General features: G+C 36.1%; 3 protein-coding genes across 3 annotated transcripts in view; 2 read left to right on the forward strand and 1 right to left on the reverse strand.

The window, feature by feature from the left end:
- Nucleotides 1–18217: 18217 nt before the first annotated feature.
- On the reverse strand, nt 18218–27987 carry ciao2a (cytosolic iron-sulfur assembly component 2A). The gene is made up of 5 exons (XM_079411571.1): nt 27826–27987; nt 27357–27521; nt 25571–25620; nt 19940–19985; nt 18218–19109 (listed from the first exon to the last, which is right to left on the reverse strand). Exons 1-5 carry the CDS (start codon nt 27935–27937, stop codon nt 19009–19011), a joined length of 474 nt encoding a protein of 157 aa, XP_079267697.1. The 5' UTR covers nt 27938–27987; the 3' UTR covers nt 18218–19008.
- A 1297-nt stretch (nt 27988–29284) lies between these two features.
- On the forward strand, nt 29285–42158 carry spg11 (SPG11 vesicle trafficking associated, spatacsin; the record flags this gene model as incomplete). Its single annotated transcript, XM_079412510.1, is given in 11 exon segments — nt 29285–29720; nt 30683–30794; nt 30796–30802; nt 31036–31147; nt 37448–37474; nt 37477–37593; nt 37682–37860; nt 40058–40113; nt 40115–40204; nt 40746–40849; nt 42139–42158. Coding segments are annotated over 11 exon segments (933 nt in total). The 5' UTR covers nt 29285–29611.
- A 2864-nt stretch (nt 42159–45022) lies between these two features.
- The window catches only part of LOC306866825 (neuronal acetylcholine receptor subunit alpha-7), a gene marked incomplete at its 3' end in the record, with an annotated part of 30510 nt that continues 3443 nt past the window's right edge, over nt 45023–72089 (forward strand). The window contains exons 1-8 of the mRNA XM_079412205.1: nt 45023–45083; nt 47197–47336; nt 51727–51771; nt 56078–56187; nt 60143–60222; nt 67464–67631; nt 68613–68807; nt 70383–70469. Coding sequence (XP_079268331.1) covers nt 45029–45083; nt 47197–47336; nt 51727–51771; nt 56078–56187; nt 60143–60222; nt 67464–67631; nt 68613–68807; nt 70383–70469 — 880 coding nt within the window. The 5' untranslated portion in view covers nt 45023–45028. The remainder of the gene's footprint in view (nt 45084–47196; nt 47337–51726; nt 51772–56077; nt 56188–60142; nt 60223–67463; nt 67632–68612; nt 68808–70382; nt 70470–72089) is intronic.

The following is a 72089-nucleotide window of genomic DNA, read 5'->3' on the forward strand; positions in this document are numbered from 1 at the left end:
TCCGTGCGCCTGAAGGAGGCGGAACGCTCAAAGTAGATCCGTAGGGCTCTAACAGGGCATAACAGAATGAACTCCCGGTCCTCCTCAGAGGGAGGAAGCGCGGAGAGTGTGATGACCTGAGCTCTGAACGGAGTGGAAAGTACCTTAGGTACGTATCCATGCCTTGGTTTTAGGACGACCTTGGAGTCGTTTGGCCCAAATTCCAGGCAGGCAGGGCTCACAGAGAGCGCCTGCAGGTCTCCTACTCGCTTGACTGACGCTAGTGCTAGTAGCAAAGCAGTCTTCAGCGACAGCGACCGAAGGTTCGTAGACTGGAGCGGCTCAAAAGGAGGGCCCCTCAGGGCCCTCAGCACAGTGGGTAAGTCCCACGTAGGGACAGTAAGGGGCCGAGGCGGATTCAGCCTCTTGGCACCCCTTAGAAAGCGGACGATAACATTGTCCCTGCCCACTGATTGGCCCGCGATAGGGGCGTGGAAGGCCGCTATAGCCGATACGAACACCCTGAGTGTGGAGGGAGAGCGTCCTTTATCCAGCAGTTCCTGCAGGAAGGACAGAATCACCGCCAACTCAGATGTAGGGGGGTCCTCACCGCGGTTTAGACACCATTCGGAGAAAACCGCCCATTTAAGGGCATAGAGGCGTCTCGTAGACGGGGCTCTAGCCTCAGAAATGGTATTTAGCACTCGCTCTGGGAGGCTGGTAGGCTCCCGTTGAGCGGCCAGAGGTGAAGCGCCCACAGTTCGGGACGAGGGTGCCACAATAAACCGTTCGCCTGAGAGAGGAGGTCTCGTCTCAGGGGCACGGGCCAGGGGGCTGCGGTTAGCAGCTGGGTCAGCTCTGACATCCAAGGCTGGTTCTCCCACAGGGGGGCCACCAACAAGACCTTGTGTCGTTGTTCCCTGATTCGCCTGATGACCTGAGGAATCAGAGCGATCGGAGGGAATGCATAGAGGAGGAGGTTGGGCCAGTCGTGGGCCAACGCGTCCTTGACCTTCGAATAATAGGCTGGGCAGTGAGAGTTGTCTTTGGAGGCGAAAAGGTCTACCTCGGCCTTGCCAAAGATTCTCCAGATCATTCGAACCGTCTGCGGGTGGAGCATCCACTCTTCTGAGGGGACGTTGCTCCGTGATAACATATCCGCTCCTTGGTTCAATCTGCCCGGCAAATGTGCTGCTCTCAGCGAGCGCAAGTTGAGCTGAGCCCACTCCAGAAGTCGCTCTACCATAAGGAAGAGGCGCTTCGAGGAGAGACCTCCCTGGTGATTTACGTAGGACACCACTGACATGTTGTCTGAGCGGATCAGCACATGTCGTCCCCTTAGCTCTGGCAGGAAAAACTGGCAGGCTCGACACACTGCTAGCATCTCTAAGCAGTTGATGTGGAGGTTCTGCTCCGCCTTCGACCAAAGGCCAAAGGTCGGTTTGCCTTCGCACAGCGCCCCCCAACCCATGTTGGAGGCGTCTGTCGTGACAACTTTCCTGCTGCAGACCATCCCTATGGTCACACCCTTTCTGAACCATTGTGGGTCCTTCCAGGGGGCTAGGGCTGTTACACAGGCCTGGCTCACCCTGATATGTAGGCGACCGTGTCGCCATGCGTGGGGCGGAACCCGTGGTTTCAACCAGCGCTGAAGTGGCCGCATGTGAAGCAGGCCCAACTGTAGCACCGGCGATGCTGCGGCCATGAGGCCCAGCATCCTCTAAAACGCTTTGACGGGGCGAGCGGTGCCGCTCTGGAAGGAGGCTGCAAGCTTTTGAATGGCCAGAGCGCGTTCCGGCGCTAGCACAGCTCTCATCTGAGCTGAGTCCAAAACTGTTCCCAGAAACGACACCCGTCGGCTGGGAAACAGTGCGCTCTTGGCAAAATTGACCCTGAGCCCCAGGCATTCTAAGTGGCTGAGGAGGAGGGCTCTGTGTGAGAGTAGTTGTACCTCTGACTGGGCCAGAATGAGCCAGTCGTCGAGGTAATTGAGAATGCGGATTCCCATCTGCCTGAGAGGGGAAAGAGCCGCGTCCATGCACTTCGTAAAAGTGCGTGGAGCCAGGGACAGTCCAAAGGGAAGGACCATGTACTGATAAGCCACTCCCTCGAAGGCGAATCTCAAGAATCGTCTGTGATGGGGGGCTATCTGGACGTGAAAGTATGCGTCTTTCAGGTCCAGGGAACAGAACCAGTCCTCTGAGCGAATTTGCGAGAGGATCTGCTTCAGTGTGATCATCCTGAACGACCTCCTCATGAGGGCGCGATTCAGGCGTCTGAGATCGAGGATGGGCCGGAGGCCGCCGTCCTTCTTGGGAACGAGGAAGTAACGGCTGTAAAAGCCTGATTCGCTCTGAGCTGGAGGAACCATTTCTATGGCTCCCTTTTCCAGCAGCGTCATCACTTCTGAACGTAGAACGTGAGCGTTCTTGCCGTCTACAGAAGTGGAGACCACGCCGCTGAAGCGCGGGGGTCTGCGAGCGAATTGGAGTGAGTAACCTCGTTCTATTATCCGTACAACCCATTCTGACACTCCGGGGATGGCCTTCCAGGCCTCGGCCCGCGTGGCAAGAGGTTGGATAAACACGAGCGATCGACTGCACGGAGGCAGGACGCTCGTGATGGAAGGAAGAGGAAATTTGCTCTCTCTTTGAGAATGTTTGTGTTTTATTTTGCCCATTATAACAACGGACGGTTGCAAGGACGCTTGTACGGGCCCTGTGTTTGCAACAGACACAATGTGCTCTGCACCCGGCGATGAGCGGAGTGACAAGAGGTTTTTTAAGAGAGGCCGCTTGGCGGGCGGTCCGGCCGCGGCGGGACTTGGTCCTCTCCTCTTCCTGGCCTGCAGATCAGGAAGACGCTGGAGGCGCAGGGTCCAACACAATCCTGGGTCGGGGCCCCTGGCGCTGCGGATGGGGGTAGCGTCTGGCCGATCGAGAACGCCCTCGCGTCTGCGGAGCCTTGGCAGGCTGAGAGGCGGAGGCAGGAGGCGGGGGCTTCGCAGGCTGCTTAGTCGGCACAGGCTTGGGGCGACTAGCGGCAGCAGAAGAGCTTGATCGCTTGGGCAGGAAGTGTCGCATGGCTTGCGACGCCTTCTGTGCTTCCGTGAAGCGTTCAGCAAAACCCTCCACCGCAGGTCCAAAGAGGCCGCTAGGCGAAATCGGTGCATCAAGGAAGGAAACCTTGTCTGCGTCCTTGATCTCCGTCAGCGTGAGCCACAGGTGGCGCTCGAGCACCACTAGGCTGGCCATGGACCGTCCAATCGCCTGGGCGGTGGTCTTGGTGGCGCGCAGGGCCAGGTCTGTCGCACTTCTCAGCTCCCTGAGAGTTGCAGGATCAGGTTCAGACTCGTCCATAGCAGCGAGGAGTTTGGCCTGATAGACCTGTAGAACCGCCATAGAGTGAAGCGCCGACGCCGCCTGTCCAGCTGAAGCATAGGAGCGTCCAGCGAGTGCTGAAGTGGTCCTGCATGGCTTGGATGGATGGGCGGCTTTAGCCTTCCAGCCGATGGCAGTGGGTGGGCAGAGATGGGCAGCCACTGACTCATCCAGTTGAGGCATTTTCCCGTACCCCTTTTCTTCAGCGCCGTCAATTGTAGTGAGGGCGGATGAAGAGGAAGTGCGGAGGCGGGCGGAGTAGGGGGCGCGCCACGATTTCGTCAGCTCGTCGTGAACTTCAGGGAAGAACGGCGAGGGTCGCTGTAGAGGGGCCTGACGGCGCCCCGGCAGGAACCACTCATCAAGACGGCTGCGAGAGGGCTCCTCTGGTGGAGACCAATCCAGTCCCAGCTCTTCAACCGCTCTGGAGAGGACACGGAAGAGCTCGGCGTCCATCCCAGCTGCAGCGGTGCTGGGCGCTGAAGAATGCGGGAGGGCGGAGTCTACAGCAGAGCCCGACAGCTCCTCCGCATCAGAAGCTGCCAATGACATGCTGTCATCGGCCAGCTCTTCGTCACTTTTTCCGAACGAGACCAGATCGCTCGCGGCAGCGGAGGGACGCTGGTCGGGCTGGGAAAAAAGGACGGGAGAATGCTCTCTCTGTGGCGAAAACGAGGCACGCGGGACTCGAGCCGGCGTGAGCTCGCTCTCAGCCAAGCACTGAAATCCTCTGCCCCGCCGCTTTTTCCTCACAGGTGCCTGGGAGGAAGAAAACGGGAGGGCGCGAGGGGCGGGATCGCTCTCTGAAAAGAAAGCGATCCGCGAGCGCAGAGAGGCGAGACTGAAACGCTCGCAGTGCGAGCATTCAGTGTCAGCGAGCGCTGCATCTGCATGGGATTTCCCCAAGCAGGAAACGCACTCGCTGTGGCCGTCATCGGAGTGCAGGGGAGCCCTGCACGAGCCGCAAAGTCGGCCAGGCATTTGAAACAACGCCTAAATTTGCTCTTTTAGAGTGCGTGAATTCGCCGGATGGCGGCAGCGAACAGACCGGGGCTTCTGCGGGGCTGGAGCACGAAGAGCGTCGTCTCAGCAGGCAGGAGGTCTCTGGCTCAGCTGCGAGGCGTGTCAACGGCGATGGCGGCTTCTTGGGATCAGCGAAGGCGAGATGTCGTCGCTGAAGGAGAAGAAATCTGAGGATCCTATGGCGAGACGGCTGATTATATAGCCAGATAACCCCGCCCATTCTGGCGGGATCTGGCGGGCTCCGTCGCCATAGGCTCGTGCAGCTCCGCTGCCGACACATTGGTTCGTTTTATCACACTGCACAAACCAATGATCGTGCAGTTTCACTGCGTGATTGAATAAGGCTTCAGTAAAGGAGAAAAAAGGCTTTTTCCCATAGCGTCTTTAGCAAGACGCAGTACGAGTGGAGTATCGATAGGGAACCCATGTTTTTCTACCTACTTCATCTAAATGAACACTGTAAAAAAAATATTTCTTTCAACTGAAAATAATTTGTTACATCACTGACTTAAACTTTTTAGTTTATTCAACTAAAATATTCCAGTTGTCCCTTAAAATTAACATTGAGTAACTTAAAATTTCAAGTTGACTAAACAAAATTTTTTAAGTCAGCAGGGTAACAAATTATTTTAAGTTGAAACAACTTTTTGGAACTTTTTTTTTTTTTACAGTGAAAAAGCATATTAAAACATTTTCTTGGATAACAATGATTAGACATAGACACTAGTTTTATCCAATACATGATATATAAGAAGTGGACAATACAAATCTACCCAAATCACCCAGGACAGCTACATTGCTCACACTTACTGATACACAGGAGTTGTTTTACAAAAAGATACCTGAACATTTTCAATACACTCCACTGGTTCAAAACCCCATATCTCAGATCCATAAGAAAGTATGGGTGCACCACTCCAGTCCATCAATTAATGTCTCATGAAGTGAAAAACTGTGTGTTTGTTAGAAACAATTTTTTTTACTTTAAACCATTGCTTCCAGCTAAAATCTTATTCCATAATCCATTTAGAGCTGTTTTGGACTCTTTTGGCTTGTAGACAGTGCTTGACCTGTGCAACGTTTTCACTGTAACTGATGGACTGGAGTGGTGTGGATTACTTGTGGATCATTGTGATGTTTTTATCAGCTCTCATTCTGACGGCACCCATTCACATCCATTGGTGAGCAAGTGATGCAATGCTACATTTCTCAAATTCTGATGAAAAAACAAACTCATCTACATCTCAGTTGGCTTGAGGGCGAGCAAATTTAAATTTTTGGGTGAACTATTTGTAAGGTCCACCCAACTGGCACAACATAGGTATCCATTGGTGGCTGAATATATAATTCTATAATAATAATAATATGTGTTTTATTTCGCACTAAAGATTTTGACAACGTTATGTCATGCAATCATTTTGATAGAAAACAGTAATGCATTACCTCTAGATCAGTAAAATGTGATAAATGGAAGAAATGAACTGCAGTGCAAAAAATAATTATTAGTATTAATAAACTTGTTTTAAGTATAAACCTCACACTACATTCAGTTCAATTTATTCTCTGAAAACACTTCTCTTAAGCAATTTCGCTTATCAAGAAAATGACAGAGTTGTTTAGATAATTTACTGGGGAGAATAGAGATGTTTGGGATGTGTTCTGCATTGGATGTTGTTTTTGTGAGTTTCTTCTATAGCTTTGTAAATAATGGCACCCTGCACATGTTTGTGGGATGTTTCTGTAATAGTTGTAGCTCAGCAAGAACAAAAATATTACAGGGAACACTGGAGGGAATCCATCCATCTGTGTGTGTCGTTCCGGTCAGCCTGACCTCCAGAAAGGACAGAATTCCAGATGAGGTCAGTATGTGTTCACAGCAGCAGCAAAGTCTCATTATGAATGAAGGGGTCAAGACCCATCAGCCGTTCCAGAGGTCAACATCAATTCATCCCCTCAACCCCTGCTGGACGTTAAGTAAGTGCATTAGAGCTGCTCGTTTCGGGTGTAATTTGACAGCTGCATGTGTAATTTGCATGTTTTGCCACTCTGACATGTTTAATATTGAAACAAGAATTGGCCATTATCTTCCTGTTCAAATGGCTGGTGCGTTTAACCTGTGGCCATGGACATGAAAAAACTCTCGGCTTTCATTCTGGAGCAGGAAAATAGGCCAATTTATGAATATTGTTGTGCTTTTGTAATGTGAATAAGTTTGATCTTCTGCCTAAATGCATTCCTAGTGCAGTTCGGCATGAGTTAGTGGTGCTTGCGAAGTGAAGTATCATTATTATTATCTAACCTCCTACTTTTTCTTCTGTTTTCTGTGCAACTTTCAGCACCAAACCCATCCCACACCATTTGTCGTAGACCCCTGAATGCAGTGTCAACACTGCGGTAAATTTTATAACCGATTGGGCGTACAATGTTTGCCAACGGATGAAAAATCAGGTAGATATATTTAACAATATACCCAATTTTGTTACGTCATATCTCTGCATCAGGATGCCATAGCTAATAAATGAAGACATTTCACACTAGCAATTAATTACAGCACCTGAGAACAGACTATTGAAAAATAATTATATTTAGCTATTTCTAATTCATAGTTTTAGTGATTTGATCAAACACACTAAGTATTAAACTTCAATATCATTGAGATTTTAAAACACCATAGCAACCATATGACAACCACCTGAACACCCGCCTAACAAATACACGGAAACCACCCAGCATCATGACAACAGGTTGATTTTTCCACAGACAAACATCATTACTGTTTTTAGAAAATGTAAAAATCAACTTTAGCCTGAAATCTGTATTAATGTAATTCACGAGGAGGATCAGATCAGACATGTTTTTCATGTTCTATTATAAATTTTTCTGTCATCTGCACTAATGAGGCTGAGACGGCTTACTCAAGCATTTCATCAAAGACTTCGGCCTTCCTTCCTCAGTCCAAACTAAACCTCATTATTATTTATCCCGAGAGCTGAAATCCAGCAGAACTCTATAATGTGCATAATACTGGAGAATAAAAGACACAGAGGTCATAATGAAGCATTAACTCTCCTCAATGATTTCCGCTCATCTCAATATTGTCCATCTGTACAGCCGCACAGATTCAGATTGAAGCAATAAACAAACCTGCTCATTCAAAGTAAAATATTATATATTGACTTCACTGTAAAACTCAAAAATCTGCTAAAATTTTAAGTTGGCTCAACATTTTTTTTTACAGTGTTTCCTTGCAGTAGATATTTTCAAGTATTATTTTTAAGTTTTTAAACAATGCTAGGTTGATTACTTAATTTTGTTGCTGATTACAAAATACATAATGAAAATTGTAGCCAGTAATTTAATCTAGATTACTCATCTTTTAGATTCCTTTTTACCTTGTTTCTAGATTTAAACGGGATTGTTAAAGAATAAATAGAATAAATAAATCAAATATATGACCATTAACCAACATCAGAGAACATGCACATGTTGTTAGATTAAAGAAATATTAACTTTGAATCTCAGGGGGATTTAGAGTAAATATTTGAGATCAAATGGGTTTGACTGACAAAAAAAGTTTGGAATCCCTGCAAACATTAATAAACATGGATATGTTGAAGTTGAAATAAATTAATCTGCACTGTTTATTAACCGGTAACACTTTATAATAACTGCACACTATGAATCATTAGGTACGCATTAGTAAATAGTTGATTCATCCTTTATAAAGCATTGTTCCAGCATTAGGCATTATTAAGCAGTTCATAAATATAGCTAAATGTGACATCTCAAGATATTGCTTTATAAGAAACGTAAGAACTTACTGAGAATTGACTGGATGGTGAAAAGCAGGCTTTCCAAGAACCCGGATTTATCCTGCTGCTTCCAATAATTTGACGTTAGATGGAGAAAAATACAAAAGTAATTTGTAAGGAGATCAGAAATGCTGGTGCTGATTATTCAGAATGGTTTTCTTTGCAGAGAGAAGATATAAACCCCATGACATGCCTGTATTATTAGTACATAAGCACTGCGTCAAAACACTTCAGTAGAGGACAATGACTAAACACTGCAAGCGTCAGACATACAGCACACATCAAATGCAAAGAGGATTTCACAATTACTCCATTAAGTGCTTGAAAGAGCACATCACCTGCTTGTCAAGCACTGGTAGAAATCTTTCATGCTTCATTTGACTGTCACATCTCTGAGAGCACTATACTTTCTACATGTACCCTCACAAGCCACAACTTACTCATTTAAAGAAGTTAAGAACTCTGTAAAGTCTTTTAAAATTATACTAAGATGGAAATTTAAGCTGTTATTTACAAGCACTGTAAAAAACTGCCATGTTTGACTTCATAGCATCCCATAAAATGAAAGAATATGAAGAAAAGTCATTGAAATTTGGCTTTGACCCACTATTTGGGTTAATTTGATCCACATTTGATCAAAACGGCTTGAAACACTGGTTGAACAATGTATTTTTTTCTTGAAAATGTGTTAATGTTTCTCATTTAGGGTCATGAATGTGCATGCAAAGTTTCGACAAATAGATGTGTTTTGCAAACGTTGTACAGATGGTGTTTGGGGACAAATTCACCCCCACTGGTTTGCAAAAACTACAAAAAAAACAAACATTTATTGCATATGAAATACACTGTAAAATATATTTCTAAAATATTTTTGGAGCATGTTTTACAAGAAAATTATATTCCAGTTGTTCTACTTCAATATTTCATGTTTAATTCAATATGTTACTTGCTGCTTCTGTGTAATAATTTGTGAAATATACTAGCAATTTATGACAAAAAATTTGAGTCTTAAATTTAATGTTCTCATGTACACCAATCAATTTTATGTATTTGAGTTTCAATTCTATTTCAGTTGCAATAAACACTATTTAAACAGTAATCTTAGATACTGTTTATACTGTAGTCATTTACATTTCAGTATGCAAACAGTTGCTACAAGTAGACATGACCAAAAAAAATAAAATAAAATAAAAAACTTTTTTGTGTGCATGTTAGGTTAATTTTGAAAATACCTAACCCAAAGGGAGGATTTTTATTTATTTATTTTTAACAATATGAGTTCGTAATTTCTCATATTTCATTTTTTTTTTAGTATCCAACAAGCTATAATACATGTTTTATTATTTGGTGTTTCTTGTAGTGTTGATTTAATGATGAATTGCACTGTAATATATATATATATATATATATATATATTGCAATAACACAGAGATTAATGGAGTGTGTTTACAAGAAAGTACTATATCAGTCTTTCCAAAATTTCATGTTTAGTTCAACAGGTTACATGCCATTTATTTGTAATTATTTGTTAAATTACCAAGATTTCTGAGAGAAAACTGTTGTCTTTTTTTCAGTGTGCATAGAAACCACTGGAAACCAGTTTAACAACACTGAAACCAAACTTTAACCATATGCATTCAAAATATCACCATGCACTCAAACAATTCTGTCCAATCAGATGCTCCCTAGAACAAGAAAGCCCCGCCCCCTCAGGCCACCTGCTTCAAATGAGCAACAACTTCCATTTTCAACATGAAACGCATCAAGTTTTAAGTTAGCGGCGTCTCTGTCTTGTTTGGTTTTCATCGTGGACATCTTCAGGGTATGAATCAGCTCTCTGTCCATCAAAACAGATGAAAGAACAACATCCTGACATTTACATTTCAGTAGTTTTTCCACACCAAAAGATTTTGGATGGTTCCCTAAAATGTCTCTCAGAAGGTCAAAAGAATCTAAGAGATGCTGAGATCTGAGTCTAATGACCTGTGGCTGAACAGAGACATGAAGTTTAGTCTTTTTCTAGCATTATTTTTCCCCTATCAACCTTTTTAGGTCATGAACCTCTGGCTGAGGATAGAGAAAGCCTTAAATAGACAAATAATTATTTATTTATTGTATTTATTCTTTAACAAGAATCCCGTTTAAATCTAGATACAAAATATCTCAAATGTTTGATGAATATTTATCCTCAAATCAGACTTAAAACCTATTTTTTGGGTCACGAACCACCAGAAACGTCCTAAAATAGACAAACAAACATGCATGAATCCAAAATATCTCTAATATTTCCAAAAAAAACGAATATATATCCTTAACTTCAATTCATTTCAGACAAAACAAACAGCTGGAGGCCTGTTAGTCAAACAGCTAAATTTAACACCTAAGTCTAGCTGGATTTGAGCGCTCCGGGGCATCATGCGAACTGCTAAACCAGGGCGCACGCATGATGTTCCCTAATGAGTGTGTGAGCGTCTAATGAACGCTGCTTTTCCTGTGAAGGCTCATTTCACAGATGGCATTTCCAATGACATTTGTGGAGTTTTTTGAGGCGTAAATACCATACGTGTCCTTGGCGTGGCTGGCTATTTTAGTGAGCATCCTAAATTAGGATCCTAATGCATCCTAATTTCACATGCTATGCTTAATGGCTGGTTGCATTAATGATTTCTGGTTGTAATCAGCGAGACATGCGTGGGTCATTAGAGCAGCACACCACCTGCATGATTGCGACGCTGTCTACATTATACATTACATGTGAAAATTAACACAGGGATCTTAAAATAGCACATGGATATCGCTCGGAATCAGTCTGGATGGCATTCAGTGCATTTTGGATTGATTTCCTGAGACCAATGTGTTCAATGTATCGATGTGGTTCAGAAAACCACTTCCTTCTCATCAACGGTTTGTTTCATTTCCTCTGATTAATTGCCATAAAGTCCAAAACATTGCAGCTTATTCTGTCCAGCTGACCTGTAAACTACAGTTTTTGTTTTAACGTGCCATATGGATATAAATAGTGCTGTCAAACGATTAATCACATTCAAAATAAAAGTTTTTGTTTACGTATGTGTGTGTACTGTGTATATTTAGTTATATATAAATACACACACATACAGTATACATTTTGAAAATATTTACACGTAAATATTAATGTAATGATGCTGAAAATACAGCACTGCACCGCAGGAATAAATGACATTTTACTAAATATTCACATAGAAAACAGTAATTTTCAATTACAATATCACAATTTTTATGTATTTTACTGTATTTTTCATGAAATACATACAGCCTCGCTGAGCAGAAAAGTCTTCTTTCAAAACATTTTAATTATTCTAAACTTGTGTAATTCTGAATGTTGTTCTGTGTTTTTATGCCAAAGTCTTTGAGGATTTCTGATGGTTTTAACGGGTTTTCTGCATATTGGATGTTTTAATGTCCTTTCTGTAGAACAATGATAGTACAAAACAACATACAGCCTCTGGCCAATTACAAAACAGGCTTATAAATATGATATGCTTCATGCTAAAAACCTCTCTTTTACTTGCAGTTGAGTCCTGCTGTAAGAGACGATTAGTTTCTGTCAGAATCCAAAGCATGCAAAGGCTGTCAGTCACATATACCGGCAAAATAACAAGGAAATATTACACACAAAACCTTCGAGATGAGTGGCAGTGCCAAGCGGTTTAGCTTCTGTAATGTCAAGAAATGATGTGATGAGTAAAGTGGTGTTTCATATCAGAATATATTGGTGTGAATGTGAACGTGCAGTGGATTGTCTAACCAGCATTAAACATATGGGCAATATTAAAGAAGCTACTTAAAATAAAGGACACATTTTATTTACAAGTAAATGCAAATGTATTATAGTTAAAATTTTATATTAAATGCAATTAAAAAACTGAAGCACGTCTTTACATGCAATAATTTCATAATTACTTCTCTTGTCAATGAAATATGGTTAAAGTGTACTGCTGAATGCACTGATGAGAATATATACTAAACTAAAATATACTTCATTGTCATTTCTTGTAGGCTAATTATGTATTTATAACACACATTTGTAATGATGAAGTTGCAATTTGGTACACACAAAATATATTAATTTAACTACAGTTCAGATTACATGTGCTTTATATGTTAGTCAACACTTCAAAATAGGTTTACTTATTTAAAGCACAACAACAGATTAAAACAAGGATTTAAAATGTACTTTAAAGTTAAACATTAAGCTGTTGTCTCTTAACATGCAGTTCATAATTATTGATTCGCACTTGCAAAGCAAAATGCATTGCAGTACTGTAAATTTGAGGCCTGTAATTATGCAGATTATAGACTGGGGCCATACGCAGCATCATAATGAATCATATAACGGCTCTGTGCTGAGAGACCTGACATAACGCTTTCTTTTGGTGTTTGTCATCCAGAAAAATCAAGGAAATCCAACTCGAATCCTCTGAGTATCATGTCTGGATCAGCGAAAAGCTCCTTTTAGTCTCATTCCCCAGAACTGAACGCCTCTTCTCAGGAAGAAACTGCCAGACCAAACGCTGCAGATCAACTGATATTGTTAAGACTGGACCATTTTTTTTCATTTAAGACAATTACAATATGATTTCTGCAAAATTTGCAGATTGTAAAAGACTACTTTTGTCATCTGAAGAGAGATATTAAAGAGTTTAATATTACTCTGTTTTATTATTATTGTACTATCAAAATTCCCTCAAGTTTGCTCTTAAAGCAGCCCTCGATGCTGTTCATCACGTCCTCTGGCAAAACTAGACAAAACAAAACATTGCAGCATTTGCTGTTTGTGAATATTTCAAAACATGACCAAGCTAAAGGTTTAGGATGATTTCAGCATTATTAAAACTTATATTCATCAAGTGACAGTTAAGACATGTATAATGTCTTTTACTTTACTTTTAGTCATTTAGCAGACGCTTTTATCCAAAGCGACTTACAAATAAGAAAAAGTAACTAACTAAACGTTAACACTCTGTAAATACACACACATTTAAGAAAATACAGAAATTAAATAAAATTGACAAATGCATACAACAACAACATTTCAATAGTAAACATAAAAAGGGAAAAAATAAATTAATTAAATAAAAATAAAAAGCAATACTTATATCCTTTGCCGGAGTCGATGGTCTTTGTCACAAAAGATTTCTATTTCAAATAAATGCTGTTCTTTTGAAACTTATTTTCAGCAATAATTAAAAAAACAAACAAAAACAAATTTATTTTCTTCGAAAGAAACGTGGAGGGCAATATATTAATGCTTGAAAAAATTATTTATATATAATATAAATTGAAACATTTGTAGAAAATGTTATATTTATATATTTAAGAAATATATATATATTTTTTTTTTAACATTTTAGCAAATTGTGTTAATTGTAATATTTACTGTTTTTACTGTACTTTTAATCAAATAAATGCAGCCTCGGTGAGAAGAGCATGGTGAGTCTCTGACAAAGATAAAGGATGGTGTGGAATTAAAGCTTGCTCATTCATTATTTCTGATATCCTCAGGTGCATTATGAATTTCCTCCTCATGCGCTTCTGAACCTAATAACATCCTCTGAATTATGGCATAATGAATATTTTCCTCAACTCTCACCACACGGTAAATAAAACAAATGGGAATACCCAGGGAACGCGATTCTAATATATTCTAATGCACAGTTATATCTAATATACAGCTGTTTAAACAACACTTTGCTGTAGCACGAGCGTGATGAAGTGAAATGGTGCAATCGTGTGATTGTGAATGGATGCTGTTGGTATCGTCTCGTTTTTAAACAAGGGCCTCTAGTCGATCGAGAGCTTTCTGCAGAATAACAGAGCTGCTGTTACACAACGACAGGAGCACTGGATGAGCTGCTGGATCTCACTGCATTCACATTTACTGAGGAAAAAACATGACTGGCATTTACTGTCTTAATTCATGCTCTTGGTCTTATCGTGAATTATTCATCAGTGCACATCATTGCAAACAAAAGCCTGCTTTTATAATCTTTCATCCATATGTAATAACTTTCTCCAGCTCTGAAACAACTTTACATCATCAGTCACTCTTTTTTTAACCGAGCCCGGTCTCATGAAAATGTGCATAAATTGCACATTTCGTTTTGTATTTTACGTGCTATTTCTACACAGAAACTGACTTTGGCATGCATACGATACGCATGTGTTTGACGTGCATATAATACACAGCTTTTGCGTGCATATGATACGCATGTTGGCTTGCAAATAAAATAAATAAGCGCCTACCCCACACCCCTAAACCTACCAACTGCGTATCATATACACGCCAAAGTTCATTTTTGCATATAAATAGTGCACTAGAAACAGAAAATCGAGCGCACATTCATGAGATCGGGTTATAGTAGTAACTTAAATTATAAATCAATTGAAATAAAAATTTTAGTCAGCTTTTAGTATTAGCTAGGCTAGCTGTTAGCAGATGAGCTGAAAACTAGAGACAAAACCGTTAATGAAATACACAATTTTTGTTAAATAAATGACTACCTTTATTCATCAAGGACTCGTTAAATTGATCAAAAGTGACAATAAAGACTTTAATAATGCTATGAAAGATTTCTATGTCAAATAAATGCTGTTCTTTTGAACTTTCTATTCATCTGTGAATTAGTTTCCACTAAAATATTGTGCAGCACAACTGTGTTCAACACTGATAATAATCAGAAATGTTTCCTGAACAGCAAATCAGTATATTAGAGTGATTTCTGAAGATCATGTGACACTGAAGACTGGAGGAATGATGCTGAAAATACAGCTGCAGATCACATAAATAAATTACATTTGACTATTTATTCAAATAGAAAACAGTTATTTTAAATTGTAATAATATTTCAATTTTTTTCCTGCACTTTTGATCAAATAAATGCAGCTTTGGTGAACAGAAGAGACTTCTTTCAAAACACTAAACAATGTCCATTCTAGCTGAAAGTATGAAAAGCATTATCAAATTAGATAACCATTTAATAAACAAACACCGTGCAGAATATCAGTCGTGATGTCGATGTGTGAGATAACCTGAAAGGCTTTTCTGATTTGCCAGTTGAAAAACGTGAGTTTTCAAGGCTGTCCAATTCATCAGGCACATGACCTTCAAGTCTTTTTGTAGCGACTTTAAGTTTTAAAGCACACCAAGGTTTCCAAACTCCGACTGCGTTTCAGAACAAACAGTATCTTCAAGTAACGTTCACCACAGACCTTAATTTACTCATAAATTGAAAAGCGCGACTCGAGGGAATCTCTGGCTCGGATGCTAATTCTCGTCAGGGTTTACGACTCAAAATCGAGCTCAGTTGTGCAGAAATGTGCCGGCTTTCCAGCAGATTCGGTGCCTTCATTTGTCATTCATAGTGTGTCTTATGAGATAATGTGTCTCTGTGTTTCCAGCGAAGGCTTTTTCCTTGAGGAGGAGAGACTGATTACCTGGAATTGGGAATGAGAGCATTGTCAAGATACACTTTTACAAATTATGCACAGAGTTTGTGATTCCAGACTGAAAGCCAAGGGTTATGAGACACATGAAACTAGTGCAGGAAATCAATTCTGATTGCATAATGATGCCATTGACCAATCATAATCAAGCGTTACAGAGAAATGCATTTTGATGCAATATTTCAAGGACATTTTCAAACAATGTTTCAGGAACAGCATAAGTTATATTGTTAGTTACCAGGGTTAACATAGTTTACTAAAGCTGACAACTATTTTTGTTACTTGATATAAAATCTAAATAATATATATATAAAAATAAATATTTTATATTTTAGCTTGTTGCCAAGGCAACATATCTCATTTTCATTTACTATGTCTTGATACACTAAAATAACTAAAACTGACTTGAATGAATGAAAACTATAATTAAGAAAAATGACAAAAATGCACAACAAAATGAGTACAAAAATTAAAATGAAAACAAAAAATAAATCCTAATTTAAAATATTGACAAAAACGATAAAAGTATCTAAATGATACTAAAATAACAGCTTTCACCAAGAACAAACTCAGTTTCTCCATAACAATAATAATGCTTATAAGAAATTAATACTGAACTTAATTATTTTAAATAATGATTAAAATTTAAATATCCTCTTTTATATTTTTTAATATTGAATTATTTATCTATCAAATAAATGTTCATAAGTTTTCAAGATTTGATGTGAAAAATAACAAAAATAAAACAATTTCTAGAGATTTCACTCACATCACTTCTCTTAAATGTACAAATAAGGACTTTTGCCTTTTAAAAATTAAAATTATTTGTTATAAATTATTAAATGTTGAATGTAGAAAGACTGAAATTGCATGTTCTTGTAAAATATACTCCAATAATCTTTGAAAAATCATTGTATGGTGTATTGGACAAAATCTAAGTGTCAATATTTATGACTTTATCATTGATTTGCACACAAGAATTTCTCAGAAATTGCATTTTGCTTATGCTTTAAGATTGATGTGTGGCTAAATATGCTAGAAGCACCTAAAACACAATTTAGTTTGCCTAGAAATACACTGATTATGTTTCCATATGATAAATTACCACAAACGCCGCAATACAATTGTGCTTTAATGTTATTGTAGATCTTTACAGGCGTTTGTAAATTAGCAGCTATTAGCACAATCTATCTGGTTACCCGCTGCTGCCAGCAATCAATGAAACCAATCAGACAGTAAACACAGTAATGTTTAGCAAGAGGTTTTTGAGTAAATACGTGAGGAGATGGACTGTGCCAGCAGTGCTGATGTATCTGTACTGCTGCCAGTCTTCTTCATCATTACTCAGAATAGTTTAACATCTTCATCTGCGTTTATGCACATTTGACTCTAGAAAGTGACGCCAGCTGAAGCCTGTTAAATACTGGATGCTTGACTTGATGTTAAAGCTGCAGTCGGTCAGCTGTCAAGTGCAATTTTACATATTTAATATTTTATGATCATCTTAAAGAAGTCTTTGTTCTGGAGTGGCCTGCTTGGCTGAATGAAATGCAATATGAGAGCTTTTTAGTCTGCAATGTACAGTAAATCTGTGAGAATGTGTCTTCTCGAGTGTGTGTTGTGTTGAGACCCTGAAGCAGATCCTGGCAGACAGCAAATAGTCCATCACTGATGTGCACGACTGAAGCTGAGGGTGCAAGGATGCTGAGCGCCACCATTAGGCATCTTGTGTCACTACAGCATCCACGACAGATGGAAAAATATAAAGATCAAGGCCTTCTGGGCAAAATGAATGATCAAATTATTATTATAAATATTTCTTAAACTGAATTATGATTAATTATATACTAATTGTTTTTTAAAACTTAAATATACAATTATAATTTTTATTATTAAAAATATAACTAAATTTTATTTTTAAGTGATATATTATATTAATGTTTTCATTTCAATATACATTTATAAACTTAGTATGAATTATATTGTTTTTATAGTAGTTTTATTATATAATTAAACTATTATATCATTAACTATAATAATTACTAATTTATATTCACATTTAGAAATCTTATTGTTATTATTAATTATAAGTATTACTTAATTCGATTGATTTTAAAATGTTTTTAATTTAAATATACATTTAGAAATTTTGTGTGAATTATATTACAATTACATTGTTATTATTAAAATAATTATAATTAATATTATTATTATTGCTTTTCTTATTACACTTTTTTGTATTTAAATATGCATTTAGAATTATTATTTTTAAAATACTTATATACATTATTATTTAATTAATTTTATTTAAATATACATATTATTTAGTATGAAATATATTGCTGTTGTTATTAATTCCATTTAACCAGGTACCACATATTTTGACTAATAAAGTAAGTTTTCCAGCCTGCTGTGATAGATAAAGTGCACAAATAATTTAGAGATTTAACTCCGATTATACTCACAATATAGAAGCTGTAATGATTTGATTAATTCAGTGGCCTCTCCAGGCCTATATAAAACACAAATACAAACAGAACTTCTCTGAGAAGGTTTTTATTCGTAAGATCTTTAGTTCTACAAATATAGACTTTTACCTTACAAAATCAAATTATTTACAAACTCATCTTCTATCACTGAATTTATTACAGTTAATTTCACATATAATCTGCAGGATTGATAACAGAGCGCTGACATTTGTTGTTTTTCTTTCCCCAAACATTAAATTTATCATCATTTACTCAACCTCATGTCATTCCAAACCAAACCTGTTTGACCGACTTTCATTTGTGGAGAACTAAATGTGTGATATTACACAGAATGTCCAAGCTGCTCTTTTCCACTTTTCCAGTGAAAGTGAATGAGGACGGATGCAGATGAGCTCCGAAAGTATCATTATAGTATCATAAAGCATTGCATTTAGGTCATGAGTCTCAAATGTCATACTTGGGGATCATTTTAATGCTTTTTGTATCTTTTGGAGCATTTTATGTATAGAAACCGAAGCTCAGACGTTCTGTGTTTCAAAACAAAAGTCAGATGAGGACACGAGGGTTAGCTCATCTCTCAATTCTTGGGTGAAATATTGTTTCTTTTGTGGTTTGATGCAACATTTTGCTTGTTTAGCCAGGAAGTTCAACAGGAAGTGGCTGTGTTTTGTCTCTCAGCTTGAGGAATGCTGTTCTTCAATGAGCCGAACAAACAAATGGAGAGGCCAGAGACCTCCATCTCTCTGAAGCCCTGCTGTTCTGAAGACATGAAGGCCATCGCTGCGTATCGATCGCGTTTTCTGCTGTTTGACAGAGTAAGGTTTCATCAGACAGTCTGTTTCAGTCGTCCGGTTCGGTCACGCACTGCTCCACAATTTCCCGCAGGTTGGGGTTCTCCATGGCGGCCGCCACACGCTCCTTATCATTGATCTGTTTGTTAACTGTGAGAGGACCACACAGCAAAAGCAGATAAGAGACAACACCACCGACTCCATCTCACACTGATACAATCGCCTCCTACAGATTATATACAGCCCAGTTCAACCAGTTAAACACTGCACTGGTTTTCCCCTTTTGATGGTTGCATAAACATCCATCCAATAATTTTGGGTACAAATTCTGTAAATTATTCAATTTAATTTTAATGTTTATTTAATTTCATTTTTATGCATTATGTGCCATCATTATATTATTTTTTTTATTTTTTTTTATTGTAAATAATCAAATATAATAATGGCAAATGATGCATAAAAATGAAATTAAATAGACATTAAAATTATATATATATATATATATATATATATATATATATATATATATGTGTGTGTGTGTGTGTGTGTATATATATATATCAAAATCTACGAAATGCTTGTCTATGTAAAGTTTACATTTATGTTTTAGTGAATTATATAATGAAAATTGGAAAGCATTTCAATTTCAGTAATTGTGTGTGCATATTATTGACAGTAATTATGGAGTTTATTATCAGCATCATGTCACCCTGTTTACAACACATCAGTACTAGACCTAAAAGAAAACCCCAAAACCTGACTTAACTATTCAACATATACGACGCATCAACATGTTATCTGGTGCATTTTTAAGACGGTAAAATTGTGCAAAAGCAGATCATTTATGGTACAAATGTGACGCATCCGTGACACGTTTAGAAACGCATGGGCTAATGAAAACAAGCTTGAGTAGAGAACATCTGAGCCCGAAGGCTGTTTGAACATTTAAAAAGGCAGAAACTGTTGTAATGAACACTCACTATCCTCCTCGGTCGAGTGCGTTCCCTCAGTTATGTAAATCTCCAGCTGGAAGGGAGAGAAGATGCGATCAGAGGACAGAAAAAAAGACACCGGAAAGAGACACGAAACATCACAGAGAAACAGAAAGCTCTGGACAATAGCTGCCACTTGTGCTTTCATTTAACAGCCTTTCATCAACGTGCAGAGATGCAAACAGGGAAGGGGGAAAAGGTGAGAACACTGCACGGATCGGGGGTTTCATATCAAGATATCAAAACCAGTCATAAATGTCAATTTTTCGAAATTTAGATTTATACATCATCTGAAATCTGAATAAGTAATCTTTCCATTGATGTATGGTTTGTTAGGTTCGGACATTTGGCTGAGATACAACTATTTGAAAATCTGGAATCTGAGGGAGCAAAAAAATCTAAATATTGAGAAAATCACCTTTAAAGTTGTTCAAATGAAGTTCTTAGCAATGCATATTACTAATCAAAAATGAAGTTTTGATATATTTACGGTATGAAATTCACTAAATATCTTCATGGAACATTATCTTTACTTAATATCCTAATGATTTTTGGCACAAAAAAAATTGATCATTTTGACCCATACAATGTATTTTTGTCTATTGCTACAAATATACCCCAGCGACTTAAGACTGGTTTTGTGCTCCAGGGTCACATGTGTCCAAAACTGTTTTTTCACAAAAAAAATAAAAATTAACATCTTGTTGCAACATTTTACAAAACTCAAGATTGAATATATTTAGTAAAAATCTCATGTTATAAAAGATGAAGTACTATGCAGGCTATTTAAGACAATTTTGGCTGATTAGATGGCAATGCTGACCTAAAATGTTTGCCCTCTCTCTCTTCACCGTGAATTCCCACATTTCAGACCTCAAATACATCAAATATTATCCTTTAAGGCAGTGGTCGGCAACAGGCGGCCAAAAGTGGCCCGCCAGCAATAATATCTGTCCCGTGCCTGTAGCCAGATTATTTTGATAGCGGCTGGTTCTGAAATATATCTGTCATGACAGCAACAGTTACTCACAATCAGAGTATGTGAGCACGAGTGGAGAGGTGTGATGTTTAATGGAGCGAGGATCGGATTTTTTAAAAGTCGGAGTGTCGTGGTTTTCACTCGCTCCAAGAGCACTCTACCACCGCTCCATCACGAGTACAATTCATGCCAACAGCCTGTAATATAACTGCATATTTAGCAAGAATTCACATGTTAAACATATTTAGCTAGCTAGATAGAAAAGATCACTCAAATCAGAAAGAATGTGAAGGCTATGATGACTGCAGGGGACATGAGCGGGAAGTTATATTTCTCAAGGAATTTATTTGCTCCTCCTGAATATTTTTAGCTGACAGCTGACTTTTTTCTCAGAATTATGTGATATAAACTCGCGGTAACACTTTCTATGAAGCCCGTATTTATAATACATTATAGGGGTATTCTTAAAGCATTATAATGAATGCATAAGGCATTATAAAAAAACCTTATAATGTGATTTACAATCTCATGAATAATCATAACAACAATTATAACACATTATAGTACTTACGTATTTGTGGTTATAACTTTTAAGAGTATGATTATTTATAACACACAATGAACACCATATTAAATCTACTTCATTTGCTATATCATAGCTTGACATTGTTTATTTAAGATCTGCACAGTACCTTCCTACATCTTTTGAGTGCAATGTTTATATATATGTATATATATATATATGAAAGTGAAAGTGACGTGACATACGGCCAAGTATGGTGGCCCATACTCGGAATTTGTGCTCTGCATTTAACCCATCCAAGTACACACAGTAGTGAACAAATACACACACCTTGAACACACACCCGGAGCAGTGGGCATTTATGCTGCAGCGCCCGGGGAGCAGTTGGGGGTTCGGTGCCTTGCTCAAGGGCACCTCAGTCGTGGTATTGAGGGTGGAGAGAGCGCTGGACATTCACTCCCCCCACCTACAATTCCTGCCGGCCCAAGACTCAAACTTGCGGATTATGAGTCAGACTCTCTAACCATTAGGCCACAACTTCCCCCTCTCTCTCTATAAATACAGTTGGGAAAAAAAGTATTTAGTCAGCCACCAATTGTGCAAGTTCTCCCACTTAAAAAGAAGAGAGAGGCCTGTCATTTTCATCATAGGTACACTTCAACTATGAGAGACAGAATGGGGGGAAAGAATCCAGGAAATCACATTGTAGGATTTTTAATGAATTAATTGGTAAATTCCTCTGTAAAATAAGTATTTGGTCACCTACAAGCAAGCAGGATTTCTGGCTCTCACAGACCTGTAGCTTCTTCTTTAAGCGGCTCCTCTGTCCTCCACTCGTTACCTGTATTAATGGCACCTGTTTGAACTCGTTATCAGTATAAAAGACACCTGTCCACAACCTCAAACAGTCACACTGCAAACTCCACTATGGCCAAGACCAAAGAGCTGTCGAAGGACACCAGAAACAAAATTGTAGACCTGCACCAGGCTGGGAAGACTGAATCTGTAATAGGCAAGCAGCTTGGTGTGAAGAAATCAACTGTGGGAGCAATTATTAGAAAATGGAAGACATACAAGACCACTGATAATCTCCCTCGATCTGGAGCTCCACGCAAGATCTCACCCCGTGGGGTCAAAATGATCACAAGAACGGTGAGCAAAAATCCCAGAACCACACGGGGGGACCTAGTGAATGACCTGCAGAGAGCTGGGACCAAAGTAACAAAGGCTACCATCAGTAACACACTACGCCACCAGGGACTCAAATCCTGCAGTGCCAGACGTGTCCCCCTGCTTAAGCCAGTACATGTCCGGCCCGTCTGAAGCTTGCTAGAGAGCATTTGGATGATCCAGAAGAGGATTGGGAGAATGTCATATGGCCAGATGAAACCAAAATAGAACTTTTTGGTAAAAACTCAACTCGTCGTGTTTGGAGGAGAAAGAATGCTGAGTTGCATCCAAAGAACACCATACCTACTGTGAAGCATGGGGGTGGAAACATCATGCTTTGGGGCTGTTTTTCTGCAAAGGGACCAGGACGACTGATCCGTGTAAAGGAAAGAATGAATGGGGCCATGTATCGTGAGATTTTGAGTGAAAACCTCCTTCCATCAGCAAGGGCATTGAAAATGAAACGTGGCTGGGTCTTTCAGCATGACAATGATCCCAAACACACCGCCCGGGCAACGAAGGAGTGGCTTCGTAAGAAGCATTTCAAGGTCCTGGAGTGGCCTAGCCAGTCTCCAGATCTCAAACCCATAGAAAATCTGTGGAGGGAGTTGAAAGTCTGTGTTGCCCAGCGACAGCCCCAAAACATCACTGCTCTAGAGGAGATCTGCATGGAGGAATGGGCCAAAATACCAACAACCGTGTGTGAAAACCTTGTGAAGATTTACAGAAAACGTTTGACCTCTGTCATTGCCAACAAAGGGTATATAACAAAGTATTGAGATGAACTTTTGTTATTGACCAAATACTTATTTTCCACCATAACTTGCAAATAAATTCTTTAAAAATCAGACAATGTGATTTCCTGGATTCTTTCCCCCCATTCTGTCTCTCATAGTTGAAGTGTGCCTATGATGAAAATTACAGGCCTCTCTCATCTTTTTAAGTGAAGTGACATACTGCCAAGTATGGTGACCCATACTCGGAATTCGTGCTCTGCATTTAACCCATCCAACGTACACGTACACGTACACACACACACACACACACACACACACACACGGAGCAGTGGGCAGCCATTTATGCTGCGTCGCCCGGGGAGCAGTTGGGGGTTCTTCCAACTTACACAATTGGTGGCTGACTAAATACTTTTTTGCCCAACTGTATATATATATAACTATTTGTATTAGTAGACTTAGGTAGGGTCGGCAGAATGTTCACAAACTTGCAAAGTATCCTATACTCAGTTTGTCTGTTGAGGAACCATCAAAATAAAGTGTTAGCATACAGTATATTCAGCAGACACACTACTAATACTCTCATGACTGCTAGTTGACATGTAGTTGCAGAGTTACTTATCAATAGCTGTCTAAAGGGTCTCATCAAAATAATCAAACTGGTATTATATATATAAAAAAATGTTCAAAGCATGTGTCATATTACACATTCATCTGATCTGATATCTGATCTTATGGCTTTTTGAGAAAAAAATATATATTATTGTTATTATTATTACTTATAAGTGGTCTTTGTCTGCTTTAAGTAAAGTAACATAAGTAACGTGGCAAGATATGAGACTTATAATACATTATAACTATAATAACTATAACTATAATAACACATTAAAACTGTTCTTATGAATATTCATTAGATTATTTATAATGCATTATGCATTCATTATTATGCCTTAAGAATACCTTTATAATGTATTATAAATAGGGGCTTCATAGAAAGTGTTACCAAACTCGCACTTGCAAGTTACAAAGTTATAATTCTGAGATATAAACTTGCAAATCTGAGAACATATCAGTCTTTTTTTCCCCCTCAAAACTGGACTTTAACTCGCAATTCTGACTTTATAACTTACAATTGCGAGTTTATGTCACAACCTTTTTTTATTTTTTATTCAGTGGCAGAAACGGGCTTCCATAGAACTGTGATATTTCAAACATGCTGAAATCCTTTAGACGCAGAGCAGTGTTTGTGATATCAGTATCCTGGTTTCCATCCAAAATTGTGAATTTAACTTATGCGCAAAATTGGAATATCACATAAAATATTTGCGAACGAGCACCGTTTCCATCCAACGAGTCAAAGAGAACAAAATCGTCACTTCCTGGTAAACCTAGAAGCCTATAGAAATCTAGGATAAGATACTGAATATATGAAAAATTCATTGCACCTCAGAGCAAGCAGACGAAACACAATAAATGCTGTCATTGCTTTCGGAGGTGAATGCTGCTGTTTGGGAAAACAGTCGTGTAAGACAATTATACAGAAATACTTTGATGACACACTTTGCTCAGGCATTTCAGAACGACCATAACAACATTTCAGATGCTGTGGAATGAGATCAGTCCGCTGCTAGTCAAGTTATCCCGTCTCATGACTTTTTTTATGCGCTTAGAAGCTATTTGCAAAGTGTGTATCCATCTCCTTTTATTTGCATTAACCCTTTTTCGCACAAGTCAAAAACCACCTTAAGCGAGTGTAAAAGCTTTTTTGCGAATTAAGGGATTTGTATTCGAAATTTGGCTTTTCCATCACGCGTTTCCCATGCGATACTTCAAAATGTGCATTAAAACAGGGTGATGGAAACCCAGCTAGTGAGCTCGGAGTGATTATTAAATGCTCGGAGGGAAATTGTTGATCCTCCACTCCGCTCACATACTCTGATCAGACACCGCCACACAAATGTGGCTTTTTGTTAACTCTCCATAAAAACACTTCCTCTTTGGATCCAAGCAAATCTCATAGGTGACCTATTTTGATCTCAAAAAGGTTTGAATCTATGATGTGACAACTCATTAAAAACCTGCACGGCATGAGGAGGGCAGAGGAGACTCTTTACTCTCCCGTTTCCACTCTCCTAAAAACACAACCTCCAAGCATCCAGGGAATCAAAAACAGACGCGCTGAATGAAGGTGAGCTTTAATGATGAGGACGTACCTTGTGTTTGAACGGCAGGCAGCGCTGAAGCTTGACTTGTAAGCACAGACCTTCAGGAAGAGGAAATAAGAGTTTAATTAGCCATTCGCTGTAGTTCAGACGGTCGACCTCCTCAAAGCCTCTAGAGCAGCTCTCAGGAGATCAAGCACCAATAATGAGGGGATATTTACAAGTCTGTGTGACCGATAGGGGTTAATTAACTCTCTACACATATCGACTGGAGGAAAGAAACAAGAAGCGCACCTCGAGTCCAAGAAATTATAATGGAGCTTCACTAAGGCCAGAACTCATTAAAACTGACACTTTTATGGCATTTTCAGACAAATGCATCACTAAAAGCAAAGAGAACAGAGAATATTCAAAAGTAACATTTCCATAATGTTTGCAAACTGATCAAATGGAATGATCCCCTAACATTCAACGAATGTTTTAAAAACATAAAAAAAAAATCTAAAAATTTTCTTTCAACAGTTCTATATGATTGTTAGACAGACTTCTATCCGTATTAGACAGAACTGTTAAACGACGACAGCAAACAATGAAGAGGGAGAATGTGAGCGCGGCCATTCTCGGCGCCGTCTAAATAAAAGTCTCAAACATATCGGCCAAACAGAAAAGCTTATCGGCTGATGCAGATATTTGGAAAATGGCAAATATCAGCCGATATATATCAGCCTTGGCGATATATCAGTCGACCACTAGACAAAAAAAAAAAAATACTATAATTTTATATATAAACATGAAATATTATTAATTATTAAATAACAATGACTGATTGCCCATGATCTGTATAGTCTGTGCTGCACACACACATCATGCTGCTGCTTAGAAAGTCTGATCAGACGTAGCTCTTGGGGGGAAAGTCATATTTCAGAAGCACAGCATCCAATGATGCCAATCAATAACGCTTCTGATCAGCAGTGTGGATCAATGACTGAATCACTGACTACAGGAAGAAACCTTTATGTTTGAGGAACACAAAAAACCTGCCAAGAACATGCCCGGCCTCTAAATCAAAAGAAAAAAAAATATTTCAATTGCGACATTTATATTTACATTATGACAATAATCTCTCCCATTCATACGCTGCTGAAAAACATTATATTTAAATTTGCATTATTAAATATTTTTATTATTATATATTAAAATATATTATATACACATAATTATTAAATTAAAACTATATTTTATTAAGTATTTAATTTTTTTAATAATATATACTATGTTATTATATATATTAATATTATATATTATAATAATACTATATATATTTATACATCGGTACTATTTGTTGTTTTTCCTTTAATTTATGCAAGAAAAAAACACTTCAATATTATGAATGTACTTTATTAATGTACTGCTGAAAAATATTACTGTATTATATAACTGTATATTATTTATATTTGCATATGTGTGTTATTATTATTATACATTAAATCATAATATTCTATTTTATATTAATACTTATATATAGAGAGAGAGAGATTTATACATGGGAGCTTTTGTTGTTCTTTAATTTATGCAAGAAAAAAAGTACTTAAGATTAAAGTTTGGCATAATAGGCTGCATTTTCTTAATGCAAAATATTATATTAATATTAATTTCTATAAATATAATTAGTTGATTCTGTAGTGAAATATGGTGCTTTGTGACATCCACCTTCTTATGCATGCTGTGTATTGAAATTATTAATAGGTATAATTATGTGTTCATAAGGTCCACATTGAGACAGTGACACTAAACGGACGTTGTGATGCCCGTCTGAGGTCCTGTTTCTCACACACACCGATCAGAGTGGCCAGAGAGCAGTGCGGGACGGTTGGAGAGAACTTGATGATGATCAGATACTCGTCGTCTCCCAGCTCCTGGACCTCCACACACTTCTCCGTCACCACATCCAGCTCCTCCAGAGTGTTGGGCTTCTCCGGGTCACGGATCGTCCGAATCACGTCTGCAGAAACATTACATGACAAGAACTTACCATCAAAATATACCATATTCCATGATGTATGAAGTATAGGTAAATATTATGGTAATGACTGACATGATATGATTTACCATAGTAATACCTTTTTACTTTTTAAATTGTGGACATGTACCATGGTAAAAATATGATATATGGATATGGTAATGATTCAGTACCATAGTATTGACATTTGACTCTATCACTGTACCATGGTAACACCTTGTTATTTGTTGTAGACATGTACCGTGGTTATATCATGGTAATGATTCGACGGTAAACCGTGGCTCACCGTACACCTCCAGCGCTTTTTCCTCCATCTTCTTGCTTCTCTTGTCATCCGTCGCGTCAGAAAGCCCCGCAAAAAGCCAGACTCGGTTCAGCAAACCGGACACGAGCTCCATGATCCGCTCCGCTCCATCTCCGTTTCTACTTCCACCTTCACACACAGACCAGAGCCATCGACCGCCGAGCACACAGCCATCGATGAATGTTAGGGGTAACGCATTACAAGTAACGCGAGTTACATAATCAGATTACTTTTTCAAGTAACTAGTAAAGTAACGCATTACTTTTTATATAATATGTTGCAAACCTGCAATAATTAAATATGTTAAACAACACAAATGTATCTAATCTCATTTTATTAACCAATGTCTTTGATGATCCAGTTCAATCATACTAATAATCAAACATGACTTTAGATAAACTAACAATTGTGCTTCGTTGTTTTTTTTATTGCTAAAGAGTGTTGAACCTTTTACTGTACAGACGTGAATTTACTCTTCCTTCAGCCTGAGGTTTATTCATTACACTTTTTGGTGTGAAAGGGCTTTTACATTTGCTATAAATATAACTTTTTATATTAAAAACAAACAATCAAGCCCTGCTCATATTTAAAAAGTAACGCAAAAGTATCGTAACGCATTACATTCCATAAAAAGTAACATAATTAGTTACTTTTTCAGGGAGTAACGCAATATTGTAACGCATTAAAAGTAACTTTCCCCAAAACTGATTAGTAGTTTCATTCAAACTCTTTGAGATAGTTTTATTTTATTTTATGCAATGGTTTAATCATTTAAAAATATTAAGTATGAATTTATTGTGAAATAAAATAATAAATATCAGAATTATTAGAATATAAAATATGAATTATTATACACGTATTTATTTATTTATTTGTTTGGGATTTTCGTATTTCGTTATTACACACAAATCAAAACGACAAATGTCTGCAAAAATGAATTTGATGTAAAATTATGTATTTGATTATTATTAGTAGTAGTATATGACAAACATTTTTTAAATATTATATGTTGTATGTATTTATTCATGTATTTATTGTATTTATCTTATTAATCACATGCAAACAGAGGTAAAGCTGTTCCTCGTGATCATGTTTAATCATTCTAATAAATAAAATCAAGTCTAAAAATTAATTAATATTTAGTGGGTTAAATGCAGACATGTATAAATATTCTGTATTTTATTTTTATTTATACTGGATATATTTTAAATGGCTATAATAATAATCATAATAAAATCATTACTATATAATTTTGTATGATTTATTTTACACATCATGTGAGTAAACAGAAATCGATGAACTGTTTTTGGTTGGATTCGCGCTGTGTTTGATTGGTTTTCCTGCCGACCATGTGACTGACGATCATGTGATAATCAGCTGATGTTTTTACATCCGAACAACCGCTTTAGCCTCGTCTCTTTACTCGTGTGTGATTTGAGTGCGCGGAGCAGCGGTGAAGCTCAGTAAAGGCCCGTCAGTGCTGTGCTGTGTGAGTGAGAGTGAGGAGCATCTCTGACAGCAGAGCTACATGCACGCGCTCCAGCACACATCTCTGACAGCAGAGCTACATGCACGCGCTCCAGCACGCATCTCTGACAGCAGAGCTACATGCACGCGCTCCAGCACGCACCTCTGACAGCAGAGCTACATGCACGCGCTCCAGCACGCATCTCTGACAGCAGAGCTACATGCACGCGCTCCAGCACGCATCTCTGACAGCAGAGCTACATGCACGCGCTCCAGCACGCATCTCTGACAGCAGAGCTACATGCACGCGCTCCAGCACGCATCTCTGACAGCAGAGCTACATGCACGCGCTCCAGCACGCACCTCTGACAGCAGAGCTACATGCACGCGCTCCAGCACACCTGCACTGAGTGAGGCACTCTTCTCATACTGACATGCTGGAATGCATGCTTATCCTTAAGATTAAGTTCTGTGCATGTAATATTTAATGTGTTTATTACATGTATGTATAGCCTTGTACGTGTAATATATAAATTATTAAAAACAATAAATATGTTAAGTTATTGAAAGCAATAAATTATTAAAAATATTGTTGCAATTAAATATTTTAGTGCTGTGTCAGTACTTTATATTGTATAAATGTATTTTAATAAAATTTAAATATTTTAGTGCTGTATAATATTAGTGATAGTTATTTAATGTAATTGTATTTATTATATAAAACAATGCAGCAATTATATATAAAATACTGCTGTATACGTTTACATTATTATTATTATGTTAAGTATCAAAAAGTAAACAAATAATTTTTAAATCGTTTATTATTATTTATTGTATAATAATATGATATTTATTTATTATGAATAATTATACATTAAATATTTATTTAAAATGTGAACATTATTATTATTTTTCATAACTAAATACATGCCTGTGTGTGTATTTATATATACATAATAAATATACACAGTACACACACACATATATTATGTAAACGCACTATTATATTAATCGTAAATAAATATAAATATTTCTATTTTTATTGTAATACAAAATAAAAAGAAACATCACTGGGAATAATAACAGAAATTATTAATATGGCTTCATCTATAAATACTTATTTCTTTTACTTTTGATTTATATGGTGAGATGTGACCTGGACATGTTCATCATGACATTCAGCCGATATAAAAATGAGATTTGAGTCTGTTTACACAAAATACTGTGGTGGTATTATGGTACAGTGATTGTAATACCATGGTATGTTGATTATATATGATGTTACTGAATGATGGTGTTTATCTCTAGTACTCTTCAAATAATACCATGATGCTACTAATTGTCTTAATGTAATAGTGTGTGTGTGTTTTAGCGTCGGGTCTGTCCGTGGTTTTGTTCTGCGTGACGCAGGACGAGCTGTTGAACCGGCTGATGGTTTTTGGCACGGTCGACTCACTCTGTCATCTGAACGCCTGGGGACGCTGCCCTACAGGTATATAATCACACAAATTATATCCAGTAACTCTAATATTGTTTATGCAAACTCAGAGAATGAGGCATTAAGGCACTCAAAGCCATTTATTGTGGTGTTTTAATGGTTTAAAGGTGTATAACACCCTAAAACATTATGGTAAACGCAACTTTTTTCATTGCTGAAGCAAAAACTGGCTGCATTGTGTTTGAAATGACTCTATATGAGAGATATTTGCTCTGATTTGATTTCAGGCCGGCCTGAAGAACCACCAGCTGGATACGGTTGGTTTCTTTCTGAAGAGTAAGGAGAACATCCTGAGCCCCGAGTCTGGGTTTGTTCTGTCCGATCAGACGCCGGCCGTCTGAGGAGTAAGACAGTGCTTTAATGAGATCCTCTGATCACTAACGACCTTCTCCAGCCGCGGCTCAATTAAATGTTCTTAAGAAGTCTGATCTTCTGGGTCCTTAAAGGGCAGAAGAAACTGCATAAATGTGAGGCTGGAGAGCGTCGTTAATGTGCTTCTATTTGAGCTCATGACCTCATTGGTCATTTTTTATTATAATAAATTGACTATTATATGTGTATATAAACATTATACTTAATTTATTAATTGATGATATTTTAAAAATATTATTTAAAATATGTATGCATAGTCATGTCTACACACACACAAAAATATGTACAATATACATAATTTTACTTTATTATAATTAATTGACTATAGTTTTTAAAAAAGATTTATGTAGGGCTGATAAATGTCAAATTGTATTTCTTTCAAGTTTAAAGACATTTTTTGCTCCAATGTGAAAGTTGTAAAAACCAGACGGTTAATTGTGGTTTTAAACTATTCTTTAAGGTCAGAACATGACAAACACTTCATTTTTGAATTCTTTACACTTTTCCAGTCATTTTTCCTTAACAAAATAAATATCTTTTCTTAGTTCTGCATGTTCTAATGAGCAATATTGTTTCAAATCAAGAAACAGGTTTGTGTTGTCTGACAATATTAATATGACATTTTTGGTCTCTTAGAAATACACATTTGATAGTAGCTTGAGTTAGGATGCAGATGTAGATTTATGTTCATTATCAAAAAAAAAAAAATTGTAGCAACCTCAATTTTTATATGGTGAAATGTAATTATTCTGACTGTTTGAGGGTTTTTTTTAACCATTGGTCTTCCATAGTAGCATACATTTAGATCATGATAATGATCACAGTTAAAACCACAAATATAGCACCTCAGTACCATGCTAAAAATATAATATGGCCTCTAGGTATTTGTATGAAAAACAGTAGTCTAAATACATTTAGTATAAATGCCATAGCTTAATCACAAAAAATACTGTAATTATATTCCATTACTCCTCCTTCAGTACATTTAATACATGTCTACATTAACAATATAATAAAATTCGACATGAGTACCCACATTTCTGACACAATACCATGGTGCAGTTAGTGGTACTACAGTAAATCCATGGTTAATGATGGCGATTTGTAGATTAGAAAGTCTTCTGACTGTGTCGTTGCACACAGTGTTTCTGCTGTTTGTCAGCGCTGCTTCATCTGGCTGTAAACAGAGTTATTTGTGTTCCTCGCTGAACTCAAGCGCTTCACACTGGATCTCACAGCGCTGTTCAGTGTCGCGTGATCGAGACTCATCAGCGAGTGAACACATCTGGGGCAGTGTCGTGCCCAATTCTGCACCCTGCCAGATTATGCATCCCCTAGTATTGGTAGTTTAGGAGTAGGTGTGGGGTTAGGATTAGGCAATCAGTGATTTCAACAAGGGGGTGCATAATCTGGCAGGGGTGCAGAAATCGGCACCGGATTCACAGAAATCTTCGGTAACACTTTAGAATACTGTTTCTTACTTACTGCATAACTAATAAGGAATTACTGAAGAACTAACAGGTAATGATTCATTAACACTTAGCGCACTACTGTTAACTACTAAGGAAGATGTGTTAACTAATCAGTATGTAATACAATTTTATGATTGTGTTAAGTAACAGTTAGCTAAACAATAACTAATGTATTCTGTCACACCTCCTGAAGAACTACTATTAATTATCTACTAGTTAAGGTTCAATAAAAATAACTATGAAATAACTACTAATGAACAGTCATACACAATTACATTGAGTTGTGACCCTTTCATATAAATGTTATTAGCAGTAGTAGCAGTATGAAAATGCAATATTAATAAATGCAATAAATTTTGGTTTTGCCTATATAGTGAATTGTTTTGAGTTTGTTTTGTAAGAAATCAGCATCCGATAGGAACCCCACCACCTCTCCAGTGCCATGCGATAACTTACCTTAGTTTTTATATTTTATATACAGTACTGTATGTGTGCCTCCTCAGCATATACCATATTACTATTAATTTAATTTCTGTATGTAAGGCAAGGACTGAGGGAGAGTGAAAATACAGGTAACCCATTAGTAATTAATAAAGGATTATTAGATAATTCCGCAAGAATTACTTAGAACCTGAAACAGTATTCTAAAGTGAAAACATAGGGAGCCCATTAGTAATTAATAAATAATTATCAAATAATTATGCAGGACTTATTTTGAACCTGCAAGAGTAGGCCTATTCTAAAGTGAAAATATAGTGAAACCTTTAGTAATTAATAAAGGAATTAATTACTTATACGGGAGCTGGGCTCAGGGAAACTGCCGTTAATAGGCATTAACACAACACAAAAACTACCTAAGACTAAAAAACAAATATGACCCAACAGCTTCATCCCAGTGTTTCAGAAAATAAATTAATTGATTAATTAACAAACTACCATTTTACAGAGTGTACTGTATCTGTAGTAAGTTGGATAGTTATGGCAAGACGGTTGAGTTGCGGTTCTTTTCCGAAGCAGATTTCCTACAGAACAAGGAAATTATTTACCATACAGGCAAAAACATGAGGGGTGAGAACCAGAAAGGCTTAAGTGACATTTCACTAACTTTACAGGAGGGCCAAAACAAAAACTTACCATAGGTTGATCTGACTTTGTGCACTTACACCCTTCTGGTTCTCACCCCTCGTTATGTACAATTATAGTAATGAGTCCTTTTGGGTGTGCAGCAAACAAAATGCATATTTAATTTCCATTATAGGCTAATAATAGTAGTAGTGGACTGTAAAAAAGTTGGTACTATAGTGTCCTTTTACTCAAGTAATTTTAAAAATTAATAGGCCTACTTATAATTTTACTGGAGTAATATTTTATTGAGTATCTGTACTTTTGCTCAAGTACTTGATTTGTGGGCCACAACCTGATTATTATAGTGACTATTTGCGTATAATTGTTCATTAGTAGTTATTTCATAGTTATTTTTATTGAACCTTAACTAGTAGATAATTAATAGTAGTTCTTCAGGAGGTGTGACAGAATACATTAGTTATTGTTTAGCTAACTGCAGTGTTAATTTTGGCAGGCATTTTTGATTTAGTCTTAGTCTTTATCTTGAGACGAAAATGCTTAATAGTCTTAGTCACATTTTAGTCATTTGAGTCTATCATAGTTTTAGTCTAGTTTTAGTCATTTGAGTCTTTCATAGTTTTAGTCTAGTTTTAGTCGACGAAAAGTCATTGCGTTTTTGTCAACTTTTAGTCAAACTGCAGTTACCAACATTTATTTTGGTAGCTATTTTATATGTAGTATTTAAACAAAAACAGTCATCAATTCTTCTCTCTTTAGACCAAATCAATTAAGCTTAGTTATGAGAAATTTGAATCAAGGATTGAATTTGGAAAAACTGGAATACATTTTCATTTTCTGGTAGAAATATAAATTAAACTCATTTTTCAGATACAGTAGGTTTACTTAACAAGTATACATTTATTTAACATCTTTTGTTGGTTAACATTTATGACAGATTAGGAATGCTGTCCATTTAAGACGGAAGGTATGCATGTAATAGCCTACTGACATACATTCAGTTTTCACCCACCTGTTTAAGCTCACTTAAACCATAACGGACTGTATTTCCGTGAGATACTCTACATGAGAGACATGTGGACTGCTGTGTGTGTATTTGAGCGCTGAGAACTGATCGCACGCTGTATGAGAACTGAAGAAGTGGAGCGCGCGCGAGAGAGAGCACTTCTATCAGCGCGTTTCCGCCTATCGCACCTTCACTGACTTTAAGTTAATCGACAATGAATTGTGACTCCCGGGAAAAACGGGACGTCTGGTCACCCACTCCCTAACCCTTCGGTTGCTGAGGCCATTGTTTTAGATCGCTATAGTTCGCGTTTTGGTAACCTATCCGTCCACTGCGGCTGCCATACTGAGACTAGATATGCAAACGCCCCTTATCCAATGATGGAGACGCACATTTTGAAAGACAAGTCAGTTAACTTAGCCTATAGGATGTATTTTGAATGTCCGGTAGTCCTCAAATAACATTTTAGTCCCGTCTCGTCTTGTTAACGAAGACGCGCATAAATTTCGTCATAGTTTTTATCATCAGATATTAGTTTTAGCTCGTCAACGTCTCGTCTTAGTCACAGAAAAAAGGTTCGTTGACGAATATTTTTCGTCGTCGTCTTAGTCAACGAAATTAACACTGGCTAACTGTTACTTAACACAATCATAAAATTGTATTACATACTGATTAGTTAACACATCTTCCTTAGTAGTTAACAGTAGTGCGCTAAGTGTTAATGAATCATTACCTGTTAGTTCTTCAGTAATTCCTTATTAGTTATGCAGTAAGTAAGAAACAGTATTCTAAAGTGTTACCAAATCTTCTTATGATAAATTCCATGAAGTTCGTAAGAATGTTCTTAAGTGCAATTCTTGAAAAATTCTCGAATATATTCTTAAAGGGGACACATGATGCTATTTTAAAGATCATTATTTTGTGTAACAGAATATGTTGACATTCTTTAATGTCCAAAAAACACATTATTTTTCAAATACTGTACATTATTGTAATTCCTCTATGCCCCGCCTCTCTCAAACTTCTACAAAGCCCCTCCTTCCGACAAGCACAGTCTGCTCTGATTGGCCAGCTGACACAGTACATTTTGATTGGCCAAACACCACAAGCACGCGTCGGAAATGTAACGCCCCTTTCCATAATCACGAGCTTAGTCTTTAGCTCGAAAGGGGAATAGAGTCACGTCACAGACAGTGATGATGCTCGTATGTATTTGTACACAAGCCGCGGTTAAGATGATTTCTGACGGGCTGTACACTCCGCTGTGATGTGACCCTGTTCCCCTCACACACACACACACACACACACGCACACAAACACACACACGACGTGTTACGCGCAAAACTCCGCATTTGAATAGTCAATAGCAAATAATTAAACTAATAACAAAACATACTTACAGTCACTGATTCAGAAGCACCAGATTGTCATAGCAAAGTCAGAATTGACCTTTTATTTTATTTTTTTTTATTTTTATTTATTTTTTTAGAAATAGCCTTGTAGTGCAGGCGTTCTTGGCAGATTTTATGACATTCATCTCATTAGTGTTTGTTGTGACCTCCTGCTCTTCATCACATTAGAAGACACACTGTCTGAGCCTGATGAATGATGCTCATGTTTAAACATGGCAAACTAATCCGAAAACTGGAGAGGATTTCATGCAGCGATGTATTGAGGAGGAATGAGTTATTCAGGAAGCTGCTAGTAATATGATTGAGATGTCGTATTAATCATTGGTAAAGATGAAGAGAGAACTGAACCAGCTGATTCAGGATAAATTAGATGTCAGAGGGAGTTTAATGCTCGTATTGGTTACATGAAGGATGTGTTATTTAGAGGACGTGCTGGGAATGACTGTGCAGCTGTAATTTAAGTGTGTATGTGTGTGTGTACTGTATATATATATGTATGTATGTACACATGCACATATAAAATGATTTAGAAATTAAGTTAATAATATTTTACATATTTAAGGGTAAGGATAGTCTGTAAATGTTGTAATTAACTCAATATAAAAACAATTGCAGTCAATGGAAAATACCAGAAAAATACAAAGTAAATTGTTTTTGAAAATTATCTTCTCACTGAGACTACATTTATTTGATCAAAAATACAGTAAAAACAGTAAAATATTATTACAATGTAAAACAGCTGTTTTCTATGTGAATATATTGTCAAATGTAATTGATTGCTTTGATCGAAGCTGAATTTTTAGAAATCATTCTAGTATGCTGATTTGATGTTCAAGAAGCATTTCTGCTTATTATCAGTGTTAATTAGTAAGATTGGGGTCAGTAAGATTTAAAAAAAGTAATAATACTTTTATTAAACAAGGGCACATTAAATTGATCAAAAGTGACAGTAAAGGCTTTTATAATGTCACAAAAGATTTCTATTTAAAATAAATTTAAAGGCTGTTTTCAACATTGATAATAATCAGAAATGTTTGTTGAGCAGTAAATCAGTATATTAGAGTGATTTCTGAAGATCATGTGACACTGAAGACTGGAGTAATGATGCTGAAAATACAGATTTGATCATGGGAATAAATTACATTTGACCAAATATTCACATAGAATTGTAATAATATTTCACGATTTTTACAGTATTTTTGATCAAATAAATGCAGCCTTGATCAGCAAAAGAGACTTCTTTGAAAAACATGTAAAAAGTCATATTTATTCCAGTCTGTTGTGTGTGTTTCAGATGTGCAGGCTCTGTGTCCAGCTCTGGATCTGCTATACATGACACACACACTGAAGCTCAGAGTCAGCAGTTCTGTGATCAGCTGCTGAGCATCACGCTAACCTTCCTCTACACGCAAACCAAAGTCCTCCTCACCAGCACACACGGTAAAGCACTCACACACACACACTGGTCTCAGTGGGTAGAGCTCTTGTTTGGTGACTCCAGGCCTCACGTTTGGTCTTGTTGCTGTAGAGCTGGACGTGAACCTGCAGGAGTGTGTGCAGATTTTAGACGGCTACATCTCTGACCTGCGCCGATACATGAAGAAGTTCCCCTGGCCGGATGGAGGCGATGCTCGGGCCTCCGTGTGTCCGAACGCTCCTGTGTCCATCACCGACACAGACCAGGAGTGGCAGTCGCTATCTGATGAGGTCAGTCAGTAAAGACACTGAACACGTGCAATGCATCATGGGCCAAATCACCTGCATCAGACGGATGTGTTTGTGTTTGACTCACAGCAGCTGCTTCAGATAAATCATTTTCCCCAAAACACTGAGAATAGAGAGAGATCTCAATATGGATTAAGAGATATCTTCCTTCCTTCCTTCTTTGTTTGTTTGTTTGTTTGTAAGTCAGAAAAAATACTGTATTTAGAATCATGTTTAAAAGTTGCCTGCTTGTTTGGAAAACCATTTCAGAGACATGTCCTTAAATCTGACTAATATATAATATATTACATGCATACACAGTTTTAAGGCAGCTTTAATCGCGTTTTTGGTAACTTCATGACTTAACTGACCACTACATTGCATGCACATAGATTATTTTGTGATTTAATATGAAAAGAGAAAAGTTTGCAGCAGAAGATCTCACGCTCTGAGCACAGTACCGTTTCCACGCTTGTTTGACTCACTCCTGACGCTGAAGTGAAGTGTGTCTGAAATGTCTCCGGTTTGATGTGATCGTAAAGACGTTCTGTGACTGAATAAATGCACTTCTTGTCAAGAGAAAAAGTGACAGAAACAGCAGTTGGGAGTGGAGTGGCCAACCCTAGCTCCACCCCTGCGTTAATTACGTTAAATACTTTCAATGCATTATACTGAAAAATGAATCGCCTGCATTAACGCGCTGATTTTGACAGCACTAAATAAAATACAATATTTATGCACATTATATACTTTATCTATCTATCTATCTATCTATCTATCTATCTATCTATCTATCTATCTATCTATCTATCTATCTATCTATCTATCTATCTATCTATCTATCCATCTATCCATCCATCCATCCATCCATCCATCCATCCATCCATCCATCCATCCATCATAAAAAACATATATATAATCAATCAGTCAATCAATATATATATATTGCATATCAATTTTACCTATGTATATATGCTCATTATATACTAATATACAGTAAATAATAAAATCAATATATAATAGGGGTGTGACGAGACACTTATCCCACGAGATGAGACGAGACGAGACACGAGACTGGGTTCATGAGAACGAGACGAAACAAGATTTTAAGACTTTTTTTTGTTTAAATCCTCAATAATTAAATATATAGGAAAAAATAGTATTTTATTCAACTGAAAAACACAAAATCCCCAAAAATTTGGTGCATTTTGAAATCAACTTGTATTTTATGAAATTAAACTTCTATTTTAATGAATTATATGCAGTAATAAACAACATGTAAACTAGAGCTGAGCACTAGAGCACGATTCTGGATCATTTGAGAATCACAATTTTTTTTTTTATTGTAAATTGCAGATCATGATTCTGGGGGGAAAAAAATAAAAATTAGAAAACTAAACAAAATAGTGTAATTTACTAGTGGTTCTGACAAAATGTTCATTGCTTAAGTCTTTTAAAAATATACATTCATTTGAACAAAATAAAATTAAAAAATCAATGAAAGGAGAGTCAGTGTCTCAGTTAATAAAGACTTGTTTCACTATTGCAATCTCCTGAATGAATGATTCAATGTCAAATACATTTTTTAAAGGGTTGTTGCCACCTCCTGGTGGAAGATGATAAGCGTTACAATACAAGTGTTAAGATACTTTCATTTTGATTGCTACTGTAGACAATAAGTGTTTATACCCAAACTATAAACTTTTATCCCAGTACTTCTGTTATTTAAATGTCTGTAACACAGAAATAATGATGTGTGGTTGAAAAGACTGTTTGTGTTGCTCTTTCTGGATTAGCAGCAGCATGAATGCAGATGTGAATGTCTTTAAGATGCTGACGATGTGAAGCAGGTGTTAGTGGAGTTGTTGGTATGAGCAGCGGGTGTTTTGTCGCCACCCATATCAGTGAATAACAGCATTCACATCAGAAGCGTGATGATGGCCGACCCTCTGATTCATTAACATGGGCAGCGACAAAACATGCTTCTCACGATCCACCGACACTCAAGATGTTAAACAGTCATAATAGACATAGCTGAATCATTGAATCAGGAATAAGACCTGAGTCTGATCTCGCGAGATCTCATCGCATTCCCTAATATATAATATAAGCAGTCAATTTATACACGGTATAAAATATATATGAATGCAAATTATAATGCATATGCACATTGTAGTTTTGTTGTGTGTGTGTGTTTCAGGAAGTTGTTCAGCAGGCTATATTGAGCAGATGGATCCCACATGTGCAGGCTGTCCTGTGCTGAATGCAGTCTGGAGGACATCAGGAAGACAGGACTGAGACGCACCTTCACCTGTCTCACTCACAGAGACCTGCAGCAGGCCAAAATATATCATATAAATATATACATGTAAATATTTTTAATATATACTGTATGTGTGTGTATTTATATATGCATAATAAATTTACACACTACACATATATTATGTAAACAAAACCTTTTATTTTGGATGCTATTAATCGTTTGACAGCACTCATTTTAATATAAAGGCATGCTGTGTGTCACCGCAGTTAAGTCGGTGTCTATCATGATAAAACCTTAATATCAAACCTATATAATGAGTTTGGACATTTTAGAGAAATGCTTAATAAATGCATTACACTGTAACTAAACCCATTCGATTTTAGCTGACTAAATTTACTGTAAAATAATTCAGATGCCTAAAATTGAATGGCATTTTAGTCAAAAGACTATGACTAACACTAAATCAAAATTTGCTGTCAAAATTAACACTGGTTGCTAGCGGGATTCGAACCCTGGTTTGAGCACCAGGCCATATTTTTAGGTGAATGAGAGGTGTGTGTGGGATCTTCTGTCCAGGGTTCTTCAGATGAGCCGGTCTGATCCCGAGAGCAAGCGACTGCTGCAGGAGATCACGCAGGAACCGGACTCGTCCTGTGCGTCTGGACTGGGTCAGATACTGGGACAGAGACACACAGAGCTCCATCCTTCTGTCCCGACTGCAGCCGGACGGTCAGTTCATCACAGCTGAACACAAGAGTGAACTACAGTCAAATATTACGTTTCTTTTCCATCTCAGTCTTCTTCTAAATGATGCAGTTTATTATGCAATAAATTATTTAATTAATTCAGATGTAACTATATGTTGCCCGCTTTACACTGTAAAAACTAACCAATTTTAAACAGTAAAGCCCGTTTTAAATTAATTCCCAACAAATGGAAAATTAATTAATAGAAATGTTTTAATTTAATACATTTTATTAAATAATAGTTAATTAAAATCTAGTTCAAAACTAGTTATTTGCATACTTTTTCTTTCTTGCATCTATTTAACCATCTGTTGCTTGTTTTACTTTATAAAGATGAAAAGTGAGAATTTTGTAAAGAGAAAAGAAGAATTTAAAAAAACTTAAAGCAGGTCAAAATTCATTTCCATCACAGAACGTTTTAAAAATTAGTTAATGAATTTGTTAAGCTTTTGTCAAAAGTTATATTTCACCTCAAAATCAAAAGCAAGCAATAATAAATTACATTATGCATATAACAACTTTATACCGTATTTTCATATATGTGACCCTGGAGCACAAAACCAGTCTTAAGTCTCTGGGGTATATTTGTAGCAATAGCCAACAATACATTGTATGGGTCAAAATTATCAATTTTTCTTTTATGCCAAAAATCATTAGGATAAAGATATACTAACTACACTAACTGCTATAGTAAGTAAAGATCATGTTCCATGAAGATATTTTGTAAATTTCCTACCGTAAATATATCAAAACTTCATTTTTGATTAGTAATATGCATTGCTAAGAGCTTCATTTGAACAACTTTAAAGGTGATTTTCTCAATATTTAGATTTTTTTTGCACCCTCAGATTCCAGATTTTCCAGAAATAATGATACCTGGTTGAAAACAACTCGTTCAAGTGTTTTTGCTATGAATAGTAGGAGAGAGACAGGTCTGTAGCTATCTTTAAGTGAAGTGTTTAATTCAATTTTAGTAATCAAAAGGCCTAATTAATTGAAATCATACACTTTAACAACAATTTATTTATTAATTTTTTTTATTGCATTTTTACAGACCTATAGACGGTGGTTGAGAGAGCTCAGTGCGCTGCAAATAGAAACAATATATATATAAAAATTCTGTTTTGAGTTTAAATTTTATGATTGAATACAAATGTTTTACCAAAAACTAAATCATATGGCCCTGCTTAATAGCTAAACACCAGTAAAATGGGCATGATAATGGTGATGGTGCTTTATTTCTTGATGAAATCTGTTGTATTTGTGCTGCAGTATCTGAGTGTCGGCACTAGATGTCTCTGATGTCAGGGAACAGCCTGTTTCTCTCATTCCCAGGGTGCAGAAGCACTTTATATCACTCTGATATCTGAAATCTGAATGAGTTTAATTACAGCTGTTATACAGAGATTGATGGTCAGGGATAAAGTGTTACTGCAGCCTATTTGAGAGACAAATCAATGATTTAAGGATTTATTTCCACCTTTGTAAAAATAGACGACCACTCAAGACCAAATGAAAGCACTTCTACTATTATATTTTGATAAATATTCAGCCAAATAGTAATCAATTATAATGTTTAAAAATATAGAGTGAGGCACATTCAGTATCCTGTTATTTTGTTTTTGTTTTGTTTTTTAAACCTCGAAATAGTTGTATATTTAAAAAAACATTTAAAAATGACATGACAAATATTTAAGATTAAGCCAAAAAAAATAATATTTCAATGTGTATATAAAATATATAACTATATTATTTTTTTTTTTTTATTATTATTACATTTTCTGGCCCAAATAAAAAATAAACTGCATTTCATACTGCATAATGCAAAATTAAATTTAATTTGTTTTTCCGAAACTAAAAATATACAGTGAGGAAAACTGAATATCTTGGATTTAATCTGGAAATAAACAACGTAGTATATTTAAACGTTTTAAAGAAAAGTTAAATGACAAATTATTTAAGAGCATAATTTGAAAAGATAAACAAAGTTTCTCTTTCCAGACAAGATGAATCATCTCTAAAAACTTGCACTTTTCAAAAAACTTTGGCTTTGCCAGTAATATGATATAAGAGACATTATGTTATGAGTCACACACAGAAGGAAGAAGTGACTCGGTTCTGGAGGCTCTGATCAGATGATCTGGTCGTTTAATCTTTTGACACAGACTGTTATTCTCTAATGGGCCGTTCACACACTTTACAGCAGCAATAAAACTCCAGTATCAGAGCAGAAAAACCCAAAACAGCTCACATATACAGCATTTAATGGTCTGTAATAGAGCTGACTTTATCTTTTCCACAGTTATTATAGTTAACTAAAACCATAAAACAGTTGCTGTTGCTTGAAATTTATGTATATCATATTTTTTCATTTAGTACTGCCCTTCAGAAGCTACAGAAGATACTTATTTATTTCCAGAAGACAAATTAAGTTAAATTTACCTTGATCTTCAAATTCAAAAAGTTTTCACCCCCTGGCTCTTAATGCATGGTTTTTCCTTCTGGAGCATCAGTGAGCGTTTGGACCTTCTGTAATAGTTGCATACGAGTCCCTCAGTTGTCCTCAGTGTGAAAAGATGAATCTCAAAATCATACAGTCATTGTTGGAAAGCGTTCAAATACACAAAAGTGCTGGAAAACCAAAGAATTTGTGGGACCTGAAGGATTTTTCTGAAGAACAGCAGGCAGTTTAACTGTTCAGGACAAACAAGGGACTCGTGAACAACTATCACTAAACAAAAAAAACACAGCTTTGGATCGTTCAGGTAACACAGTATTAAGAATCAAGGGGATGTAAACTTTTGAACGGGGTCATTTTTATAAATTCAACTATTTTCTCTTGTGGACTATATGCAAACATCTTTTATGTGAAATATCTTATTCAGGTCACTAAATAAACAATAACATGCGTTTTGTATGATCCCTCTTATTTTGGTAAAATAATTAACATTTGCAGATTCTGAAAGGGTGATGTAAAGTTTTGACTTCAACTGTATATATATATATATGTGTGTGTGTGTGTGTGTGTGTGTGTCAGAGAGTCACTGCAGTCTCCACCAAAGACACTCACCAGATCCCAATCCCCTGATTTCTGATCACCGCCACCTGTCAGCACTAATCAGCAGCACTATATCCCTGCACTCCTCTCGTTCACTCACTGTCTGGTCTCAAACAGTCCATGTTGGTTAACCTGACCCACTTACCTTTTGTCTACTTACCAGTTGCTCCAGTGTTCCTATCCCTGTTCTCCACCGCTTCAGTTCTCCACCGTCTCCCCGCTCCACTGTTACCTCCAGATCCCCTGGAAAAGGAATAAGGACATTCACACTCAGATAAGCCCCTAGAGACATTCCCATTCCCCGCCTGCTTAGCTGGACATTCTGCTCATCTCCTACCCCTCTGCTACTACTCAATAAACCAGTTGATTGTATTGCACTTACCTCTGTGTCCTGTGTCTATCTGCTGACTGTATGTATGTATGTATATAATATATATATATATAATTAAACTTTATTTCAGCTAGTTGTCAAGGCAACATTCTCATTTTTATTTAGTTTATCTTGATGTGCTAAAATAACAAACTAAAACTGAAATAAAAATTAATAAAAATAAATATATAACCTTAAAATATAAATGTGTATTAATAGAAATTCATATTTATGTTAATTTATTGTGTTAATTTATTTGTTAATTATATTGTGTTAAATCAATTTATTTAATATTAATATTAATTCATATGAATTTGTTTATTTTAATGTTAATCTATTTTATATAATAAAAATTACAAATTATTTAAAAACTACAATAAAATATAATAGCCTGCAACTTAAATTTCCCTCAGGCACATTGAATATCTTGGTGGGTTTTTGGGGGGTGTTTTTTCTCCTTTTTTCATTTAAAACTAGAAATAAACAAAGTGTTAGTATTTTGCAACATTTTAAAGAAAAGTTAAGGAAATAAATAACGTTTATTGCACTTAACGTTAAGGTCAAATTGACGTAGGTGTCCACAGTTGGTATTTTAGTCTTGTTCATTTCACAGTTCACTAGTTTAATGCCCGCGCTCCGGGTTGGTTGATGCGCACGCGCTCTTGAAGCGTCGCGGGGAGGCGCGCGCTCTCGCTGAGTTTGTCCGTCTCTCCGGTGGCTTCGGTGTGACGGTCATGGGCTCCCGGGACCGGACTCTGCCTCTGCTGACCGCTGCTCTCCTCATCCACGGTACGATTTCATTCATCAGTCTCTTTCACTCACTGTAATGATCTGCTGTTGTGTTCTGTTCGGTTATCATGTTTAGTTTTTTGTTCTGTTTTACATTGTATTGTTTATATTTGTGTGTTTGTTTATGTTATTGTATTACTGTGGCAGTGCAATGGTGCGTTAAGAGGAGCATGTCATTGCCATGATAACCATTCATTAGTATAATATGAGCGTAATAGCCAATGGTAGCGCCATCAAAATACAATGAGTCTGTCTCTCTTTCTGTTGCTATTTTTATAGATTCATTTTTTAATCATGCGTTTTGTTTCTTGAAGGGCTTTAAACTTAAGTAGGTTTATTTCCAAGTTTATTTTCTCTTTACAAAAAAGAAAGAAAGAAAATAAATATTAATCAATTAATTTATTCATACAATTAAATGTATTTAATATAAATAAATATTTACAATTTCACATTTATTTACTATAATGGGGTGTGTGTTTAGTTTTTGAGGAGCTTGAGCTTGAATAGGTTTATTAATACATATATATATAAATTTAGTTAATACAAACATATATTTGGTTATTTTAATTGAGTGTGAGTTTTGTTTCTGAAGAGCTTGAAACTTAATTAGGTAGGTTTATTTCCAGGTATATCTTCTCTTTGCAAAATAATCAAATATGAGTAAGTTAATTATTAATATAAATCAATTTATTTGATATAAATTCATATGTTTATCTGTTTATTTTAATCATTTTAATGTTTTGTTTCTGAGGAGCTTGAAACTTAAGTAGGTTTATTAAAGGTTTATTTTCCTCTTTAATTTATAAAATAAAATAAATATATAATAATAAACCCATACATATAAATAAATTTATATAAATCATTTATTAAGTTCTTATTTATTTACTTTTCATTCTTGTGGCAGAAATCCTACAGTAAGAGTTGAATTGAGAAGCAGATGTGATTCCTCTGAACCTAAAGCTCTTCAGAAAGATTTTCAAGTGTCCTTTAGCTTTCTTTTCCTCTAAAATACCATCGATTTCTCAAAGCATTTGTTGTGACGGTGTGATTACAGTCGTTCGTTGTTCTGCGCTCTTGACCGAGATCTGAGGTCAGACTGATTGAATCTTACAGCATGTTCACTCTGGAGGAAATGATTGATTGATTTTGCGTATGAATCCTGATAAGTATGAGGGCCGCGCATGTGCTGAGGGTCAGACGGGCTCCTCGAGGAGCCGTCAGTGTAATTGAACCTTCTCCTGAACACAGACTCAATTAAAGCAGCTTCATTATAGACGCAGAGAGAGAGCGATTCACCAATCAGTCCTGAGTACAGTGAACAAAACCGTTCAAAGACCCACAGATGTTGAGGATTGTGGGATAGATACTGTCACTACTGTTTGTAGAGGTTTATTTATATAAGTATGATCAATAGATGCTTGGCAACCAGCAATAGCTCTAATTAATATAGTGATCTAATTAAGCAAACGTTCAACCATAAACACAGACAATTAATCGCAGTTTGGAAACGCAGTTAGATTGAACAACTGTGTTTAACCGCCTCACAAATAGACAAGCATCACTTTCTCTGGGGTTTTTAACAACTTTAATTCATTTTAGAATGTTTTTCTGCATTATATCTAACATTAATTTATGAAAATATATGGGAGTTAAACCAAATTGCACAATTACTTGTAGGGTGAGCAGAGTGTTTTTAAACAAATCCACTCATATATATATATATATATATATATATATATATATATATATATAATTGTTTTTTCCCGTGTGTGTGTATACTACTAAACATACTACTAAAACTATACTAATACTAAAATAAAGATAAATAGAACTATAAAAAAACAAAACTAATGCAATTAACAAAATTAACAAAACATATCGCAAAATATTTATTTACATATGACAGAAATAATTATTATAAATATATGAAATTAAATTTCAATTATTAAATTATTTCAGTCATATATTTATATAATTTATAAAGTATATATTTAAATATCACAAAAATATTAATGTTAAAAATGTTTAAATTATATTACAAATGTTTTTCGGTCACTACAGCTTTCAGTTAATTCTCTCTCTCTGTGTGTGTGTGTGTGTGTGTGTGTCTCAGTGTCTCTGCAGGGGGAGCATCAGCGGCGTCTGTACAAAGACTTAATGAGAAACTACAATCCTCTGGAACGACCCGTTTATAACGACTCGCACTCGCTCACTGTTCGCTTCAGCTTCAGTCTGATGCAGATCATGGACGTGGTGAGAAAACACACATCACATTTAACGTCTGTAGCCTGAAAATGTATGAATTAATCAAAATCTTGATGTAGGACGGACTTGGTTTTACGCATTAGGGTTTGATTGGATGGCCAAAAGTGTGCTATGATGTTATTGGCTGATATAATTTTGCCCCGCCCACTTGGCTTTGATGATGTCAGCAGAAAATAAGTTAATCCTACTGCATCTGTTTCAGACTGAAAGTCTAAAGTTCTTCTAATTTAATATAAAAACTGAATTTTTTATTTTTTTGAGCGGAATGAAACAGATTAACAGCAACAACTTGATGTAAATTAAATTATATGTGAAACTGATTTGTGATATCATGATGAACATACAGTTCTGTCTGTCTTAAAACAGCCCTTCAATACTGGAGAAATAGTCTTTTGGTGGCAATATTTGCACCAGTGGTGTTATTGCTAATTAAAAGCTAATGAAAATTATTTTCTTAAATTGAAATCAAGCTGAAATAAAATAAAATATTAGTATGAAAAATGTAAGCTTAAACTAATGTAAAAAATTAAAATGTTGCCAAAGCAACTAAAAAACAAAACAAGTTTAAGTTCAAGTACTAAATATGACAAAACCTGAAATAAACAAACCTAAAAATATATATTTAAATAAAATAAGTATTAGTTGAAGTACCAACATTACTAAAACTAGAATTAAAATGGTAAATAAAACTAAATTAAACATTTAATTTAAATAAATTGTTACAAATATAAGAATTTTAGCATGTTGTTATTTATTATTTTTAAATGAATTTATTTATAATCATTCATTCATTCTAAATTATTTTATATTTATTTACCTGAACTTATATTAGATTTAAAAAAAAAAAAACTACTCAAAATGAAAAAAGCACACAACAAAATTACTCAAATTAAATTAAAACTGCAAATCTGACTGAAAATATGAATAAATACTATAATAATATATAAATAATAGTAAAGTAACACTGAAAAAGAAGTAATTGTCCGCTGACCTTCACATTAGCTGAACTGACAGGAAACTGAGATGAGAATAACAGTGAGATTGTAGGCTGAGGAAACGCTCTGTGGGCCCTATCATACACCCGGCGCAATGCGGTGCCAGGCGCGATGCAAGTGTTTTTTGCTAGCTTCAGCCCGATGCAGTTATCATTTTAACATTCTGCACCACGTTGTTTAAATAGCAAATGCATTTGTGCGCCCATGGGTGTGCTGGTCTGAAAACGAGGTGTGTTCAGGTGCATTGTTGGTGCATTGCTATTTTGAGGCAAATGAAATAGACTGCGCCATTGAGCAATTAAAACCTGGTCTAAAGTCAATGGCACAGTATTTTTTTGTTATTTAAAGAGCGTGTTAGTAATATGCACCTATAGGCGGGTCCACCACACGCTCTTAGAGGGAATGGTAGATGAGACTCTGATTGGTTTATTGCACGTTATACCCCAAACACACCCATTACTCATTAAGAGAATAGGGACAACCCCTTTAGACCATGCGCCGGGACCGCCGACTGTTTTTCCCGTCGTTAAACTAGCAAAAGTGGATTCAGACACCCCAAGGTGCACCTGCGCCGTGCGTTTTAGACCATGCACTTAGATCGTTAAAATAGGGCCCTGTGTGTGTGTTTGTGTGTGAATATTAATGAGAGAAATTAAGTAGATCTCATGACAGACTCAGATATTACAGTCCAGCGCTCGTGTTCATAATGAGTTTGCTCAGCACTCTATGAAGTGACTCATTAATGCTGGCTAACAGTAGTCTGTGTTTGAAGAGCTCACGCTAATATGATAATGATTGATGAGATCTGCTGCCAGACTCACGTTTGCTCAGCTTTAAACCGCAGGCAGACACTGCCCTGTACTGTGTGCATGTGTGTGTGTGTGTGTGTGTGTGTGTGTGTGTGTGCATGTGTGTGTGTGTGTGTGTGTGTGCGTGTGTGAGACCGTGAAGCGTGTGTGTTCAGATGTTTGGATGAGTGTGTGATGGCTGGAGATCCAAACACAGAATCACAGGCGGTCAACAGCTGCATTTCATCACAAACCTCACAAACAGACAAGCATTGCCTTATTCTCTGTCACTTTCTAGTTTTTGCTACATATTTAACTTATAACTTATATAACTTAATATACTTTATACATTTATATTTATTTAATACTACCATTTATCCAAAATTATTGCCAAAAATGATTTGTATTTGTTTGTGTACATAATAAATACACACAGTACACACACATATATTATGTATATATAAATGCACACACGCATGTATATATTTAAGAAAAATATGTTATGTTTATATATTAAATATTTTTATATATGTATAATATAAATTATATAAATATATACATGTAAATACATGTAAATATTTTCAAAATATATACTGTATGTGTGTGTCTTTATATATACATAATAAATATACGAATGAACACACACATATTATATTAACAAAAAGTTTTATTTTGGATGGATTTATTTTAATCGCAATTAATCATTGCCCAGCATTCACTCACTCACTATCTATCTATCTATCTATCTATCTATCTATCTATCTATCTGTCTGTCCGTCCGTCTATCTGTCAATTTCAATTCACTTCAAATGAGCTTTATTGGCATGACTTGCACAGTATTTCCAAAGCATTGTCCATTACATGAATAAGGAACAAACAATTATATAATACATAGAACAAGAATAGATCTGTCAAATAATTAAGTAAATATGTACATGTATATTTTCTTTTTCTTCTTTTTTTTTCACAAACAAGAAAAATATTTAAGACATTGTTAAAAAAATAAATAGAAATAAAAAAAAAAAAACGCCTTTGTACAACATGTAAGAAATGATCTTGCTTCAGTTTTGTCCACTGGCTGATATTCTTAGTTTGTGACAGGCTGATACATATCTTGCTGTCTATCTGTCAATCTCTCTGTCTGTCAATCTGTCTCTCTGTCTGTCTGTCGATCATATATATATATATATATATAATTATAAACGCAACACTTTTGTTTTTGCCCCCATTTTTCATGAGCTGAACTCAAAGATCTAAGACTTTTTCTATGTACACAGAAGGTCTATTTCTCTCAAATATTGTTCACAAATCTGTCTAAATCTGTGTTAGTGAGCACTTCTCCTTTGCCGAGATAATCCATCCACCTCACAGGTGTGGCATATCAAGATGCTGATTAGACAGCATGATTATTGCACAGGTGTGCCTTAGGCTGGCCACAATAAAAGGCCACTCTAAAATGTGTTTATAATTTTGTTCAGTGTATATATATATATACTGTATACACACACACCAATATATATATATATATATATATATATATATATATATATATATATATATATATATATATATATATATATATATATATACATATATATACATATACATATATATGTTTGTGTGTGTGTGTTCAAAATTATAATTTTTTTACCCCAAATTATTTTATATTTTTTCATAAATATTTTTATATTTATACTGATTTTTTACCAAGAATTAATTAATATATTTATTTATTCAAAGTAATTTTATTTTTTGTTTACCTGAAATGTATGTATTTACTTATTTGTTTGTTTTTGAAAATTCTTTTTTATTTAGTAATCTGAATTAATTTATTATAATTATTATATTATAATTATATTCATATATTTATTTTACTTTATTTCTAATAATTTTATATGTATTTATTTAAAATATTTTTGATTGATTGATTGATTGATTGATTGTAATCTTTTTGTTTTTTACTGAATGAATTAATTAATGATGTGTAAATAACAGTGATGAACAATGAGAATGTGTATGCTCAGTTGATGTATTGTCAGATACTGATGTGAGCGTCTATGTGGCACCAGGTGTGTGTTTCCACACTAGAGAAGCTCTGATGGATAATAATCTATCAAATCCATTTTGAGGGAATAGAAAGAGGCCTCTCTGTTTCTGATCCCGACTGTGTAAAACTCACATGGCCATGCAGTATTTCTGATTCCTGATGTATTTTTTGTTTTGAGCGATTTGCAGTCTAATTTCATGCAGATTTCACAGCCACTGATCCAGTTGTGCTGATTCTCCTCGCCAGTGATTGTTTTTGCTTTTCTGTCCCAAAAATACACCTGATGCCTCACCTGCTCAAATCACATCACAGAAAAGAATGAAAAACCCACCAAAATCCTCAGAAAAATTATCAGAAAGAAAATATATGTTTACAATATGTTTACTGTTTGAATTGTTCAATCTCAAGCAGGGAGTCATGAATTGCATCCACTTCTTAAATAAGCTGTAAAGCACGAAGCAATGTTTCTCGCTGACATTTAGAGTCGATCTCAATCGCTTTCTGGCATTTGAAGATAACGTCTGCTCTCTGCTGTGTTTCATTTTCAGGATGAGAAGAACCAGGTTCTGACAACCAACATCTGGCTTCAGCTGGTGAGACACACGGCATGTGATCATCATCGTAAAAACTCTGCTCTCGGCAATTTTTGATTTATTCACAGTGAAAACTGTTATTATATCAGATTATACACCAACTTTCACAAGATTTCAGTTGGTAATATTTTTAATGTTCTGCTCACTAAAGCTGCATGTATTTGATCAAAAATACAGTAAAAACTGAATATTATTATTATTAATAATAATAATAATATTAATATTTGTTTTCTTAAATATAACTTTTTTATTATATTGAGATATTGGCAATATTTTTTTTATTTCATATATAGAAAAATTATTTATAGAAATATACAACTGAATAAAGCCCTTATTTTGCTGCAGATTATTAATTTACATTAAAATTAACGTAGAAAAACCCTTTGATTTTGTGTATATATATATATATATATAGAGAGAGAGAGAGAGAGTCTTCTGCTCACCTACATTATTTTTCTTAATATGTTACATTGACATACTATAATAATTATTTTTTTAAATAATAATTGCTATTCTTATTATTGTATTATATTTTTCTTGGGTATTTTTTTATTTGATATTGAAATATTACAATTGTAATATTATTTTTTTATAATATTAATGTTAATATTATTATTTTAACATTAATTATAGTCTCTTATGCCCACCAAGGCTGCATTTATTTGAAATACCATAAAAACAGTAATATTTTAAACAGAATGGCTTAAGAAAATATATTTTTAAATTTTAAGATATATTCTATTTAAAACTAAATACTAGAAATGTACTAAAATAATAAATTATTATATTGGACATTATATTGGACATTATACATTATATGTTGGACAATATAACTGTGTTTACATGTAAAAAATATATATATTAAAAATTGCCAAAAATATATGATGAAATATCAGTTATCAAAAGCATATTTATAGATATATTATTTTGCTATTAGATTTAACACACTCAATTTACATTTTGCAATTAAAATTATTAGTATTTCCTGTAAATCAGGTGACATGACGAACATTGCACACCGTATAAATTATATTATATAATATTTTATTATCATAGATATATTATTTTGAGTTGCTGTGGTTCAACGTTTAATTTACATTTTTAAATAAAGTTCTGAACATAAATTAAATGCTTTATAGAAATATACAACTGAATAAAGCACTTATTTTGCTGCAGATTATTAATTTACATTAGAAAAACCTTTTGTTTTTTTTGTTTTTTACAAGTACTTTTTGAAGAAAATGTTATAAGATGAAGATCGTCAGTGGGTTTTAGCAACAAGACCAAAATTACACTGAGTTTGATTGATTACAGGTGCGACACATCTTACCCCGCTCTGCCCATTTATAAAAGTCGATAAACCTGGTTCTACATCATCATCTGTGTGGCCATCCCTATTGGATTAGGCAGATCATGTGACGTCTGATATGACCCGTCTCTCCACTAATGAATGTGATTTGTCCAGGCTGTAATATCACATCTAATCAAATAATCCACGTCTGCAATGTGTCTCACTGAAGAGCTGGAGTGGCTTTTCTCTCTGAAAGCATGCTGGGAAAGACAGGCAGTTATTTTGAGGAGATGTGGAGGAAACCCAATGGATCTGGCTTTCTCTGAGACCGCAGGGGCGTTTAATCCGGTTTCCTCGGCATAACCTCAGCTCACAGCTTTAGCGTTTGTGTTCCTGATCATTCAGACGTGAATCCAGCCTGCTACACATGCTTAACTCGAGAAAATGCCGCATTTGTCCCGCTTTTGATGAAATTTTGAGTGGAGTTTGCACGAAAACACTACATAATATGAAAATAAGCACTGGTGATACTTTTAATGGCGATTGATAAACAATTACGACGATTAATGAACAAAAGTAAAGCAAATTGAGTTGTTCGTTTGTTATCTCATACACAAAAAGGGGGTCTGAATCAGGGATGTTATGATTAACTAAAATCTATAAAAACATTTTACGCACTTGAAATAATAAAAAACATTAAGTTAAAATAAAATATAAAAAAAACTAAAAACATTAACCTAATAAAAAAAAGCAAGGCAGCATTTCTAATTTTCGTTTAGTTTAAGTACTAAAGTAACTGTCACTAAATAAAATAAAATTAAAAATTAAACCTAAAAACTATATAGACAGATTTAATGACAAAAAACTGTTCTAAAGCCTTAATTAAAATTAAAATGAGAACAAAAAATATAAAAAATAAAGTTCAAATTATTGACAAAAAAAATCTATCTATCTATATAACCCAATATACATCTATATATAATATAACCCAATATATATATATATATAATATAGCCCAATATATATATACAGTGGTGTGAAAAAGTGTTGGCCCCCTTCCTGATTTTTTATTTTTTTGCATGTTTGTCACACTTTAATATTTCAGATCAAACTAATTTAAATATTAATCAAAGATAACACAAGTAAACACAACATGCAGTTTTTGAATGAAGTTTTTTATTATGAAGGGAAAACTAAATCCAAAACTCCCAGCGAAGGGCGTGTTATAAAGTTGGAATTGTGAGATAAAAAATATATATATATATTTCTCTCTCAGAATTGCACGTTTTTATTTCACAATTCCAACTTAATAACACGCCCTTCTCTGGGAGTTTGATTGACAGGCGATCTGAACAATCATAACGCCGAATCCGTAATTCTGTCCAACAAACAAACCAGCCAGGAGAGTAGATTACTGTCATTGGACTTGAACTTGAAAAATGGTGTTTATTGACGTCTTTCTGTGGTTGAAACAAGATACCTTCTGATGTTCATTCATGTTTATTTCATGCTATAATTAGTAAAGCTGAAGAAACGATCGGTTCACATGCCGCTTGAACTGAGGTGCTACAGCGATCTGTCACAACATATTTCTTAAAAAATGTCTGTCGGTGTATTGTCAGTTTCCTCTTTGTTCCGCAATGTATTTTTTACTGCGTGAAAACATAATGTGTGGTGTGAGAGCGGCATGGCTTGTCAGACGTAGCAACAGTATTTGCGAGTTTCTATCACATAATTTTGAGATAAGTCACAATTACCTTGTTTTATTTGTTATTCAGTGGTGAAAACAGGCTTCCATGTATATTTCTGTGTTTAATGGAACCAAATCAACCAGAGCCGAACATTAAGATTGTTCTGGTAACATTTACTCAACGTTCAATTCTCTGTTTTCATCTTTCCATCTCCTCTGGCCTTCATCTTATCTGTAATGATCTCTGATAGCGAACTTTAGTTTTGCTAATGTAGCACTTAAGAAGGCCTAACAGAGCCGCTGTAGATAAAAATCTATTGTAATCCAATATGCTACGATGAACAATATATGTAATGGCATGAGTCCAGCGCATCGATTTCTGCTCAAACCAGCAGACAGAGCACAGAGACGATGATAATATACACACAATGCAATTTTTGGGTGATTTAAGTGATTTAAACTATTCCTTTAAATCACTGTAATCAATAAATTGAGTCTGATTAGCTGCTCCTCCTGTTTAAAAGAAATTAATGCTTTTCTTCAGCAAGCATGCATTAAACTGATCAAAAGAGACAGTAAAGAATTTACAGTGTAATGTAGCAAAAGTAGATTTTTATTTTTATTTTAAATAAATCCTGTTCTTTTGAACTTTTTATTCATCAAAGAATCCTGAAAAATAAATATATGGTTTTAATATGGTCAAACACTCTCAGAAAAAAAGGTACAAAAGCTGTCACTGGGGTGGTACCTTTTTAAAAAGGTACACTTTTGTACCTTATTTACCCCAAAGGGTCCATATTAGTGCCTTAAAGATACATATTAGTACTTTAAAGGTACGGATTAGTACCTTTTTTCTGAAAGTGAATGCCACAAATAAACAAAAATAATAATGATATGTGTGTTCATGTTTTGATTTAATTTGAGTGTATTGAACCATATAGTCACTCAATGGCCAAAAATGGTTCTTGATTACGACCGTTTTTTTAAAGAACCTTTTATTATTCTTTAATCAAATTTTTATTGATATTTTATCATCTTCTAAACATTCAGAACAACATAGGCAAACAATCAGTGGTAAAAATCCAGATTAGCTTGCTGCAACCCTTGGCATTTAAACTAGTAATAAAACACTGAAAGAAGTATATGACAGGTAGAAAACAGCAAATTACAACCCAAACATTGAACCGTAAAAACAGAAATAGAAAAAAGGAGCTAACCTTTTATTTTTGAAGCAGTAGTTCACCCAAAATGTAATTGTTTTCTGAGCTTCATTCAGACTTGAGCTGGTGAATGTACTAATTGAGCATCATGTTTCTGTGCTGCAGTATTGGAGCGACTACTATCTGCAGTGGAACACGAGCGATTATCCCGGTGTGAACACGGTTCGCTTCCCAGACTCCCTCATCTGGAGGCCCGACATCCTGCTGTATAACAGGTACAGAAACCAAAGCCTGATCCCAGACACAAGTCATCAATGCATCATTAATGCTTTAGTGTTTCTGCTTTAGCTCAGATCATTTATTATTTATTATTTGCACAAATATTTTGCACACTCCTTGACTCTTGATGTAAAATATCAGTCGACTCTAACAGATGCAAATGAATTTTTACAATGGTGTTTAATAGCTTTGTTGGTATTTAATGTTGTTTACCAGTATTGCTGGTCTTTTCTGATCATTTTACTCTCACAGAAATGCAAATGTTGCATTAACAAATTGGAATATGTGTAAAACGTTATTGGATTTCTGTCAATACCCGTCACATACAGGAGGAACAGCTAATCAGACTCAATGCATTGATTACAGAGATTTAAAGGAACAGTTCACCCAAAAATGAACATTCGCTGAAAATGCATTCACCCTCAGGCCATCCAAGATGTAGATGAGTTTGTTTCTTCATCAGGTTTGGAGAAATAGCTCACCAATGGAAGTGAATGGGTGCCATCAGAATGAGAGTCCAAACAACTGATAAAAACATCACAATAATCCACACCATTCCAGTCCATCAGTTAACATTTTATGCAGACAAAAGCTGAAACAAATCCATTATTAAGACGTTTTTAACTTCTTAACCTCACTTTATTATGATGTTTTTATCAGCAGTTTGGACTCTAATTCTGACGGCACCCATTCACTGCAGAGCATCCATTGCTGAGCAAATGATGTAATGCTATATTTCTCCAAATCTGATGAAGAAACAAACTCATCCTAATCTTGGATGGCCTGAGGGTGAGCACATTTTCAGAAAACTTTCAATTGTGGGTGAACAATTCCTTTAAGAGAAGTCAGTGAAGAGTGTCTTTTTTTTCTCACTCAACCTCAGTAAAAATTACAGAGCAAATTAGATGTTTGGTTTTTTTTCACAGCGGCTCTTTTATTTTATATTTAACACTTCTCATTTATTTTGACCTTCACATTTTTGCACTGCCTGCTGGACCTTCATTATGAATTTACACCTGAGTAAAACAACCACAGTGCTGCTAGCGTCTCATATGACATAAAATAAATCTTGCATGTTTCCTCAAAAACAGTAATTAATACATTAATTTAAGATTGGATTACACCGTTTTAACACAAACTAATAAACTTAATGTGATGCATGTTTGTCAGTTATGCATCAGATCAGGTCAGATTTCTGTAATGATACTAATAAACCGAAAGTATTTTAATACAGAACAACTGGGTTTATTTATTTGTCATTTTTAAATGCCATTTGTTTCACTGTCATACATTTGAAGTAAATGAATATTGCTTGTTGCACAGCTAGTCACATTTTAATCATCTTCATACCAATTTTAATTACTATTTTGAAGGTTTATATTTTCGTTTTCTGTTTAAAATGAGCTACAATTTTTAGTAATTTTGTTGTGTGTTTGTCTTTTTATTTAATTTATATATACATATATAATAATAGGCTGTATCCGAAATCGCCCCCTATACCCTCATTCACTATTCCCTACATTAGTCCACTCATATAGTTCACTTGAAGGAGTGAATGAAAACGAGTGAGTGAATTCGGACACTAAGTGCACCGGAAGGACTGCCGCTTTTGCATAGTTTGCTTCCTGTTAAATAATCATTTGATACAGGCAGCTCCAATAGTAAGATTGAAGGATTTATCTAGAACTCTGTCACGGAAATTATGTATAAACCCTAATAGTCAATTTACAATTAATTGTGTACCTTTGTTGTATTCCACTGTATTACGCCGTGGACGAGCGCTTCTAAAATCAATGAATGGATGATTCAGCTGCGGGCGCCATCTTCTGGTGAGACGCGGGAATTCATTCGGCGCGCGACTCTCGCAGTGCATTCTGGGGATTCTCTAGCCGTTGAGTGTACATCGCTTGTACACTCGTTTTTGCGGTGCATTGTGGGATTGAATGAGTGCACTCGAGAACATCCACTAAGGTTTCGAACACCACTTAAAATGGCTGTCCCCTCAAATAGTGCACTATTTGAGGGTATAGGGGGCGATTTCGGATACAGCCATACAGCCCTAATCGCTCTGAACGTCTCTCTCTACTCTCATGAGAAGCACCGTCACTCACTGTGTCATCTTCGGCAGTTTTGTGGCATCTTAAATAACCCTGATTTACACGGCTGACTCCAGACTCACGCCGCTCGTGCTTTATAGACCTGTTTGTCCCAGTAAAGTTGCAGGGTTGTGCACTTCCAAACTGCGACACGGCCGTCAGAAGTTTGGAAATGTTCACTCAAAAACGAGTGTACAAGCGATGTACACTCAACGGCTAGAGAATCCCCAGAATGCACTGAGAGAGTCGCGCGCCGAATGAATTCCCGCGTCTCACCAGAAGATGGCGCCCACAGCTGAATCATCCATCCATTAATTTTAGAAACGCTCGTCCACGGCGTAATACAACACAGGTACAAATTAATTGTAAATTGACTACTAGGGTTTATACATAATTTCCGTGACTGAGTTCTAGATAAATCCTCCAATCTTACTATTGGAGCTGCCCGTATCAAATTATTATTTAACAGGAAGCAAACTATGCAAAAGGGGCAGTCCTTCCGGTGCACTTAGTGTCCGAATTCACTCACTCGTTTTCATTCACTCCTTCAAGTGAACTATATGAGTGGACTAATGTAGGGAATAGTGAATGAGGTTATAGGGGGCGATTTCGGATACAGCCATAGTCTCCACCAAAGACACTCACCAGATCCCAATCCCCTGATTTCTGATCACCGCCACCTGTCAGCACTAATCAGCAGCACTATATCCCTGCACTCCTCTCGTTCACTCACTGTCTGGTCTCAAACAGTCCATGTTGACTAACCTGACCCACTTACCTTTTGTCTACTTACCAGTTGCTCCAGTGTTCCTATCCCTGTTCTCCACCGCTTCAGTTCTCCACCGTCTCCCCGCTCCACTGTTACCTCCAGATCCCCTGGAAAAGGAATAAGGACATTCACACTCAGATAAGCCCCTAGAGACATTCCCATTCCCCGCCTGCTTAGCTGGACATTCTGCTCATCTCCTTCCCCTCTACTACTACTCAATAAACCTGTTGATTGTATTGCACTTACCTCTGAGTCCTGTGTCTAAAAAAATAGACATGTTTAAAATAATAATAAAATTGGCAAAAACAATACAACAAAATTACTACTAAATTATTACTAAATTGCTAAATAATAGTATTTATTGTTTATCATAATAGTATTTCAGTGATACTGAAGTAACACTGGGGCAGCAATCTGACGCCTTTTAATTATGTATGACTGACAAATATGCATCACAGTAAGTTTTATTCGTTTTTTCCGGTTAAAACTGTTTCTATATATTATAACTGTTTATACAATACGTAAAAGTTTTAGAGTGTTGGGTTTACGTGCAAACAGAGTGCATGATCAGACAGCATAGATTATAACAGCCATTTCTGTTTTCTATCACTGTTGAGATCATTAGAAGATGTGATTACCCAGCATGCACTGCTTTCGTGACTGCAGTCTCTTCTTGCAGAAGTTCTCATCATCTCTCTGTGTGTCAGAAATTGTCGAGGGCGTGGAGAGAACGAGGGGTTTGCCTCTGATAGTTGTCTGGGCTGTGATCTGGACGCTCTGAACGTCTCTCTCTACTCTCATGAGAAGCACCGTCACTCACTGTGTCATCTTCGGCAGTTTTGTGGCATCTTAAATAACCCTGATTTACACAGCTGACTCCAGACTCACGCCGCTCATGCTTTATAGACCTGTTTGTCCCAGTAAAGTTGCAGGGTTGTGCACTTCCAAACTGCGACACGGCCGTCAGAAGTTTGGAAATGATTTCCACGTGTTAGAATCACAGTGATACAGTGAAAGTCTGGGAATGATGCTGTGATCAAAACACAAATGAAAACTCTTTGTCTGTGGGTCTTTTGTTTCTAACAGTGCTGATGAGAGGTTTGACGCCACATTTCACACAAACGTGCTGGTCAACTCATCTGGATACTGTCAGTACCTGCCACCAGGTAAAATAGATAAAAACTCACAATGTCTACCTGTTATGATGGGATAAAGTTTTAGTCATTTTGTTAGGTTTTTCATTATCTATCTACTTTTATTTCATCAAAGACTATAGAATTATCTTAAAGAGACTTTGGTTACATGTACTTACTATTATAATAACAATAAATTATGCATAATTACATGCAAGTAACCCTAAACCTAACCTTAATCCTAATTCTAACCATATAGTAAGTACATGTAGTTAATTAATATTACTCTGTACTTAAAAGTATAATTACACTGTAACAAGGACACCTTAAAATAAAGTGTAGCCGATTTTCATTTATTATAATAATAATAATAATTAGTAGTAGTAGTACAATTTTGAATACAATAATATTTTTATTAATAAATTTAAGTATATATAATTTTTTTTTAATGTATAATCTCCAGCAAAATAAAACTTACAAAAATGTTGAAATCACTTTGGTCAAAGCAAGATGGCAATGTAAATTTTCTAAAAAACTACAGCGAGGATATTAAAAATTAAATGATGAATAATGATTGTGCATCAGGTCTGTTTTTACTTTGTTTATATTCATTTTATGAAGGTGCTGAAAGCAATCACTATATATTATATTGTAGTTTGTACACAGCTTTTGTCATTTTTATTAATTGTTGGTTTTAAATTCGCTGTTTTAAATTATTTTTATTTCGGTTTTAGTTTTATTAAGTGAAGTGACATTCAGCCAAGTATGGTGACCCATACTCGGAATTCGTGCTCTGCATTTAACCCATCCAACGTGCACACACACAGCAGTGAACACACACACACCGTGAACACACACACACAGCAGTGAACACACACACACCGTGAACACACAAACACAGCAGTGAACACACACACACACCATGAACACACAAACACAGCAGTGAACACACACACACCGTGAACACACAAACACAGCAGTGAACACACACACACACACCATGAACACACAAACACAGCAGTGAACACACACACACACCATGAACATACACACACAGCAGTGAACACACACACACCGTGAACACACACCCGGAGCAGTGGGCAGCCAATGCTGCAGCGCCCGGGGAGCAGTTGGGGGTTCGGTGCCTTGCTCAAGGGCACCTCAGTCGTGGTATTGAGGGTGGAGAGAGCGCTGTACATTCACTCCCCCCACCTACAATCCCTGCCGGCCGGAGACTCGAACCCACAACCTTTGGATTACAAGGCCGACTCTCTAACCATTAGGCCACGACTTCCCCAAAAATATTAATATTAGTACTTCCCCTTAAACTTATTAATTTCAGTTTTTCATCTATATTTGAATTTTTTTTCTGCTTTATTTCAATTACCAAACATTGTTTAAGTTAATGATGACAACACTGTTTCTATCAGGAGAATCGTAAGATTGACCGTACACATTGCGTTCCAGACATTGCGTAATTAATAACCAAACTCAAACAGGCACAGTTGTGTCTGCATTTCTGGCCTTGTATTAGTCATTTAAACTGTCTGATAGGTTATAAAAATTTATGTACTCACTTCCGCACATCTCCAGCCTGTCCTGATTGATTTTTTTAGCAGTTGGGGCTCAAAGTAAATCCTGAGTTTCCCACAGGTGATTTGCCATTGTGGCTCTATTCACGTGCGCTCGTCTCATTCCCTCATGAGCTGACAGTGACTGTGACATCCCTCCCCTATAGGTACTGCAGCTCAGGGTGACCTGGACTCACCTGGTAAACACACACTTATTCTGCTATTTCAATTACTGTCGCTCCGCCCACTGACAGGAATCAATACAAACACTCACACACGACAGGCTGAGAGTTTAGAGAGAGAGGCATGATGGGATTTATGTAAATTAGCAGGAGACAGTGAGCGATCCGTTTTTCCCATGAGGCCTTTGGAGCCATCCGGAGGCTTTCTTACGGGATGGGGATGGAAACTGAGGGGATCGACTTCAGACTCCGAACAAATTGGATTCTCAGAAGTTTGTCTTCAGAGGGACTCTTTCTCTAGTTCAGTTCAGGGGGAATTATTTAGGGATGCACAATATTATCGGAACCTTATCGGAATCGGCCGATAAAGGCTCAAAATGTAAACATCGGCACACTGTTAAAAAAATAAGTTGAGCAAACTTAAATATTTAAGGCAACCAGCTTCAGCAGAGTTTTATTTTTTAGGAGATTTTTTTGTTCTCTCAACTTTTTGTTGTATAAACTTAAAACAAAAAGTTGAGAGAACTCAAAAATCTCCTAAAAAATAAGTTGTGAGAACTCAAAAATCTGCTTAAGCTGGTTGCCTTAAATTTTAAAGTTTGCTCAACTTTTTTTTTTTACAGTGCATCGGCTGATTTGAAAAAAATATGCCTTGCCGATAAGACGGATAGGTCAGATGTGCTCAGGGTATGATAGTAATCAGATCACACCCACACACGTCAGCAGTGTGGTCATTCTTCACACTTGTAGATTTAATAATCTACAGTTTTTCTCACTTGCTTAAACACATTTTTTGAAATTATGCCTCTTTTTTGTGAGACTCTAAGCACAAATCCATAACTTCTAACTCAATTACCCAAAATTCCTATATTCAGGTCAAAATTCAGCTCTCCACTCAAAACAACTCAATCTTGCTGGAAAACCAAACTTTGCTCTCAGACATGACACAAAAACACACACACTACAACACAGTCTTACACACTGATGAAATAAATTCAAAACAATACTACAAAAACCGGTAATAAGTGAGGGATCACGTGACGCTTTCATGAGCTAAGTCGCACATTAGCTGAGCTCTGTGTATATCACCTTCTTTCACTGTTGTTCGTCTTCTTTTTTACATTTGGGGTAGTTTTTTTGTTTGTTGTTGGTATGGAGATGTCACACAGTCGATAGTAACAGTGAATTCAAAGTTATTGTGTTCTCTTATAATAAGGCTAGTGGTGGTGTTCTGAAGAAGGGTACTGGCTGTCATGTTACTGTCACTGATTAAGGCAGGGGAGGGCGGCAGCCTAGGGTTTTTACCCCAGTCTGTAAAAGTTTTATGGGGTGTGTTTTCTTTATGTTAATGGGTTTTTAAAGGCAGACTTGAGTTAATTCATTTGCAGTGGTACAACTTTCTCTCATTTGTTCAGTTCACTTATTTGTTTGATAGTAATGACTGAAATTAATATAATAAGTTGTAATGTCACGGCCTCCATAAACGTACAAGTTTTTTACAACTACTGCAACGAAAAAAGGTTGACATTGCTTTGATCCAGAAAGCTCATTTGTGGATGGATGATATTCATAGATGCAATAATAAATATTACGAGGTGGTCTCTTTTGCTGTGACTGACAATAAAACTAAAGGTGTTTTGATAACTGTTTGAAGAAATTTAAATATTTCCATTTTAGACAGAAACGGTGATAATGCTGACAGAACTGCCTGTACATCTCTTGTGGAAAGGAATTCTCCCTGATCCTAACTGATAATTCTGTTGTTTCTGCTTCAGTTGTTTGCTCTTTTCTCCTCGAACAATCATGCAGACCATTGTTGTTTTTGTATTCATGTATGTTATTTCTTTTTCTTTCTTTTTTTCTTGAGTTTGCCTTTTAAATTAAATTTTTAAAAAAATTGTTCACAAAAAAAAACGGTAATAAGTGTTGCTTGTGGTACTTGTGGTATGTGTTTTATTCCTTATTTTAGTCAAAGTCGTGACGTATTGTCAAGTATGGTGACCCATACTCGAAATTGGTGCTCTGCGTTTAACCCATCCAAGTGCACACACACAGCAGTGAGTAGTGAACAAATGCACACACACACACACACACACACACCGTGAACACACACCCGGAGCAGTGGGCAGCCATGCTGCAGCGCCCGGGGAGCAGTTGGGGGTTCGGTGCCTTGCTCAAGGGCACCTCAGTCGTGGTATTGAGGGTGGAGAGAGCGCTGGACATTCACTCCCCCCACCTACAATTCCTGCCGGCCGGGGACTCGAACCCGCAACCTTTCGATTACGAGTCCGACTCTCTAACCATTAGGCCACGACTTCCCCACAAAAAAAAAAGGGGAAGGGGACGTTCTCTGCATTTAACCCATCCAGGTACACCACATTTTAATGTACTGTATAGTAGAGTACAGTACAATACAGCAAACAACAACAAAAATAATTATTCTGCCCCAGCATCCCGTCTTTGGTCTGGGACAGGCCTCCTCCTCTTCCTCTCTGTACTCACTCTCCACCTCCTTCTCTTCCTCTTCCTTCATTTCTTTCTCTACTCCCTCCTCTTCCTCTCTGTATTCCCTCTCTACCTCCTACTCTTGCTCTTGCTTCATATCTTTCTCTACTCCCTCCTCTTCCTCTCTGTATTCCCTCTCTACCTCCTACTCTTCCTCTTGCTTCATATCTTTCTCTACTCCCTCCTCTTCCTCTCTGTATTCCCTCTCTACCTCCTACTCTTCCTCTTGCTTCATATCTTTCTCTACTCCCTCCTCTTCCTCTCTGTATTCCCTCTCTACCTCCTACTCTTGCTCTTGCTTCATTTCTTTCTCTACTCCCTCCTCTTCCTCTCTGTATTCCCTCTCTACCTCCTACTCTTCCTCTTGCTTCATATCTTTCTCTACTCCCTCCTCTTCCTCTCTGTATTCCCTCTCTACCTCCTACTCTTCCTCTTGCTTCATATCTTTCTCTACTCCCTCCTCTTCCTCTCTGTATTCCCTCTCTACCTCCTACTCTTCCTCTTGCTTCATATCTTTCTCTACTCCCTCCTCTTCCTCTCTGTATTCCCTCTCTACCTCCTACTCTTCCTCTTGCTTCATATCTTTCTTTACTCCCTCCTCCTCCTCTTCCTCTCTGTACTCCCTCCTCCCTTGAACAATTCATGGCAAATTTATAAAAAGTCTAATAGAAATGTGTAGAAAATATGCTTGACAGTTTATGACAACTAGATCATCCATTGTGCATTTAATGACTTATACGATGAACTAATGACTAGATGTTTTGAGGGGTAAGTCTATAGCACAGAGACCTATATAATACATTTTGAGCAGCATGACAATAATAAATGATAATGTAGGAAACCGCAGAGAAATGTACATAATCAGTTGCATGAATGTACCAAAGCAATCGCAACTTGTTCAAAATAATGATAAACTTTTTATGATGTGCACAAGTGACTAGATGATGTGGAGGTTGAACAAGTAGTTTTGAGAATTTCATTTCTGATCTGAGAAATGCATCAAAGCCACTAAGAAAAATGTAAGCTGACTTTGGCCCTTTATCCATCAAAGGTTCTGATTGGTGTGTGATAAATTTAGACTCCTAGTGTTTCCACTTTGGTAATTGTGTGTTAATTGAACTCAAACTGTGCAGACTTGAATGAACAATATTGAATGCTAGTGCTTTCTAAATGACCACATGGTGTAAGCACTGAGAAATGTAGGGATTTGTGTGTAGAGTTTTGCAGTAACAGTTCACCAAATATGACTCATGTGTCAAAGCAGGGGAATCGTGTTTATAGTTTAGGGCAGGGGTCACCAGACTCGGTCCTGGACGGCCAGTGTCCTGCAGAGTTTATCTCCAACCCTAATTAAACACACCTGAAGCAGCTAATCAAGGTCTTACTAGGTATACTTGAGACTTCCAGGCAGGTGTGTTGAGGCAAGTTGGACCTAAACTCTGCAGGACACCGGCCCTCCAGGATCAAGTTTGGTGACCCCTGGTTTAGGGAAATGGGTGTGCTTTTTCAAAAATGGCGTTATGGTTTTGAAATTTTAGTTTAAAAGCCTGATTATAGTGTTTTAGCAATCAAGAAAAACTGTAATATATACAGATTTATTTATTAATATGTAATATTTTTTTCAAATGTATTATGAAAACTTAAACACAAGGTGCTGTAAAAGATTTTTTGAATTTTTACAGCTCTTTTGATTTAGACCATTAAATTATGATAAATCCACAAATAAAATCTTAAGTTTTCAACTACATCTCTGAGAAAAAAAGAAAAACAAAAATAGCAGAGATTTATTTTATTACATTTATTTTCAAGCCTTTCAATATACTCTCATTAAAAAAAAAACTTTAATAATGTTTATTACTTCTAACAAACAAGTTTTTGCCAAAAAAATATATATATTTAATAATAAAATATTAATAAATAATAATAATAAAATAATTTGTTTATATTTTCCGCACAGGAGAGACTTGGTGTTGTTTCAAAACAAAGGGTAATATATCTGTATTGGCATCGGCTATCGGCCAAAATGATTTGAAAAATATCGACAAAAATCTAATATCGTGCATCCCTAGAATTACTTTCAGCTCTGTTTAGGAATAGCATATGATCAAAGTATTCTTACAAAACTAAACTAAACACTCTTAATGTCTTCTGTCATTTTACTGGTTTCAGGATGTTTATTGTGTTATGTTTCTTTCTTGATGCATTTATTTTTGATTCTGTCTGATTCTGTTGTGTTTGATTTGTTTGTTTTTGATTCTGTTCTGTTTGATTCTATTTGATTCTATTGTGTTTAATGCATTACTTTTTAATTCTGTTGTGTTTGATTTTTGGCTTTTGATTTTGTTGTGGTTGCTTCTGTTTAATTCTGTTCTGTTTTCTTTGTTTGTTTTTGATTCTATTCCGTTTTTATTTTATTTTAGTCTGTTAATTTTGATTTGTTTGTTTTTATTTCTGTTCTGTTTGATAGATTCTATTTGATTCTGTTCGATGCATTTATATTTGATTCTGTTGTGTTTGAATCTAATTGATTCTGTTGTGTTTGAATCTAATTGATTCTGTTGTGTTTGAATCTATTTGATTCTGTTGTGTTTGAATCTATTTGATTCTGTTGTGTTTGAATCTAATTGATTCTGTTGTATTTGAATCTATTTGATTCTGTTGTGTTTGAATCTAATTGATTCTGTTGTGTTTGAATCTATTTGATTCTGTTGTATTTGAATCTATTTGATTCTGTTGTGTTTGAATCTAATTGATTCTGTTGTATTTGAATCTAATTGATTCTGTTGTATTTTTAGTTGATTTGTTTGTTTTTTATCCATTTTTGATTTGTTTGTTTTTTATTCTGTTCTGTTCTTTTCTGTTTGATTCATTTAGTTTGTATTGTGTTTGATTCTGTTGTGTTTGATTTGTTTGTTTGTGATCTGTTGTGGGTAAGAAAATGGGCAAAGAAAGCAATTTCTTACAGCGTCAGTGACTAAACTAATATAGCATTTCCCACAATGCTTCTGTTGTTAAGGTATCTTTAAGAGCACCTGCTACATCGATGTGCGCTGGTTCCCATTTGATGTTCAGCGGTGTGATCTAAAGTTCGGCTCGTGGACGTATGGCGGATGGTCTTTGGACCTGCAGATGATGGAGGCCGATATTACTGGATACATCGCTAACGGGGAATGGGACCTGGTTGGTAAGTTTTACAGTGATGTATGATAATGTGGTACTGAATGATTAATATAGTCATAGACCATGTTATTTATATGGTAATCTAATTATTTTTATTTATTTTTTATACCAGGCTAGTGCCATGATATATGCCCTAAAGCACATGGTAGTGCCATTGTACCATGTCCAAAACAGTGTTATTTTAGTATCATTAATTGTCTATTACAGTATTTATTAATATTTTGAATTAGTTTTAATTTTCTTTCTTAAGTTTCCTTTTTGTTTAATTCAGGATTTGAAATGTAATTATTTTCTGGTGTATTTTTGTCATTTATTTTAGCTTTTTATTTGATTTGATTCAGTCATATATATATATATATATATACAGTGGGGATCGAAAGTTTGGGCACCCCTTGCAGAATCTGTGAAAATGTGGATAATTTTACCAAAATAAGAGAGATCATACAAAACGCATGTTATTTTTTATTTAGTACTGTCCTGAGTAAGATATTTTCCATAAAAGATGTTTACATATAGTCCACAAGACAAAAAAATAGCTGAAATTATTAAAATAACCCCATTCAAAAGTTTGGGAACCCTTGGTTCTTAATACTGTGTGTGGTTACCTGGATGATCCACAACTGTTTTTTGTTTTGTGATGGTTGTTCATGAGTCCCTTGTTTGTTCTGAACAGTTAAACTGAGCACTGTTCTTCAGAAAAATCCTCCAGGTCCTGCAGATTCCTCAGTTTTCCAGCATCTTTTGCATATTTGAACCCTTTCCAGCAGTAACTGTATGATTTTGAGATCCTCCTTTTCACGCTGAGGATGATTGAGGGACTCAAACACGACTATTAAAAAAAGGTTCATACATTCACTGATGTTCCTGAAGGAAACACGATGCATTCAGAGCCGGGGGTGTTTCTATTTGACTAAACAGTCATTAAATAATGTCAAAATGCATATCTACAGTTGTATTTTAAAGTATACGCGCGTGTGTGTTGTAGAGGTTCCAGGCAGGAGGAATGAGAAGTTCTACGACTGCTGTAAGGAGCCGTATCCTGACATCACCTTCACTGTGGTGATGAGGAGGAGGACGCTGTACTACGGCCTCAACCTGTTGATCCCATGTGTCCTGATCTCCACTCTCGCACTGCTGGTGTTTCTGCTGCCCGCTGACTCTGGAGAGAAGATATCGCTGGGTGAGACACGCACAAAACACACATCTCTTTAAGGGTCCATGAAGAACCTTTAAAATCCATGGAAGGCTTACAATGTTCTTCACACTTAGAAAAAATGTCTCTTCTGTGGCATCGCTGAGAAGAAAAACTTTTTGCAACTTTCATTTTTAAGAGTGCATCTCCGTCGTTTCTTCCAGACAATAATGAGATTCCATGGAGCACAAATGTAGACTTTTGCTGAAGTTTTCAGCTTCTTAGATGTTTCTCCTGAGAAAAAGACCCCAGTAATCTCACTCGCGTCTGCTCAGGCTGATAAATGGGTTTGAATACAGCCAACAAGAGCAGCTGATTTTGCAATACAAGAGCGTCTGATGCTCTGCGTGTGTCCTTAATTTCATGGTGTCTTAGTTCTGAGTTTGTGTGTGTGTGTGTGTGTGTGTGTGTGTGTGTGTGGGCGGCTTCCCTTGACTTTCTGTTTCACATTATAGCAATTCAAAATCATTGGCTCCGTCCAGAATTAATTACTAGTGCACTGCATACTCCACAGTCTACACTCTATAATGCACACTACTGTAAATAGCATGTGAAACCATATGCATGATGCAACAGTAATTTTGTTTCTAATCTAATTTTGTGTTAAAACTTTTGGTAATCCATTCAAATGATGCTATAAGTATATATTTTAAAAAGCCCATTTGACATTGTTTCCATCTTATTTGAAATAAAAATCCAGCACATTGCATTGTGGGATACTGAATTTCTCACAAATTTAAGTCGAAAACATAATGACAAACAGCAATGTTTAACAAAATGTTTCACTAAGCAGGATGCAAGGGAACCATTGAATTGCATGTTCGATCAGTGAATTGTTTATATACATGAACCATCCAAATGAATCGATTCACTAAAATGAATCAGACTTCCTTTATGTGAGAGAACAGGTCAATCGACTGAAAAACTGGAAAAGTATACATGATAAATACCGTGGTAATGCTACTAAAACACTGATCCAGAAGTGTTTTGAGATGGAAAAGCATGTGTTTGGATGCAGTCCAGTAGTTTGAGAGATTGGCACGCTTTAAGAGAGACGCTCTGGAATCAATAAACACCGAGACAGAAACTCCAGATATTTCATTCAGCTGCTTGCAGACGAGTCTGAAATCACAGCTCAAACATTCAACATGACAAACAGCCAGATACACCTTCTTAATGAGTGTGTTTGATCTGTGGGCTTCATTAAGACCCAGCATGAGTCTGGAAAGGCAGGATTTTTCCAGACTCTCTGCATCATGGATATTATTTGACATGACTGATGTTACAGAAGTGAGTTGTTGGGGACATAACAGCAGACAACAGACATTGTTTGATCAAAATTATTGCTAGGGACAATTTAGTAGTGGCTGGATATTGGTAGGGACATGTCATACCGTCTCTACTAAATTCTACACCCTTGAAAATCATAACAAGCAAAAATAATAATTTAAGATGCATTCATATATAATTGATTTTGCAGTCCCTTACAGTGGCATCAAACGCAGCTCATCCAATCAGATTGTAAAGTAATTTGAAGCTGTTTTTGTTGTTGTCTCCTGACAGGAATCACTGTGTTGCTGTCGCTCACCGTCTTCATGCTGCTGGTGGCCGAGATCATGCCTGCCACCTCTGATTCAGTGCCTCTGATTGGTAAGTGCAGCTGTCAATCACAGTGTGGGGGCGGGACTGATGTGTGGGCTTAAACAGATGGGAATGAATGACACAGATGGAGAGAAATGACGGACCCTGAAAACTGAGATGCAGCAAACTGTATTCATCACATTCATGGTTATGTATCATCCAGAAATGGGCCGCTTAGAAACGGGCGCGATCGCTCACCCTGAAACGGCCCGATGGAGTCTCATCCTGATGCCTGAGTGCGTTATTTATCTGTTCCCAAACGGACCATTACAGAGGAAAACCCATCGAATAATGTCAGAGGAAAGAGCTTTTTCATATTGAAAGCTTCTGTTTAATAACTTAGTTTTAAATACTGGTTGACATTCGCAAAAGGAGATATTTAGCGAAATGTTCATGCTGTTAACTGATAGATAACATAAAAAAATTAACATTAAAAAATACATTGATTTGAAATACATTAAATGTTGGTTACTCTTATTTAGTGACAGCTTAATTTATTCTACATCTGCAACAGGGTCACTAATTTATCTGTATTTTACTGTATAGTCCAATTTAAATATATTTTATATCATTTTTAATTGCAATTTATTTCACTTAATTTATTTTTTTTATGTTTATTGCTATATAAAATAATGATATCAAACAAATGAATGTTTTAAACTGTTCAGGGCAGTCCTGAATATGAATTTTCCTCTATAAATCACTTTGGATAAAAGCATCTGCTAAATGCATAAATGTAAATAAAAAAAATAGCAAAATAAATCAAATACATTTTAAATAAAATTAAACATTAATTTATTTAATTTATATAATTTTAATTACATTTTATTTCATTTAATTTTGTGTTTATTTAATGTTTATTATTATAAAATGATAAAATAAAAATAATTAAACAGGAATTTAAACTATATTCAGTCTTTAATTTTGATATTTGATTTATGAAATTTCACTTTTGACAAAAGTGTCTGAAATATGTAAATATAAATGTAAATGATACCATCAATAATTGCAAACTAAATAAATAGTAAATAGAAATACAATGTTATGCAATGTATTTTTTATAATTTTTAAATGTCATTTTATTTCATTTAATTTATTTTTTTTATTATTGTTTTGCTATAAAATGCTGAAATCAAACAAATGAAATGGGTTTTAAAGTGTATTCAGAGCAGTCTAAAGTTTGATATGAATTTGCCTCATTTGCAAGTCAATTTTGATAAAAGAATCTGCTAAATGCATAAATGTAAACATCAACAAACTAAAGGTAAATATTAGTGCTGTCAAACGATTAATTGCATCCAAACTGAAAGTTTTTGTTTGCATAATATATGAGTATGTGCTATGTATATTTAATATGTATATATAAATACACACACATACAGTATATATTTCAGAAAAATATGTTATGTTTATATATTAAATATATTTATTTATAATATAAATTATATTAATATAAATATAGACATGTAAATAAATGGAAATATTTTCTAAATATATGCATGCATGTGTGTGTATTTATATTTACATATTAAATATACATAGCACATACTCATATATTATGCAAACAAAAACTTAAAAAATTTTATGTGATTAATCATTTGACAGCACTAGTAAATAGTAAAGACTTTA

This window comes from Barbus barbus (genome assembly GCF_936440315.1).
Source record: "Barbus barbus genome assembly, chromosome: 48".
NCBI classification, from domain to species: domain Eukaryota; kingdom Metazoa; phylum Chordata; class Actinopteri; order Cypriniformes; family Cyprinidae; genus Barbus; species Barbus barbus.

Bases quoted from the DNA above. Each gene is read 5' to 3' on its own strand.
- ciao2a (XM_079411571.1), bottom strand. From the start codon at position 27,937: ATGGAGCTCGTGTCCGGTTTGCTGAACCGAGTCTGGCTTTTTGCGGGG. The intron at 27,522-27,825 runs GTGAGCCACGGT...ATGTTTCTGCAG, and splicing joins AAAAGCGCTGGAGGTGTACG to ACGTGATTCGGACGATCCGT. The intron at 19,110-19,939 runs GTGAGTGTTCAT...GTCCTCTCACAG, and splicing joins GCACTCGACCGAGGAGGATA to TTAACAAACAGATCAATGAT.